The sequence below is a fragment of the Miniopterus natalensis genome, chromosome 4 (genome assembly GCF_054644295.1).
Source record: "Miniopterus natalensis isolate mMinNat1 chromosome 4, mMinNat1.hap1, whole genome shotgun sequence".
Lineage (NCBI taxonomy): Eukaryota > Metazoa > Chordata > Mammalia > Chiroptera > Miniopteridae > Miniopterus > Miniopterus natalensis.
Genome location: NC_142084.1, coordinates 68,821,565 through 68,882,512, shown reverse-complemented (window position 1 = coordinate 68,882,512; position 60,948 = coordinate 68,821,565). Strand labels below are relative to the sequence as shown.

Genomic DNA, 60,948 nt, shown 5'->3' with positions numbered 1-60,948 from the left:
GCCTGTTTCCATTTCAAACAGGTAATTCTAATAAGCTTCACCCACCTTAGTGTTTATGAGGAGTCAAAGAAAAACTGTACCTGGATTGCTGCTCAGCCAGCCCCAAGAATCTATCAAGTTCTGGGTAGGTCCTGTGACTCCAAGCCTCTGCCATGGGTTCTAAATATTGTAGGGCAGGCTCCTCATGATGTCAAGAGCCTCATGTGGGTGCTCCATGCACATCCAATCACCTGTTTCTCTCCCCTCAATGAGTCACAACACTCATCATTCCAAGAAATCTTAATTTCTTTATTGTTTTTTTTTTGACTCAACAATTTTTTAAAACTTTTTTTCTGAAACGTTCTTGTTATGAGCCTTTTGTTTTGTTCTCGTTAAATGCACTCGACCCAAAATTGGTTTGGCATATCGAAAAGGAGACCAAGGAGGGACTGGGGCATGGAGGGGGGGAGGCCCGAATGGACAGAGAAATTGAGGGCGAGAGAAGAGGAACAAAGAGACAGTGAGGGGAAAAACAGGGAAAGAGGTGGAGACACAGAAAGGAAAGCAAGGGAAACCAAAAAGAAAAAAAAAAAACAAAACCCCAGAGAAAAATAATTAACAAGATTAAGAAGCAAATGAATTCAGGAGCCCAAGGAAGGGAATAGGAGAGGAAACCAAGACCCTTCCTTCTCTATACCGTCCCAGCTGGGGTGGGGGCATCAAGGCACCAGGTCTGGTTGGGGCGGGGGGACGGACACCTGGGCTCTCGGTGGTGGCTTTGCACTGTACTGCAGTGGTGTTCAGCCCCACCAGGGGGCCCTGCCACACAGCTTTGAGGCCTAGGAATTCACCTTGGTGATTCTGGCTGGAATGGGAACCAAGGGACACACTGCACCCTCTCTCCCCCCTTGATTGTCGGTGTCTGGAGATAAAAGGAGGGCTGGGCAGGGGAGAGGATGAGGGACTCCTTGCATGCCTCCAGTTCCCCCTGGAAACTCTCCCACCCTGCTAACTCTTCCAGCCCTCTCACTGGTGTCAGAGGCAGCCTCTGACTAGCTGGGCTGATACGTGGGCCAAGCCAACTCCTCCATTTACCCTTGTCTCCTGCCAGCTCTTCACAGACCTCTAGCTGCCCCTCTCACAGTGGAGCTCCTGGCCTCCTGAAGCCAAGGCAAGTCACAGAGCTGGCTCCTGCCCTCCTCACAGAGCCATCTGGGAAAGATCATTCCCACCCTTACTACTTCTTCTCTGGGTCCAGACTCACCCATGGTCTTCTGGTGAAAGGGATTAAGCCTCCCTGCCAGAAAAAGCTAGAGATGTAACCCAATACTGCTTTCTCCCCACACATGTACCCCTACACAGGACAAACCACCATCTTTGGTCTGACCCCTTCTCCCCTGATGGGGACAAGCCCGCCCCAGCTCCCCAGACAGGAGCTTTCTAGCAGCAAAATGGGACCCTCCAGCCACCTGCCTGTCTTTTTTCTTTAGTTCCTCCCTAGAGCCCCTCCCCCTTAACCCAAAGAAGTTCATGATAGCAGCAGGCTGAGACCCAAAGATGTTTGAAAACTCATGGCACTTGTGAGAAAAGAGGAAGGAGCAAGAGACAAGGAGGGGTTAGAGCAGAGGTGGAGTGCCATTCCTGGGGAAATGGCAATTATGGGGCTGGATTAGTGTGGCAATGTGACTATACTACCCCCAGAGCTGGGGGAGGGGAGTGTTCTGGGAGGGCCAGGGTGACAGGCTAGAGGAGGGGACCAGAAGAGGTACTCAGGAAACATTCCAAGCCTGACACTTTTAGGGTCTGTAGGTTTGGGGTTGAGTTCCCAGAACATGGGTGTCCTGACTCCAGGCCCTAGTACCTGGTTTTGCTTCCCCTGTGGGAAGGTGTAGGGTAGGGAAAGTGATCTCTTGCCTTTGTGCCCCACACTACCCAACCCCTGAAAGACCACCTCACCATTTCCAGCCCTCCCTCCTCAGTCACACCAAACCCTGCTGTCATTTTCCTTCCCTCATCAACCTCTGTAGGCAGGAAATCAGCCCCTCATCCCCCAGCCCAGAGTTCCAGAAGCAATATACAAGAGGCAGGAACTCAAAGGGACAGTGCAGCCATCTTGGCAAAAGCATCTTTGGGTGTGAAGGGTGCCTCCCCTGGGCCAGTGGAGAGGGAAGGGGGAGACAGGTTCCTGGTCCTGGGGCAGGCAGTGAGGTACAGGCCCCAAGAAGGTTGACTGATGCCAAGGTCAGGCGGAGCAGGGAAGGAGGCTACAGAAATAGGTGCCAGGAAGTAAACGGGTTCTTTGTTTTGCTGTTGCTTCTAGATTTTTTTCTGTCTCTGGATTGTAAAAAGCTGCTCTGGTGGCTGCCCACCCAGCTGGGGATGCACACGTACACGGAGAAGTCCTGGCTGCCAGGGCCCAGCGGAGCCGCTGTGCTCCAGAGAAAGCCTGGCTGGCTGGGCCACAGGCTCCCGGTGGCTTCAAGTGATGAGATTTTCTTTTCTTTTTTTTTTTTTTTTTTGTCTTTTCCATTTCTTTGAAATATTTACAGCAATGGGAGAGGAGGAAAGAGGAAGGGAAAGAGGGCCCCCTAGGGAAAGATCCAAGCCCTGGACCCACTCCCCAGGGAGATCCAGACCCAAAATCTGCTCCCCAGATAGCCAAGCCCACAGGACTGGAACTGCCCAAATATGGCCACCCCTGTGGGCTGGGGGCCCTTCAGGGAGTTGTGCTTCATCAGGAGTCACCCCAAGGGAGGGGGTCATTGGGTGCACTTGAGGAGGGCTGAGGGAGCAGGTTTGCTGGGGAGGCAGGGACTAAGAGCAGAGGGAAGGAGCTTCAGAGAAAATTCAACCTTTAAACCACCAGCCACAAATGCCCATTCCTCTTGCCCTGGGGCTTATCTCCTGGGCCAGAGGCCCCAGTCTCTAGGAAGCAGGGAACTGCAGTGCAGGAGGAACCTGTCCATCCATCCTTCTGCCCCCACTGCTCTCGCTCTGTGCAGCCCAGCATTTCTGGCTGCAGAAAGAGCAGCAGCTGATAGGTTCCATCCAGCAGGGCCTTTGGTCCAGGGACACCAAAACCCTCATTTCCCTCCAGCAGGTAGGAAGGGTAGGGGGGAGGGGGAAATCAAGAGTGAGACACACCCTTCTAATTTCTCCTTCCTTACTCCCCTGGGGACCTCTTGGCTCCTCCTCATGGCACTTCCCCCAAATTAAGCTGGTGCATGTGGCTGGTGGGAAACCCTGTCTGTGAACCCTGCACCTCAGGTCCCCACAGCAGAGCCTGCAAGAGGTCTAGAGGGCCCTCGGACAAGGGACGCCTGGGGAGTGGCCACCAGCCACTGCCTCCCTTCAGTCTCCCTCTCCCACCAGAGCCCTGCCCAGGGTTCCCTCCCTGGCCTGGGCCACCAGCTCCTGGTCCATGAGATCCCTCAGAGGCTGGTGACCAGCTGCATCTGCCCATCCCCATCAGGCCCTGGCCCCTCAAGGCCTGGGGCTGCCAAATAGCCTTCATGGCTGGGCCGCCGCACCTGGTAGTAGCCCTGCAGGGGGTTTCGGGCCACTAAGGCCGGTGGGCGCGAGGTGTAGTAGATTTCAGGGGGAACAGGGGGTGCGGGTGGGGGTGGGGGCAGGGCCTCACTGGGCCCCTCAGGGCTGCTGTCCGGGTAGGAGGGTGAGTCCCGAAGGTTGGCCCCACTGGCGTAGAGGGAGTCCCGGCCTGGAGGGGAGGAGAGGGGCCGGCTGGTGGCCCCATCCTCAGCTGTGCAGCTCTCCGACTCGTCCAGATCACTCTGGTACAGCACCGACTGGGCCCGGGGCAGCAGCAGTGGCTCCTCCAGGGCTTTGTAGAGAAGTTCAATCTCTGCCCGGTCAGCACCCCCGGGCCCGCCAGCCTCTTCCTCACTGCCACCCCCTGGCACAGGTGGCACAGGGGGCTCAGGTGGTGGAGGGCCCTTGGCCCCGCTGCTGCCGCCCCGCAGGTTGTTGTGCACCAGCTCTGAGATGATCATCTTCTCAAAGGCAGCAGCATCTGCCAGGTTCCGGCCTCGGGGTGGCTCGGGTGCCCCATCCCCTGGAGGGAAATCACCACTTCGCAAGGAGTAACTGTTGTTGAAGTTGCCGTTGAGGGGCAGTGTGTCCATGCCACAGGCTTCCCGGCCTCCCAAGGGGTGCTCTGCAGGCAGATGGGGGCTGCTCAGGGGAGGGCCAGGCATCGAGAAGGATGCAGGCCACGTGTAATCGGGGTGCCTGGATTTACCTGTCCCTAGGGAATGGGGCCTTCCATTCCCTCTTCCTCACTGGCAGTGAGGACACCCACCATGCAGGCTGGTGGAAGGGAGGGGAGACCAATTTTTCCAGGTTCCCCTCCCAGCTGGGAACTCAGAATCAGTGTGAGAAGACTTGGGTGACTGGGTCCATTTCCTGTGCTCTGACCCTCATCACCTTCGTTCCCCACCTGAGGCCCAAATGCAACACCAGCCAGCTGCCAAGCCAGAGAATAAATGTGTGTGTGTTTTGGGGGCATGGGAAGCACCCTGGGTTCTCCTCCCTAGGGAACTGAGGCCATCCGAGGCAACCACTGTCTTGTTCCCTTCCTAGTCTCAAAAATGTTACCAGGAAAGTCACACTTACTGGGTTCCCGGTAGCTCCCTGCAGGTGCCAGCCAGGAGGGAAAAGAAAGAAGGTGAGTGGGTTTCGAATTCTGAGTCCAGCCTCCAGTTCAGGAGGCACAAGGGCACCCCAAGTGAAGACCCCTTGGGATGCAGACCCCACACTCCCTGATCTGGACTGTTGCCCTCTCCCAGTACTAGAGTATTCTCACCTGGGGAGTTGAAGACAGGGGGTGAGGAGGGATTGAAGCCCACTGACTCAGCGATGAGGGTGTTATAGGGGCTAGTGCCCCCACGGGGCTGCAGCACGGGGTTGGTCAGCAGATGGTTCCCCATGGTACCTGCCCAGGAGGTCAGAGGTCACAGGGCAGCCTGGAGACACAGGCCAGGAATCTCAAGGGACTGGAGCCAGGGGCGAGGGACACTATCTCACCTCGGTTCAGGGTGGGGGTACTATTGATGTCGCCTGCCATGAAGGAGGATTCTGTCTGTTTCCTCACGGTGTCATTCCACATCCTCCGGATTCGGCTCTGGGGACACAGCTCAGACATGAGGGGGCCCTCAAGCTGCCCACCCTCCAGGATCTTTCTGAGACCACTTGCCTGATGAATACCACCAGGGACCTGGGCCGAGTGCTGCCCCACCTCTGGGGCTCCTGGGTCTAACACTCAGCCCCAGGAAGCCCTGCCTGGTACCCAGCCCCAGCTCAGATACCTGGGTCCCTGTGTAGTAGCGGGTGTTGCTCCGCATGGCTGAGGTCTTAAGAGAGCCGTGAGCGCCCCCGGGTGGGGAGCGAATGCAGCAGTAGGAGTGTCGCAGGCACTTGCTGTACTCCTTGTGCACCTGGGAGGCGAGGAGAACAGGCAACTGGCAGCAAGTGCTCCCACCTCAGGAGTCCATAGACCAAGCTACGGGCAGGCATTAGAAATCTGTCCTGTCCCCCAGCAGCCAGCCAGGTAGACTCTCTCTCCTCACTCAGGCCCATCTTCCTTTCTTTACCTCCACCAGTTTCTCATCCATTCATTGACTCAACAGCTGTTTAATGGGCATCCTTTATATGTCAGGTGTGGTTTAGGCTCCAGGGATACTCAGAACAAATCAGACATAAAGCCCTAGTTCTCAGAGCTGCTATTTTAGTAGACAGAGACATAATGTAGATGCAAACATCTACATAATACAGGATGTCTTACGGTGTTAGGTGCTGCAAAGGACCTATGGCTGGGAAAGGGGTTAGGCAGTGCTGGTGGTGGTGCTTCACAGATTTCAAATAGATCAGGAGAAGCCTCACTGAGAAACAGACATTTCAGCAAAGACTTGAGAGAAATAAGGCAGTGGGCCAGTGGATATCTGGGGAGGAGCAGGGAACAAGCCCTGAGGAGAGTCCATGTCTAGGTGTCTGAGAGAACAGAGGGCAGAAGAGGGCACCCCTGGAAAGGAGGGGAGGGAAGGGATCTGGGGGCTCCTATAAGGATGTCACTGTCCGTGTATCCAATGGGACCACCAGTTTTGAGAGGAGGAGGGATACAGTCAAACTTGCAGGAATCTGATTGCTGCCTCCTTCATCCCCGACCTTAGCCTTACCCACTTCACTGTCCCCCCAGACTAACAGCCTGACAGGGGCTCCCCACTGCCTTCAGGACCAAGTATACAAATGCCTTGGGTCAGTTTCTATGGCTTGAGTCTTATACGCCCTGTATGCCCTCTCCACATTCTGCTGCTTCTGTTATCACCTTCATTTACTTTAACATGTTTTATTTAAAAAGGAAACTTTCTATCACCACAAAAGTCATAGTCTGTCCCATAATTATTAAAGTAGGAAACGTCTGTCTGGATGGTACCCAGAGTCATCTCAATTCTGCATGCCTGCTTCATGCCCCACACCCTGGGAAGAAACCCTGTCATCGTGTCCCAAGTCCACCCTACTTTCTTGCTCTTCCAGAGCCCTCTTCACACCTGGCTGAATCCTCCCTGAGACCATGCTCCCCTCGCAGCAGACACAGGCCACCACAGAAGGCAGGCACCTGGGCATCCTCCCAGACCTCACCTTCTTCTGTAAGGCGCAGTGAAAGACGAAGATGAATACCCCTTGGAAGGCGTTGAAGGTGGTGAAGAGATAGGCCATGACTACCGACTCCTTATTGATGAAGAGGAGGCCGAAAGCCCAGGTGAGGCCCAGCAGGAAGAGCAGCGCAATGGCCCCCAGGGCCCAGGATCTGGGGTGGGTGGGGAGAGGAGACAGGGACATCAAAGATCCCACCAGCAGAGATGCCTCCCCGGTTGGCCTCTTTGGGCCTGGACATTCTGTGCAAAGATCCACTTAGGTGAGTAGGCCTCAGGATAACGGCCTACCCAGCGACACTTCCAACCATCCTGGGCCCGAGGAGTAGGCAGAGGTTGGGGGTGAGGGTTTGTGAATGGTCAGTCATTCCCCCACATCCTTCATCCTTTTGGCCATATTTCCAAACACTTAAACTATCTTTTGCTGCCTATTTCTCTTTAGCTTGCCTTGAAATACTCACTTTTGAACTCAGTCTTGCCCTAAGCATTTATGTCCCCCAAACCACAGGTTGAATGTGCTAATGTCACGTTTTTAAATACACACTAAGTAGATATATAACAAGCACAGTAAAACACCATCTTTGTCCTTAAATCGCATCGTGTGACAAAAGAGTGACAGCACCACATTTTACAAAGTCCTGGGAGAGGCTGGGCTGGTATGGAGTTTTGGGGGAAGGGGTGTAGGAAGGGGGTGCTCACTTAATGTTGTCTAGGCGACTTGAGTCCGGCTTGAGCACAGATGAGCTCCGGATCATCTTGTGTAGGGTCACCATGAGGAACACCAGGTTCACCTGGGGGCAGGACAAGGGGAGGGGCTGTGCTGGGATTGCTCTGCCTGCCAGTGTGAGTTCCTGGCCAAGTCTCAGCCTGGACCCCCTTCTTCAGGGTCTCCTCTACTGGTGTACCTGCCCCAGGTGCTCGCCAGCTGGTATAACTGTCTGTGGCTCCCGCTCCTGGGAAAATGGGGCCCACAGCCTGACACAGAGCATGGGCTCAAATCACAGCTTCTGGATGGGCAGACCTCACTGCTAGAGCTCTATAGACCCACTGTGCTCTCATCAGTTGGCTGTTCAGTTCCAATGGTTTTCAAGGGCTTGGGGAGATAGGGGGTGCTCAGGGACAAGGCTAGCCTGGATAAAGGATGGAGACACAGTACCAGGGTACTGCCTTCCAGCTTACCACGATAACAAAGGAGACCGGCCCAATGAAGCTCCAGATGAAATAATTATCCACTCGGAGCCAGCAACTATAAAGGAAGCAGGGCTGGGTAGATAGAGGTGGAGGGGGGCCCCTCCCTTTGACCCCAGGAGCCCAGTGCCCCAAGGGTCTTGCTATTGAGCAGGGAACCAAGCAGGAGAGATGGCGGTGGGGGGAGGCACTCACGCCTTCTCCGTGCCGTAGCTGCGGTAGTCGATGGCAGCTGCGATGCCTACCACCAGGGCTGGGAAGCAGTAGCCACCCAGGTAGTAGTACTTGGTGCGGGAGTACTCGCTCTCAAACACCTCCACCAGCAGCAGATAGAGGTGCACACCCTCCAGGCACAGCCAGGAAAAGGCAGCCAGGAAAAAGTAGTGCAGCAGGCCAGCAAAGATGGGGCAGGCAATCTGGGGGGCAAGGGTACCACAAATGAGGGGCTGCCTGGCCAGGTGGCCTGTCCTCCCTCACTCCACCCCCACCTTGTGCCTGGCCCACCTCATACTGAGTCTTGTCTATGCCAACCAGGAAAAGCAGCTCAGCCAGGAAGAGGTTGATGCACAGGTTCTTGTGGATGGTATTGCGGTCAGTCTGCAGTCCCCGCAGGAAGCAGAAGGTGGAGATGCAGATGGCCAGGCAGACCAGGGAGATCACGATGCCTACCCAGGTGATGACTGACAGCAGCAGCTCATTGATGCGGCCCTGGTACTGGGGGACAGCAGAGGGTACACTTAGCACCTTTGGCCTTGCACACAGCCAGGCTTACCCTGGCCTCAGCTAAGTGCCACATGGGGACAAGGCCACAGGCTAAGAGCAATGCTGGTGCAGCCCCCTCCCCCCTGGCCTTCTGCCCCTGGCCAACTTGCTGGCCCCCACCCCTCTGCAGGTGGCGCTCTCACTTCCTCATGCTCTGGAAGGCTTGTGGAGAGATGACAAAGGTGACACCAACTTGCTTCTCCAGAGTGCCTTGGGAGAAGGTGGGACTGTGACCAGGGAGAACCAGATGTATGGCCTCATGCCCTGGCAAGACTGGTGGCCCCCCATGCCCACGAAGCTGGTCTTCCCTGGCACTGCCCATGCTTCACTCTATGATGCCATGCAAAGCTGGGCCAGAGAGTGGGCCCGCCAGGAGCAGCGCAGCGGAGCGCCAGCCAGCTTACGATCTCACGGTGAGCCATGAGCACAGCAAAGTTGGTGAGGTGGCTGCAGGCACATGTGGTGTGGGTCTTGTTGGACTCCACCAGGCGGCAGCCCTGGGTCGACCAGTAACCCAGCATGGAGCGCTCCGAGTAGTTCCAGAAGGAGCAGTTAGCATTGAAGTGGTTCTTGGCCTGTTGTGTGGTGGTGGTCTGGGAATCAGATCTGGGGAGTCCCTCTCCAGCCCTCACACCCAGCTACAGGGATAGCAACAAGCATGGAGAAGTGCTTGGGGCTCCAGGTGGCAGTCTGATATCTCTGGGGACAAATGACCTAAGCAGTTGAGGTGAGGGCTGGGAAGGGGCTTGTGGCCCAGGGAGGGGTGCAAACTTGCTTTTGGGTGGATGAACGGGTAGTGGGAGGATGTGCAGCATGGAATACAAAGGATGCTGGAACCCTCATGGAGGGTAGGGAATGCCTCAGCTCACCTCCAGGTGGGCCACGGTGAAGATGACGGGGTCCATGAGGAAGACACGGCTGGACTCCTTATTGATAGAGGCTGCGATGACCTGTGAGTTTACCACCAGGGAGGTGCCCCCTGGGCTGCCCGTGCCCGTTTCACCTGCCAGCTTCACTGTGGCATTCTCAGTGGACAGGAAGAGGCCCAGGTTGTTGTAGAGGATGAAGACAACTTTGACCACCCCTGGGGAGGACAGGTGCAGCAAGGGTGTGCCATCAGTCCTTGGCTGACACCAGCTTGCTTCTTGTGGATGGTATTGCCTGGCTTCAGTCCAGGCAAGTGGGGCTCAGAGAACCCTGACCTGGGATGACTGCTCGGCTGGAGGCAGTGCCAAACAACAGGGCAGCAGGCCAGAATACACAGGGGCTGGGTCCCCAGGCACCTCTCACTTGTGGTATGACCTTGAGCAAATCCCTAACCTCTCTGTGCCTTAGTCTCAAATGGGACAATTCTCTCTGAGTTATGAGGATTAACTGCTGCTGCACAGAAGCGAGCCCTGCAGACTGCAAAGTGTCCTGGGCTCTGCGGTGCTTTGGGAGGACCCCATGAGGACCCTGAAATGTTCCACCAGCTTGAGCAAAGAACTTCTCTGTGTTGTCATGGGTCCCAAACTTTTCTCGGACTTTTCAACCCCATAAAAGCTGAGAGCCACTGTTCTCCATAAGTGGGACAGGGTTGGGGCTGCCAGCTTGGGGGCTGGGCACTGACCATTGCGGCTGTTCTGCTTGATGGTGTTGGCTGACAGCTGGATGGAGTTTTCACTCGGATACTCCTGGGGGAACACCAGCTCCTGTACTTGGCCCTCTGTGTTCAGAACCGTGACCTCCAAGACTGTGGGGAGAGAGGATGGCAAGGCATACAGAGTTGGAATCTGTCCCCAAGGTCAAGGGCCAAGGTGCCAGGGCATCTCCTGTAGTCTCTGGAACAGGTGGGCCCCACAGTTTAAGATCTGCACTTGAACTTGCCCCAATGAGACAACAGCACTCACCCACATTCTGTTTGGCAGCCAAGAAGCGGGCTGGCTCCCTGACATTGTCAGCCAGCAGGAAGGCGCCCTCCTCCAGGACGTCCAGGAGCATGGTAGCTGTATGCACCTGCTCTGTGGCATTCATGTCTTTCCAGGACTCAAGAGCCTCTGGCCGCAGCAGGTTGTCCACCGTCTCTACCACAGCCTGAGCAGGGAGGGGCGTGGGAGGAGGGGAGAGGGTTGGTGGTGGCAAGATGAGTCTCTCAACATCCTCCAGTTCTTCAGGCTGGGCTGAGTCTCCTCCTCTCAATTTCCACACCCCCAGCGCCTCCTGGGGCCTGCCCCACACCCCCTGGACAGTAAGAGTCCTCTGGACCTTACCTTGATGTAGTCCTTGCAGGTTCTCTCCCGCTTGTGCATCTAAGAAAAGAGATAGAGGCACTGTCAGGCCCAACCTCCAGCTCTACTCATCTCAACACTCTCACTCTTCTGTGTCTGCCACCAACCTGGTGCTGAGTCATAAGCAAGAGTTGTTCCTAAGGGATCCTCTAACCTGCAGAGCCCTCCAAGGTATCCCTGAGGGAGACCAGTAGGCCTGGATTCTGTCCCTCCTTCTTCTGACCATCATGGGTGGCAGCCCAGCTCTTAGGTACCAGGCCAGAACCTTCCTGAGCCCCCAAGGCAGTGCCCACAACTGGCCCTGCTGCCAAGCCCCACCTTGTTGTAGTTCTTGCCAGCTGACTCGCGCTCAATGGGCCGAAGAGCCTGCAGCTGGGCATCCAGGATGTCCAGCAGCTGTTCCATCAACTTCACAGAGGAAGACACATCTCCCGCATAAATGGAGCCCCGGGTGTGGCGGGCCAGCTCACTGGCAATATTGGCTGCATTCTCACCGCTCTTTATCTGCATGAGGCAGAAGTGGGGCACCCGGCTCTGTTAGGGACTATCTTAACTCCTCTATGGTCCCTTTACATATACCCAGCCTGCTCAGCCCTTCTCATTGCTCTCTGTTGCCCCTACTCCCCACCTGCCCTCTCCCCCACTCTGTAGGCTAGAGTGTGGACCCCACATTCCTGCCTCCCAGACCTGCGACCCATTTGTCTCCCTCTGTGTCCCATTGCTCCACTGCCCCCACTGCACCCTGTGCCCAGCCACCCAGAGCCCAGTGTGTGAGCACAGGTGCCTGTGTGGGAGGAGCAGCTGCTGCTGGTACCTTCTGGGCCACCTGGTTGACCCAGGGGGAGGTGCAGTTGCTGAGATCAGGGCCCCGGGGGTTCCAGAGCCCCAGGGCTGGTAGACACTGGAAGGAGGCAATTCCTGCAAGGACAGACAGACAGGAACAGAGAAGGGAGCCACAAGGAAGGAGAAAAGGACGGGCCAAAGCAGGGGGAAAGGAGACGACAGAGAGGGCAAGTAGGTGAGGGGAACATGGAAGACCAGACATGAAGCAGGCCAGACAGTCAAGACAGGTGTCACTCTGAGATGACGTAAGTCACCCCTGACTTCCCAAGCTATTCCTCTTGGCTCCCCTTCCATCTTTGCCTACAGGAATCAGAACCTTGTAGCAAAGCGCATCTTGTAAGCCCTCTCTCCACGAAGCCTCTTCTGACCCTTCCCTCAGATCCCTGGAGCACATGATCCTAGCCCCACCCCTCTGGCACTTCAATTGCTGTCTATCCTACTACCATCAGCTGTTCCTGGGGCCGTCCTGTCTCACCCTGAGACTGGGACACACCCAAGTCACCTCTGTGGGCTCCATGCAAGGTCTACCAGGTGCTTTTCATGCAACAGGTGCTCTGCAGGAGGGGACAGGGTTTGGGATGGGGAAGGGTACTAACTGAGCTGCTACTATGCCCTGGGAGCTCTGCTGGGCTCTGGTGACACAGCTGGAGATGTCAGGTATGACCCCTGCCATATAAAGCCCATGCTCTGGCGGGGAGATGTACAGGTAAGTGCATCTGTGCTAAGCTGAGTGGTGGGCATGTACCCTGTCCCTTTCCTGTCTAGACCAGTAGCAGCCACCCCCAAAGCCAGCCACAGTGGAGGTGACTGAGGCTTCTCCACTCACCTCGAGTCCCCTTGGGGCAGGGCCTCTCCACCAGCATGCCCTGCTGGGTGGCTGGCCACTGGACCCGCCGCACTTCTCGAGGTTCACAGAAGAGCTCTGGAGACACGTGCAGATTAGGGGCTGGGGGCCGCCGGGTGCTGGGGACTGGGGCTGTAGCTGGAGGCAGGTCAGGTCCCAGTTGGTTGATGGCACCCACTGGGTGCGTGGTGAGGGGAGCCCGGCGGAGTGGGGTGGTAGCTGCGGGTGAGGCTGTGCTGGTGAGGGGTGTGGGCCGGATTGTGGTGGTTGTGCTGAGCGGCGGGGAAGTGGCTGGGCCTGAAATGGAGAGGAAACATGAGACAGAGTCACCCCCATGCTCGGAGCCCTGCCACAGCATGGCTGGGCACTGGGATCCCCGACATCTTAGTGTCTTTCTCGCCAATGAAGTGGAAAGGTGTCCTGGTCCCCACTGGTTCTGGGAGTGGATCTTCCCCACATTCTCTCTGCCCACAGAGATCCCTCACACCTGTAGGACCATGTGAAGCATCAAAAGGTGGTAAGAACTCACTTGTGTGCACCCTGAGGTCTGAAAGAACCGGAGAGGACAGGCCATGAAGGAGGTGAACACAGCCATCTCCCATCCTCAGTTACTCTCTCACCCTGGTCTCTGTAACCTGGCCAGGTCCTTTCCCCCTGGGGGAGGGGGGGGGCTCAGTTTCCCATTATACAAAGGAAGCTGGATTAGATTAAGCTCCCTGGAGCCCTGGGGCTGCTCAGAGCTGGCTCAGGGCAGCTAAGGGGGCAAATAAGACTACAGAGACGTCTTTACCCCACCAACATCAGCAGCTCAGCCTTATTCTGTTTCACTTGATGTTTGGGCTTCCACCTAAGATTTTGGTTGATAAGGGTTCCAGGGCTAAAAGTGCACAGGCCATTGGGAGAGGCAGTGCACTCAGTGGTTAAGTGCCCAGAGTCCTGTGTTCAAATTCTCAAATACATAAACTAATCCCTCAATCCCTAGAGCCTCAGTTTCCTCATCTGTAAACTGGAGGTAACAACAATCCCTGTGACTGTGAGAATTAGACAAGTTAGTTACCAGCCGTGAAGTGCTTATAACAGCATGTGCTATGTGACACTCTGTGACTTCCAGGTCTCCCCCCAACCCACCTCCAAGTCCCTAAGAACTCCCAGAGTGTGACCCCTTCTCTGGGACTGGGGTGTGTGGCCTGGGGCAATGAACAGGAGCGATCCTTACCAGCACTAGGATCTGGGGGTCCAAACTCCAGGCTATAGCGCACCACGAAGTAGTTGTTCCAGACGTAGAGCTGGTTGTCGCGTGGGTTGTAGTCCACGGAGGAGACGAACTGGTAGGGATTGGGGAAGGCCAGGCTGACTGGCTCCTCACGGTTAGCGTTGGTGTTGAAGGCGTAGTCCACGCGGTTGCCAGCCGCCTCACTGTCGTCGTCCACATAGACCGAGCGCAGCACGTAGAGGACACCACACACCATGAAGGCGTTGGACGCCGAGCGCTTATCGTACCCGGTTTCCCACGTGCCCTCGAAGCGCAGCGTATAGGGGTTGAGCTGGCTCACCACCAGCCTCCCGTTGTTGCCTTCAGTGGCGTAGATGACCCACAGCCCATTTTCATCCACGGCCAGGTCGATGTCAGTCTTGCCTCCCCAGCGGTAAGGCGAGGTGTCATGGTAGTTGGCCGTGTTGATGACTGTCTCCCCGCTCTTGATGCGTGTGCGCAGGTCATACTTGACAATGTTGCGCGTGCGCTCCTTGTTGTAGAAGACAGCGCCGTCGTAGACCACGAAGCCGGTGCCATCCACGCGGTTGGGCAGGCGGTAGGTGGTGGTGTGGCGCGCGGCCACGTAGTCCTCCCACGAGGCATACTCGGTCAACGTATCCGTGCGGTAGGGGATCCAGGGCATGACGTAGATGCGGTCGCCCGCCTGCAGTGGATCCTTGCACCACGCACCAGATTGGTGCTCCGACTCATGTGTGGAGGTGGGCTCCAGCACTTTCTGCAAGGTCCCTGGGCACACAAAGACTGGGCCGGGCAGGTGGGAGGGAAGGAGATAGGAGAGGAGGAGCAGGGGTGAGGGAGGGGAGGAGAGAGAGGGGAGAGAGAGCAAGTTGGTCACAAGGCCGGGGGGAGCCAGATTGTCCCCTCCTGCTGCTGCAGTCACGGTTGCTTGGTAGGGCTGATGATGGGAAGGGGGTTTCTGGGCTGGGACCCCTGCCCCGCCCAGCTGCCCCTCTCCCTGGAGATGTCAACCCTGGAGGCCATTAAGAACAGGGTTAGTGGGGGGAGGTAGTACTCCTTTCCTTTCCTGGCTGCTAGAGACCCCACAGGCTGGGGATAAAGGGTTTGGCAAGAACCCTCCCGGAGACTTTCTCATATGCTTAAGCATGGCAGAAGGACCTCCTCACTGCAGCCACTGCCTGGCAGCTTTGAGGGTCCAGGGACTCTGTGCCCTGCCCCTTCGCCATCGTCTCCATCCCCTATGGAAGAGCTAGAGTCGAGGGTCCCATCCTTCACCAACCACACAAGGACAGCTTTTTTATTTTATTCCACTTTCTTCCTCCTGCAAAAATTGCAAGGTAGTGATGTTTCTGTACCCACTGTGGGTGTCAGGAGCATGCCCCCACTCCAGGGTGGGAGATGCACCCATGGTTCCTGATGCAGCCCCACCCCCCAGTACCCACACAATCAGGAAGGGGTTTTGGAAAAGTCCAGCCCCTCCTCTAGGTGCCCGGACCCTCCCCTATGGTGCCCAGCCCTGCCCCCAGCCGGCAGGGTCTCTCATGGGGTTTGTTCAGCAGCAGACACTGACACTGGTGCACAGGAATGGGGGGTGGGACATGGGGAGGGAGGGGACTCCCCAGGAGAGTTGGGGAGGGGGAGGAAAGCTGTGTGGAGCGAAGAGAGACAAGGTGGGGGGGCCTCAGCAGAGGTCCTGGCTCCAAGGGAGGCACGCTGGAGACCACCTGGGAAGAAAGGGTTAGTGCTGGCAGAGGAGAGAGGGGGTGAGCAGAGAATTCACTCCAAGGCCCAGGCCCGATTGAGGGCCCCTCAGGGGGACAGTCCCAAGTCCAGCTCAGAGTGGGCAAGGGAGGGAACCAAGTGCTAGGATAAAGACCCAGCCCACCCCAGCCAGACCTCCCACCTCCCCTACCCGGACCCCGATTTACCTGCGACCATCCCCGGCTCGGGAGGAGGGACCAAGGCAGCGCTGATGTCAGAAAGGTGGGGGGCCCCGCCCCACCCCCCCATTCCCTGAAAAGGAGGAAAACCTCAACTGCATCTCGTTGGCCCCTGCTGGCCTGCCCACCCTTGCCCCATCATGTCCCAGGGATACCTACTCCTAGGCTCCCCTACTGACCCAGTGGAGATCTGGGCTCTCATTGTCAGTATGGCCAGATTCCCCTCCTCCTCCCAGAGTGGTGACGGCCAGAGGCCCCTCCATCGAGGATGGCTGGGGCCTCCCTCTCACCTCCCTGCTAGCAGAACCCATAGACAGGCCAGGGTGAGGATTTGCAGTGAATTCTCTGCTTCTGCTTGGTCTGTCACCAAAGCAGATGGCCCCAAGGGGGACAGGGAGCACTGGGACCTGGCACTGGCTTGGGGGGCAGCCCAAGGGTCCCCAGGCACAAAACAGTCAGGAGCATGCCCTGTTTTAGGAGGGGAAGGGGAGCCCAGGGCACAGAGGTGGGCAGGGACCAGAAGGATCCTGGCTTGGGCCCTGGGGCTTCACTATCTCCCTGTTCCTGGTGCCATGAGGTGTTGGCCTGTCCCTCCACCTGTTTCCTCTGTGCCAAGGACTCCCCTCTCCCCAAGCCAGGGGGGGCCCCTGCCAGCTGTGTGTGTGAGGGGCGGTGGGAGGCCTCAGAGCCTGACCTGGTCAGAAGGGTGTGGAGGAGGAAAACACGGTTAGAGGTTACCCTGGGGAAGGGGAAGAAGATGAGGAAGGATCTGGGGCCTTTGCCAGCAAGGACCCCTCCCTAGCACCAAGCTCCCAGCACCTCCTCTTCCCTCCCTGCACCCGCCTCTTGAAGAGAAAAGATCCAGGGCTGCGTATCCAAACCACCACCGGACCTGCAAGAAGAGTGTCTGGTGCTGGGTAGGAGAGACTCCAGGAAAGAGAGGGAGAGTGTGGCAGGGTGTTTTGGGGCAGACCATGGGCTGGCTGCCCAGGCCTCTCTGAGATGGGGGGAGACAGTGGGGAGGGGAGCAGCTTGGAGGGACCCCGCCCCACCTCCCTCGAAGGGGATGCTCCACAGACCACCGTAATTTCAAGGCAAAAGCTATCTGAAAAGATGTTTCACCCAGCCTCCGTCCCCTGCTGCCAGCCTCAGACCTGCCAATTTCCCAAAACTTTCAGGGGAGGAAGCAACCATCCCCAACATCCAGCCCTCCAAGCCCTCCAGCTACGGCCCCTGCCCTCCCCTCCATGACAGACAGTCCTACCCACCACGGAGTTCTCCTGCTCCCCAGCTGAGGTTAAACCCAGCAAGAAATTACGGTGCTCCTGGAAGTCCCCAGACCTGGCCTATGCTGTCCCGGCCCCCCTCTCCCTGGTCCTCTAACCACAACAGCCCAGAAGAAACCCTGACTGCAGCTTCGCAAGTATTTCAGAACCAGAGAAAAATGCTCCCCCACCCCGCGATCCCCCCACCATGAGGCCCGCCCCCTCCCCCCATCCCCCCAGATTTGACAGGCTGCCCTCCCAGGGCTGAGGACAGTTTATACCCCTCCCCCGGGGTGGGCCCCCAGCTGGTCGAGGTTGGGGGTTAGGGGTGGGGAAACTGGTGCTCTGTGCTCCAAAACAGCTCTGAGCCTTGGAAACGCCAAACCAGAAGGAACTTAAGCCACCAGGAGCCTGAGGGATAGGATGAATCTGCTCTCCAAAAGGAAGACAACAGTGTCCCCTCCATCCCACCTCCCCCAACAGGACATAAGTGACCAAAGTTGGGGCAGGAAGAAGAGAGGAGAAAGACGGCTCACCTGGTGGCCCCCACCCCGCCCCCAGTCTGGAGCCAGGGAAACGGGCCCCCACCCACCCAGGATGCTTACAAACTTCTCCTGGAGGAGGCAAAAGAAGTATGAGAGAAGCCAGGTCCCCCTAGCAAGGGCCAGGGACTAGGAAGGAGGGACAGGGAAAGACAGAAACAGAGTAGAGAGAGAGAGAGAGAGAGAGAAGGTCCTGCCTGTGTACTCAGAGAGGAGCTTCCTCGGATGTCTGGAGGGTGGAGCTGCCCATGGCTGGACCAAGGCTGGCCCCACTGGGAGGACACCTGGGGGGGCTATCAACTGGACCCAGTTGGGGGGTAGGGTAGGAGAAGGGGCCAAGAGGGGAGGGCGGGTCACATAAGTATGGTACAGGTAAAACAAAGTGTGAGTTAGGGGTTAGCATTGGTAACAGTGCGTTTACCTTTCTGCTCCACTTCTACTTTAAGCATCGGAAGAGAGAGAGAAAACAAATTGAAAAAAAAATGTGCAAGAAAAAAGAGAAAAAAAAAGAGATTAAATTGCTTTTGTTTCTTTTTTGGCAACATGTCCCCTTTTCCTTTCTTTCCTCACTTCTGGTTCCCCAACCCCAAACGTTGCATTAGCTCAGCCCCCACCCCCCAAGTCCCTTCCTGTGGGGTAGGGTTGGGGCACGAGGTTGTGAGGGGAGACAGTCACAGGGAGGGGAAAACACGCAGGAGGACAGAGACCAAGAGAGACATGGGGTGAGGGGAAGACAGGCAGGCAGGAGGACCATGCCTTCAGATGTGAGTGGGTACCCTCGTGGGAGGGGGAGTCTCAGCTGGGAGGCGGGCTCTGGTTAGGGGGGCACCAAGGAGGGAGTGGGGGGCACTTTGATCCCCTCTCACCCTGCCTGCTGCCCTTCTGCCAGAACCAAGGGCCCAGGGAAGGGGGTTCCATTCCTCTCGGGACCTGGATGCCCGGAACTGAGAACAAGCTGAACTCCTTCCCAGTCTATGCTGGCCCCATCTGAGTCCAGCTGGGTCCCCCAAGCCCTCACAACCCAGAAAAAGCCAACACGGAGAAAGGGCGGCAGAGTTGGACACAGAATGACTGAGAGGCAGGCAGGCAAAGCCCCCCTGGGCATCAGAGAGCTGGGGTGGGGAGACAGAGGCAGAGAGGGAAGAGGCTGGGGTGGGGAGACGTCACACAGGGCAGGACAGCAGGTTGCTCAGACACGCTCCCCTGAGACTCAGTTTCTCTGCCCAGCAACCCCCCTGAGGGCCCCGGAGCCAGGAGCTCCACACCACCCGCTGCCTGGTAAGCCGGTGGTACCTGGGGGAGGAAGGGGGCACGGTTAGACTGTGCACAGCTGCAAGGCAAATCCAGCGTTAGTCAGGCCTGTCCAATGTGTGTGCTGTAGGGATCCAACACACACACTGCCCCGCCCCATGGTAGCCCCTACACCCACTCCTGACAGGCCTGTTCCAGCACTGTGATCACCCCAGATTCTGAAGCCTCCAGGCTCTGTACCCCTGGCCTCTTAGGAACCTCTGACCAGGACCTGGCTCTCCTATCACCTCTCTGGAGGTGGAAGTAGGAAGTTCCACAGGGGCACGGTTTGGATGTATTACCAGCGCCTCATCCAGGGCCTGGAACACAGGAGGTGCTCAGCGAATGTTTGGGGGACAAGTATGGGCCTGGCCTCCCTGTTCTGTGTCCTGGCTTCAATCCTCCTGGTACCCTAGCCCCCTTCCTCTGGGACCAGGAGCTAATAGGTCTGCATGTCTAGGAATACATGGCCCCACTGTGCCCCCCACACAACCACTGTGTGTGTTTGCGTGTGTATGTCCTGTCTCCCCCAGAGCTCAGGCTAGCTCTCTCCCATCAGACTGGGGGCTGCCCATCCGCTGGGCTGACCTGCCAACCTCCTGGTCTCTGTGGGTCATGCCCCTGCCCACCCCAGCGGGTCAGCTCCAGGAGGTCTCCCCACCCCTTTCCTCCCCAGGCCCTCTAAACTTTTTTCCTGCTTCTTTACCTGTATGGCATCCACTTTGGACTCCGCTTGGACCAAGGGATTTTTTTTTTCCTGCCCTTTATCCCATCTGCCTCAGGAGAAACTGGGTTCATCATCTGTTGTTAGTTTTATTTTTGATTACCAAGAGCAATAACAATAATTGGTAGCTACAGCAGAAACAATAATTACCAAGTGCCCAGCCCTCACTAGGTGCCAGGGATTGTGGTAGGTACTTCCTGGGCAGGCTTCTGATAATCCTGTCTATCAATTGGGAAACTGAGGCTCGGGGAAGTGAAGCAACACGGCTGAGGCTGCACGGCCGGCCAAGTGGGCACCACTTCCTTCACACCTACAGCTCAGGGCCATGAGGAGCTTTATCCATGTTCTCTCCATTCTTGGCAGTGTCCCAGGGAAGGTGTTTGGTACCTTCCCCCATCACAGGTGGGCACTCAGGCCATTACTGAGCACATCCTGAACCAGGCTTGGGGTCTGGGCTCTGGGGGGGTGAGGATTTGCCTCTGCCACTGGGAGCAGGCTCTGAGGCTGGCCCTGGGCCGGCTGCTTTGCATACATGATCTCCTTGACTCTCACCTCCCCTATAGCGGCCCAGAGAAATGAAGTCACTTGCTCAAGTTCCAGAACCAGAAAAATTCAAGAGCCCAGCTGAGCTTCGAACACAGCCTGATTTCTCCGTTATGCTAAGCTCCCCACCTCCTGCCCTCCTTCCCTGCTGCCCTAGCCCCGGGGGTGGGCAGTGTCCCCAGTGCTGTGGGAAGGCTTCAAGGATCAGGTGGGTGTTCCTTTCAGGCAGTGGCTGGAAGCCTCGGTCACTGAAAGGAAAGGGTGAGGAGTAAAAGAAGAAAGTCATGGAAGCACATAAGTGATCCTGTTTTCCCCAATGTAGATCATCACCTGCGAGGAGAAATCAAAGGTTGGGGGAGAAGGCTGGAGTGGAAGGGGGAGGAGGGAGAGTCATAGGGCCTCCTGTTCCCCGCCCCTAGCCCCACACTCACACACTCTGGTGACCCTGCCTCCCCCCCTCTGCCTGGAGGCCCTACCTCCTGGCTGGCTCTGTGAAGCTGGGGGCTTAGGGAAGGAGAGGGGAGGCAGAGGGAAGAGTGAGGGCAGGAAGCAAGGATGAGGTTAAGGGGGGCTGCTGAGGAGGAGAGACCCTGTCTCTGTCTGTTCCCCTTTGCCAGGTGCAAGAAAGCCAGGCCTCTGGCTCCCAGATAACCTTCCTCTGGCTTCCTAGGAGCCACTCTCAGTACAACGTGGCAGCCCTTCCTCTGCAAACAGGAAGGGCTGTTGTGGTAACGGGCAAACCAACCAGCAGCTAGGACTCTGTGGAAGATGCCCTCAGCCCTTCACACCGAATCTGCCATGAGGCCTCAGCCTCTCTGTGGACATAAAGTCCAGCTTCCAGGACTGGGAAAGGGCAGGAGCAGGTGGGTGAGAGGGGAGAGGACAAGAGAAAGGAGAGCAAGTTCAGAGAGGAAGGGTGGTGAGTGAGGGAAGAACAGGTGGGGGGTCAGGAGGGGCAGGGATGAGAGAGTGGGGGCAGGACGACGGGGCAGCAGGGCGAGGGACAGGTGTGAGTGAGCCACGCAGAGTGTGGGGGAGTGGCCCGGCCATGTGTAGAGAAGCCGGGGGCACGTGAAGAAACAGGGCAAGCGGGCCAGGGCAACGCGTGCTTGAGAAGGTGCCCAGCAGAAAGGGCCAGTCTTTCGGGGGGGCCGGGAAAGGCAGGGAAGGGTGATAGGGCGGGCACTGAGCGTGGACAAGGGGGTCTAGAAAAAGAGAAAGTGCAAGGCAGGGAACAGACCAGCTGTCCCCCATGGACCTGGCCCCGACCTGGCCGAGTGTGTGCGTGCGTGAACGTGTGTGTGGCAGGTCAAGGTGTCTCCTCCTCGCTCACTCTGGGTGGGGGAAGGGCCCATGTCCGCATGAGGAAAAAGATGACTCACTGTAGGGGACACAGTCGTACTGCACCTCCAGGTACTTGTAGGTCCCAGGACAGGGGTCGGGAAAGGCGTCAGAGCCGGCAACCACCACGCACTGGGTGCGGTTATTACACCTGTGGAGGAAAGACAGGGAGATGAGAAAAGGCAGGCCTAGAACTGGGGGTCCTCCAGGATAAGGAGAAGAACGGATACCCCCAAACTGGGAAGGAACCATGGAGGCCAGAGCCAGGGGCCTTTCGTGGATATTGCTTCCTGCTTCCTGCCACTCTCTCTCTTCCACTAGATAGGCTGTTTCCACTCTGCCCCGGCACAGCACCAAGCTCAGGGCTGGCCCTGGAGCACTGCCTCATAAACGATTTCCCCAGCCACCCTTCATCGCGCCCATCCTGTGTGTCACTGGTGCTATCACACCCTCGGTATTTCCCTCGATTGACTGTAAAGCCCCTCCTTTGTTCATGGAAGAGTAAGATGTGCGCAGCCACACAGGGGAGGCAGCATCTTTGCAAACATTCTGTTAATGAAATGCTCATGTTTCACAATTCTATTTACGTAAAATGCATCTGTGTCCACCTCTTGGGACAGTGCTGCTGTGAGGATCTGCAGCCAGAGTAGCCAGGACAGGGGCAGAGTCCTCACCTCATGGTGAAGCCATTCTTGGTTCCCCATGGGGAACTGAGTGGCTGTTAGCTTCTCAGGGTCTAGCTAACATGTAAAGTGAGGCCCACTTAACAACAACTAAAAGGTGTTTCTCTTACGTTGTCTGTCCCCACAGTCAGGGTCTCCGTTTCCTGGAGCAGCCCAGGTCTCAGCCAGCAGGACACCGACCTGACTGTGGGTGTGCAGGAAGCAGTTTGGGGGGACTTCGTGACAGGTATGGGGCAGAGGGGCTCCTGTGTCTTCTCTTTTCAATCCTGCCCTTAACCAAAGATTACCCACCCACATCAAACCCCTTCTTTAAAAACAGCACTGGCCTCAGGAGGTTAAGGAGAGTTACCTATGGCCCAGAAACTCCATCCCTTGCTATATTCCCAAAACAACTGAAAGCAAGAACTGTACGTGAACATTTACAGCAGTGTCATTCACACAATCGCCAAAAGGTGGGAACAACCCAAACACCCATCAACAGATGAATGGATAAGCAAAATGTGGCCCATCCATACAATGCAATATTCCTCAGCCATAAAAAGGAATGAAGCACTGACACGCTACAATGTGGATGAACTTACTGTGTGAGAAGCCAGACATAAAAGGCCATGTTTCACAATTCTATTTACGTAAAATGTCCAGAACAGGCAAATCCAGGGACAGAAAGAAGACTATTTTTATTATTTTTTAAATATATCTTTATTGATTTCAGAGAGAGGAAAGGAGAGGGAGAGAGAGAGAGAGAAACATCAATGATGAGAGAGTCACTGATTGGCTGCAGCCCGCAACCCAGGAATGTGCCCCGACTGGGACTCGAACCCCGATCGCCCGGCTGGGCAGAAAGAAGATTATTGGTTGCCATGAGGAGGAAGGAATTGAGAGTGACTGCTAATGGGTACAGGGTGATGGAAATGTTCTGGAATTAGGTAGAAATGGTGGTTGCACAACTTGTAAGACATACTAAATGTCACTAAATTGTTCACTTTAAAGTAGTGAATTTTGTATTATGTGAATTTCACTTCACTATCAAGAAAAGAGAAAGCTGCTGGCATTCCAGCTGGAGAGTGAATATGATGGGTGCCAGAGGCACCAAGACAGAGAAGTGGGTGCTGAAGGTCTTCTCAGCTCTGATAACTAAATTTATTCTGGGGTGTCTCTGTCAGGTCAGTGAACTGTACCCTAACTGATATGAAGCACCTCCAGGTTTTAAAACAGCAGAGCAGCGGCCTCATAACACTCCCTTAGCCCTGGTGACCACACTGCTCAGCGTTCCCCACTCTGGAACTGAGAGCCCATGAGCATTAGAACTTGGCCAGTCACAGTGCTGGGTGCTGGGAGACCCCAGAGCCAGTACTGAATGAACTCTGAGGGAGAATCTGGAGAGGTAGGAGGGAGAAAAGGATTCCCAAGGAGAAGGGGGCACTGCCCAAGCAAAGACTGGGAGGCTGGATTGTCACCACCCATGCAGGGGAGATGGGAAGGGGAAAAGAGAGCAAGATTATTGGAGGAGGATGGATGCTGGAGAGAGTAAAGGTGGAAGGGAGGGGAAGAAGCAGCTCCAGCCTGGCCAACCCGGCTGCCAACTGACCACACATGTCCTGTGTCCAAAGCCTTCCTTCCCTTTTCCAGTTCTATGCCCTGGGTTCCAGAGTGAATCCTGCATTCTCACAGGTATTTGGCAAAAACTCAGCGAGTGCCTGATTCAGACACAGCAGTGATAGATAAGGCTCCCTGTCCCTATGGGGCTGATAGCCCAATAAGGGAAGACATAAAATAACATAAAGAGGCAAAACATCTAATGGAATTGTGGATGGAAGTCAGGGCTAGGAGAGAAACAAAACAGAGAAAGGGCGAGGAAGTGGGGAGGTGAGATGTTAGAGAAGGTATCAGGCAGGCCCGGAGGAGAGGATAGTTAGGTGAAAAAAATCCCTGAGGAGGGGGGAGCCATGCAGCTGCTGGGGAGCAGCAATCCAGCCTGGGGAAACAGCCAATACAAAAGCCCAAAGGAGGCCCTTAGGGGAAGATGCCTGCTGTGTGTAAGGAGCAGAAGGGGGGGCTGGAATTGAGTGAGAGGGGGAGCGTGGAGGAGGTGAAGGAGGTGAAGGCCAGGAGAGGAAAGGGTAGAGTGTGCAGGGCCTTGCAGGCGCAGGGAGGACTTGGGCTTTTGTTTTGAGTGAAGTGGGAGCCAGGTAGGATTCTGAAAATAGGGATGTTTCCAGATTCAGGTGTTCACAGATGCCCTCTGGCTGCTGTAGAGGGAACAGACTGTAGCAGGCAAGAGGGGGCAAAGAGAGGGAGTAAAAGGTTGTGTGTCGGGGGGACAGATATGAACTTGGTGGAAACAGTGGTCAAATCAGTATAATTTGAAGGAAGCACTGGCCAGCTCTAAGGGGACTAGCTGTGGGTATGAGAGAGGCTTCTGCAGCTTCGAACACTCAGTGACTCTGCCTGGCATACCCCCCACTCGCTCACATTCACACATACAGGCATTCACATTTTCTCATACTCACATGCACTTCTGTCAGCTGTATTCAGTTGTCACCTCCTCAGGGAAGCCTGACCAGACTCTGGATCCTCCCTCAGATCCCACGACACCTTAACCCTGTCTTGCCATTGCTTTTACACTGCGAGCTCTCACCGCCTCCCTATAACCTTGGCATGAGCTTCTAGAAGCATCAGGCTCATGTGTGTATGTGTGTGGGAGGAGGGTACAGACGTGGGGAAACAAGCTGAGTGGGGGCTGGGCTGGGTCTTTGCTGTTTGCGTGGCACCTGGTACCTAGAAGGTGCTCGGGGAAACGTGTGGAATGCATAAAAGGAACACGGGAGGGGACTAGGGTGTGCTGTCCAGAGGGTGCATGGAGGACAGGCACTGTATTCTGGGATTCCAGGAAACTGCTGCCACCCTGCCTCTGAGAGCCCTGTGGGGCCCCTCACCTCTGCGACATGATCTTGAAAGCGTCAGGCAGGTAGCACTGCACATTCTCCATCTGGAAAGGGTCAGCGTCGCAGATCTTGTCGTCTGTGCGTCCATAGTTGGCATTTTCCACCATGATGACATCACTGCCCGGGCACCGCAGCTCGATGGGGTAGCCTTCGCATGCCAGCTCCCGCCGCATCAGCCCAAATGGGAGCCCAGCCCGGCTCAGGCCTGTGGCGAAAGGGAAGGGGGGCGCATCATGCTCAGGGCACAGGGAAAGGAGTGGAGATCCCACAGAGGCGTCACCTCCAGCTTGGCTGTATCTGGGGCATGGGCTATAAAAACCTCAGTTTATTCATCTGTAAAATGGGTCTCTCAGTGTGCTCAGTGTATAGTAAAGTCATTAACCTGCTCAAAGAGAGTTTAGCGTTTGCCTCAGGACCTGGGAGGGCCCTCCAAGCCCTTGGAATGTACTGTCTGATAAGAGCATCTATTTACCTGGGGGACTTGGGTCAAGCCAGATAGTGTGTGCTGTTAGAGGTTTAATTGTGCCCCTCCCCCCCAATTCCTATGCTGAAGTCCTAACCTCTAGGACCTCAGAATATGACCAAATTTGGAGATAGGGTCTTCACAGAGATAACCAAGTTTAAAGGAGGCCATTAAGATGGGCCCTAATCCAATACAAATAGAGGAAATTTGGACACAGAGACACACCAGAGGGAAGACCATGTGGAGACAGAGGAAGGAAATGGCCAAGGAGAGAGGCCTGGAACAAATCTTTCCCTTGCGGCCCCCTTAGAAGGAACCAGCCCTGCCAATGCCTTCATCTTGGACTTACAGCCTCTAGTACTGCGAGGAAATACATTTCTGTTGTTTAAGCCTCCCACCCCCATCTGTGGTCTTTGGTTATAGCAGCCCGAACAACCTAGTACACTAACAATGGGATTTCGGGTAGGAGTTTTGGGTCATGAAGTATCAGTTGACCTCTGGAGGGGCTGAAGATCAAGGTCAGCCATGTGGGTGGTCAGAGCCCCAGTCAAGACGGTGGATACCGAGGCTCAGGGGAGCTTCCCAGGTTGGCAGTACATGTGTGTTATCATCCAGCATTGCCAGGAGAGTTAACACTATCCACAACTCCAAGAGTGGACAACTGCAAGCTCCATGCATGAAACTTGCCTGGATGCTGGTGCCCCACGCACTTCTTCTCTTGGATGATTTTAATCTGCATCAGTTCACTGTAATAAACTGTAACTGTAAGTTTAATAGCATTTCTGAATTCTGTGAATCCTTCTAGCAAACTATCAAACCTGAGGATGGTCTGAAGTACCCCTGAATTGCAATTACTGTCAGAAGCGAGGGTGAGCTTGGGTACTTCCCTAAATTCACACCACCCCACACAAGGAGCAGAAGTGGCATGGGGGGAGGGTATGAACTCATATTCTGGAAGAAATCACTGAGCCTGACTCCACCACTTCCCAGATGACAGGCCAGGTATATCCGTTGGCCCAGGTCTTCTCACAATGTGGCCCAGGAATCAGCAGCACCAGAAACACATGGCAGTTGTTCAGATGCAAATTATGGCCACCCTACCTCCAGGCCTGCTGAATCAGGATCTCGGGGTAAAGCCAGGAGCCTTTGGACCTACGCACCCACCAGCAATTCTGATGCACACTCTTTTGGGCAGACACCCCTATAGTCTTCCCAGGCCTCAGTTTCCCAATCTGTAAAATGGGCACCCAAAGCCCAGGGCTGTGCTGTGAAGATTCCTGTGCAAGGAATGTTTGTGAAGGAAGTGCTGGGCATGGCACTGTGCACAGTGAGGGCATCACCAGGAGGGTCCTCCTCATTATCATCTAGGAAACTACCCAGGATTGTGTGAAAATGAAAGAGCACACCCTGGGCAGGCCCAGTTCTCAGTGGGGTCGCATCGTCATGTCAGTGCCCATCATGTGCCTTGTGGGGACTGAAAGCTTGGACTGATGGGTTTAAATCCCAGCTCAACCACTCCCTGGCTGGTGGCTTTGTCTACTCACTGACCACCTCTGTGCCTGTTTCCTTCCCTAAGGAGCTGACAGCTGCCACCTCATGGAACCAGGATGAGGGACGCATGCAGTGGATGCAGTAGCACACAGTGAGACAACAGGGTGCCAATTACTGTTACGATGATTAGCCCAGCCAGGACGGCTCAGCGGTTGAGCATCTACCTATGAAGCTGGAGAGCACGGTTTGATTCCCAGTCAGGGCACATGCCTGGGTTGCAGGCTCAACCCCCAGTAGGGGGCAGCAGGAGGCAGTTGATCAATGACTCTCATCATGGGTGATTCTATCTCTCCCTTTTCCTCCTCTCTCTGAAATTGATAAAATCATATTTTTTTAAAAAAGATGATTAAGGCAGCAGTCCTGCAGGACAGAGTGGGCTTGGCAGGGTCCAAGCCTGCCGCGGCAGCCATCTTCCCTGGTCCCAGCCAGGCCTTGCTGGGTGCCAGAGGGAAGTGGGGATGCACAGAGTGGCACAGAGACTCCAATGTGGGGACAAGTGTCATTTGTAAATGAAGGGAAGGTACCAGTGCATAATGGTAGCAGAGCTAAACAGACCTCTTTCCTAAGATTTGGAACCTCCACTGTTGGCTGGGGACCCATGGCAGCTAGGCCCCTGAGGTTTTCTAGGGTGAGTTGTTCCACTTGGGGGAAAGTTTTACATGTGTTCCTCTAGCACCATCTGCTTCCACAGCTAATTTTAGCACTTCTTGGGTCTGGGAGGCAGGCCGGGGGTGGAGGGCTGGCTCAGATGGGTCCAGGGGGTGGAAGCAGCCCCTCCTGGACCAGCTGGGGCTATGGGGCAGGACCCGAATGGGCAGAGAACTCGGGCACTGGGGAAGCAGAGGGTGCCTGCTGGCCAAAGCAGTGCCAAGGCCCTGGGCATGGTTGAATAAAGCCCCTCCCCTTCTATGGCTTTCTAAAGGTGGGGCTATATGATGGGGCATTGGGAAGCAGCGCCCACTGCCAGTGCCCTCCAGACAGGGCTGGGAGAGGTGGGCAGGGGGCATGCCTAGAGCAAGAGGCAAGGCCAGCAGCTCCCTTCTCCCTGCCTCCCTCCTTGCTCTGCCCTTGACCGCCATGGGGACCATAACTGAGTAACTGGTGAGGGTAGACAGGCTGGCTTGGGGGCATAGGATCCCGGGGCCGGCAGAGGGCTAAGCCGGGTAATTAGTTGTTTTTAAATAAATGTCAACGGGCACATGCTTTAATTAAGCCTCTTCCCAGTGAGAGCCGGAAAGATGTAATCACAGACACACGGACAGACACAGACACACACCACGAGCCTCAGCTGACCAGGAAAGCCTGTACCAATCCCAGGGTGCCACAGGCTGCACCCCAGGCTCTTAGACCCCTCAGTGTTGTTGGGGGGGTGTGACCACCAAGTCTTCCTCTCGCCTGGTTCGTCTGAGGTGTGGGTGGGGTGGGGACTTCAACAAGTAGTCCAGAGGTATTTCAATGTTCTACCCACCCTCCTGGCTGAGTTTTGGAGGCATGGCCCCAGGAGCACCTACCTTGGGTAGCCGAGGTGACCAGGACAGCGGTGATGCAGAGACTCCACAGCACAGCGGCCAGGCGGGCCATGGCAACGGCCAGGGGCGTTTTCGGGGCTCTCAGTGGCTTTTGCAGGGGTCTTTGCCCCGCATTACCAGGTGGGCACCACGGCCTGGCCCACCAGCCTGGGGAGGACAGGAAGAGTGAGGTGGGAGCCATCCCTCAGGCCCAGAAGGGGCTTTTGGGCCACTCCCTCCTGCTGGTGGCCAAGGGGATCTGTCCTGAAGGCCAGAGAAAGGCCATTCCCTGTCCAGCACCTCCACTGACAGAAGCCACACCCTCTAGCCAGAGGCTGCCCCCATCCAGGGCCTCTGGCTCATACTACGCCCACCCCTGCCCCAACAGACAGAACAGCCCCCTTCTGGGGACAAGGGCAAACTCATCAGGATGTCACCAGGCAGGCCTCAGACCCCCTACATCCTGGGGAAAGGGATCCTCTGGAAGCCTCTTCCCCATTCTGAAGTCCAGATCCTGCCCATTGGTCCTCCAGCCTAGATTCCTCAGCCAGCAGAGCATCCAGGGTGGGGAACCCCCGCATCCTGGCTCAACTTGCAGCCTCCCCCTCAGGAACATGGGCAGGAATCCAGGCCCCACCCCCAGCCCGCACTTCCTGTCTCTCTCACTCTGGTAGCTACTTAGAATCCAGCTGGCTGGCACCACAAATAGGGCACCAGGGACAACTGAGTCCCCTCTTTCCTTTCCAGGGGATTCTGGAGGTAAGCTGGAGACAGGCACGCGGGGAGAGGGAAATGCAGCCCCCTTGAGGGCCAGGGAGGGTTATGGAAGGGGCGGGGGTTGTGTGCCCTCCCCTGCAGTCCCCCCACTCCTGCCTGCTCATCCCCATCACAGGGGCTACTACTCCATCCAGCACAGAGTGAAGTTCTGACCCTTTATCTCCTCCCTCATAGTCACTCCTTCCCACTTCTCACTGCCTCGGTTTCCCTTGGATGCTCTTCAGGTTGCACGCCCAGATCTTTACTCTTAGCCATTTGTTGTATCTACACCCAGTTCACCACGTGTGGCCCAGGCCCAGAAGCACCAGTCTGGCCAGGAACTTGCTAGAAACGTCTTCTGGGGAGGGCCAGCACCTGTGTTTTAACCAGCCCTATAGTGTATGAACACCTTCTTGGTCCTCTCCTGCTGTCATCCCAGCCTGTCCCAAATCTCAATCCAATACTTTCCCAATCTCTTATTTCCAGCCTAGGATCTCTCAACAGAGCCCCAACTACTGTTTCTCCCCTGAACACCCAAATGAAAGCCTACCTACTGGCCCAGTTAGCTCGCTGACCCGGTGTCTGCTCAGGTCCCCTCTGCCTCCTGCTATTCCTCCACCACACCAAGCCCTCCTCCTCCAGGGCCTCACTTTCTCTAGGATTATCTCCCCCCACCCCCCCCCACCCCGTTATCCACATGGCCACTCCCTCTGCTCCCTCGCCTCCTTTAGGCCTTTTTTCAAATGTAACTTTCCTGTGTATGGAATGGCCCTGCACAGGCAGGGATCATTGGGTTGTTTTGCTCCAAGCCCCATCCCCAGCATCTACAACAGGCCCAGCGCACAGTAGTGAATATTTTTGTTGAATGAATCTCAGACTACAACCTAGGAATCTTCCTCAATTCCTCGCCTCTTCCCTCCCCTTCATAAACTCCATCAGCAATCCTGTGGACTCTACCTCCAAATGATCTCACCAATCTGCTCATTTCTGGTCCTCAATGCCACCACCCAGGAACAAGCAAAGCCACTATCCTACTGCACATGGACACTGTCCTCACCTCCTCCTCCCGTCCTCCACGCCTGCCCTCCACTCTGTGCTAAGGAATCATTTAATGACATAGATCCCTCTGCTCTCCACTGGGTTCTCCATTCCACACCTGGGTCTAGAGGCTCCTGGTGATCTGGGGCCACCAGGTTCTCCAACCCTTCCATTCCTAGAATGCTCCAGCCCCCTTTTGCCCAACCCTCCCCCCAACCCCCAGCCTTTGCCTGGGGCTGTTTCCTCTGCCTGAAACACTCTCCCAGGATCCCGCACACCCATTGCAGCTCTGTTCAGGTCTCCCTCTGCTCTCACATGAAATGGGACAGTACCTTCACAGTACAGCCCTGAATTCCCGTGCCCCATCCCTGTAACAGCTCTCTGACCCTTCCCCACCCCACAGCACGAAATCTCTCTTCTACTACCCAAAACTGTCTCCTCCTGCAACCCTGACCAGACAGCCTGTAGCACTTTCTGTTCATTTCACAGTATTTTACAATTTTTCATTGGGGGAAGGGCATTCCTCGCCACCTCATTTCTCACCCCCACCCCTCTTCAGGGCCTCAATCCGGTTCAGGAGAGGCACTGACCCCAGGCTGATAGACACTCCCCTCCTTGGCTCTCCCTGAGGCACTTAAACTGGATAGCAGCAGGTTAATGCTGGGGAGGCTGGGATGCCAGGCTCTGAGGACAGCCAACCCATGTGGGTGTGGATCTCGACTCTGCCATTTATATGCTGTGTGACCTTCAGCAGGTCCTTTCCCCTCTACCAACCTAGTTCCCTAAGTAGCCTGAATCTGCAGGGTTCTGATAAGGACAATGGTCTACATACACACACCAGCTGGGACCCATCAGAGGGTGAGCACTGCGTGAGACAGGGAGCATCCATCTGAGGGGGTGGCTCCTCTCCTTCCTCCTAGGCTGCACCCCAGGACCCTGGGACCCCAATTGGAGTCCCCAGGCCTCCTCCCTGTCCTTGCCTACATCTCTGGGATCCCAACCCTCCTCGTTGCTTTAGCCACCATTTATACTGTGATGACTGCCACATTTGAGTTCCAGCCCTGCCTCTCCCCACTGTCTACACCTCCACTGGAGTCTCCAACACACCTTCAGCCTGACCAGACCAAAACAAAGCGCCTGCATCAATCAGCCCATGGTCCCACCATCCTCTCCAGCCCTCTGGCCAAAACCTCAGGAGTCAAAATCTTTTGGCTCTTCTGTCCTTCAGCCCTCACATCCAGCTCAGGAGCAAGTCCTGGGTCTGTGCCTCCAGAACATTCAAGTGTCCATCCATCCTTAGCAGCTACCCTCCAGACCTGGGCTCACCATCTACCCCAGATGGACCTGACTTCTTTCCTACTATACTCCAGCCCCTCTTACTCCTACACTCCAGGCTCCCCCAGCAAACAGAGAGGCCTTTTAAAAAGTTATGGTTTCAAATATATGTAACATAAAATTAGTCATTTTAACCATACAATTCAGTGGCATTAATTATATTCTCAACGCTGTGTCAGCACCACCATGATCTATTTCCAAACTTCATCACCCCAAACAGAAACTCTGTGCCTATTAAGCAAAAACTCCTCCCCCTGCCCAGCCCCTAGTAATTACTAATCTGTTTTCTGTCTCTATGGATTTGCCTGTTCTGGACATTTCATATACATGGAATCATACAACACTGTGTTTGGCTTCTTTCACTCAGCTTGATGTTTTTGAGGTTCATTTGTAGCATGTGCCAGAGCCTCCTTCCTCTTTACGGTTGAGTAATATTCCGCTGTATGGATGGATCACATTTGGTTTATCCATTCATCCAAAGATGGATGCTGGGTTGTCTCCACAGAGGGGTCTTTTCAAAGACAGTCTGGACAGATCACTCCCCAGCTTAAACCCCTGCAACAGCTCCGGTTCCACAGCCCATGAGACCACACATGCTCTGACTCCTGCCCCTCGCCCCATGCTCCAGCCACCCAGTTCCCACCACAAGGCCTTGGCCTGTGTCCCCAGCTCTGCATCCCTTAGACCTCAGCTCAGATGTGTACTCCTCAGAGGTCCGGACAGGCCTCCAACACCCTGTATCACAGTACCTTGTAGTCAGTGCCTGCCCATCCAGCTCCCGCCATCCTGTGACCTCCTGTGTCCCGTTTTACTCTTTGTAAAATGGGAATACCTCATAGGACAGCCACGCAGTAAGATGAACTCATACACATGAAACACTTAGGGTAGTGCCTGGCCTCTCCCTGACACTAGTGAGTGCAAAGTGTCCCCTGCAGCAATTGTCACCTCTGTTACCACCCATCACGTCTCTGCCATGTGACTTTACCTTTCCACTCATGGATTTCTTTTGTACCCCCAGGAGAATGTAAGTTCCTGAGACTGTCTCCTGGCACCTAAACATGCGGTAGATCTTCAAATATTTACTGAATGAACCAAGATGAGTGCCTAAGGATGGTGGTGGGGGCAGCTAGAAATGGGGCATCTGTCCTGTGACCTGGGGCCAAGTGCAGCCCACAATGGCTAGGCACCAATGCCTCAGGGGCACAAAAAGTGTTCCCCAAGGGCTGCCTGCTGCTCCTGAGGACCCCTCCCTGAAGCAGCTCTCCCAGGAAGCCCCAGGCACACCCAGAACCGGCCCCACCTCAGGAGCTGAGGATTGTGGTTCCCATTCGTTCCCTTCCCGGCCTGACTGTGCCCACCCACACTGGAGAGTTTCATATGCCACCTGATACCCATCTAGGTGGGGAGACCAGGCGTGGGTATGTGGGAGCCACCAGGGAGATCCAGGCCTGACCATCCCTGAGGCCTTCAGAGGGGTTATTACAGATTGATATTTGTCCTCCCCCAAAAAGATATGTTTGAGTCCTACCCTCCAGGACCTCGGAATGGGACCTCATTTAAATGAAGTAATCAAGTTACAACAAGGTCATTAAGGTCAGCCCTAACCAGTAGGACTGGTGTCCTTATGAAAAGGAAAATTTTGGACACAGACATGTGAAGATGGAGGCAGAGTCAGGGTGATGTTTCTACAAGCTAAGGGAAACCAAGGACTGTGGCAGCCACCAGAAGCCAGGGAGAGGCCTGGGATAGAGGCTAGCCTCAGAGCCCCAGGAGGCACCAACCCTGACAACATCCTGGTCTTGGACTTCCGGCCTCCAGAACTGCGAGACAATACATTTCTAATATTAAAGCCACCTGGTCTAGGGTACTTTGTCACCTCACCCCTGGGAACGTCACATAGGGGTCTGGACACATGGAGGTGGGAGGCAGGACCCTGAGCCACACAACTTCAGGGAACCTTTCCCAAACTGAGGGCAGTGGAGAGCTGCTTCGATCTCCAGTGCTCAAACCCCGGAGATGCCAGCACAGCAGCTGACACCATGCCCTGTGCAGAGTACTGTGCACATGTGCCTCATTTAAGCCTCATGAGAACTGAGTAAAGGGGGAGTATCCACATTTTATACATGAGGAAGTGAGGTCCCAGGGGTACTCAACTGGTAAGGGGCTTACAACCCAGGCAGGCTGGTCCCCTAGGCTGGGCACTGAGAACTGGGGAGACCCTGCAGGCCAGAAGAGCCCCCCTTTAGGCCCCTACTGCATTTGTGTGAGTCAGTTGAACCCACGGGAAATAGGGCTCACTGCCCTCATGCTGAGAGGGACTGGACCCCAGGCCTGTCCGACTACCTGGTTGGGCAGGTAGCCCACCTGCCTCACACCTGCCTTGGTGTTTGTGCCTAAGCACCTGATCCCCATGTCAGTCTCAAGTCAAGGGGTGGAGGGGTACAGCGGGCAACCCAGGCTCTGTCCTCAGGTGCCCTGGGATGGGGCAGGGCAGGTGACAGGAGGAGAACAGGCTGCTGGAAGAGAGGGGGCGCCTCCAGTTTGCCCTAGAGTGCAGTTGCCATAGCAACTCTCTGCACTCAAGTTGGTGGGAGTCTGAGTGCCTGGCAGAGGGGTGTGTGTTTAACAATGGAGCTCTGAGCCCCTCACTAACCCCCTCCACACAGCATCTCCTGTCTCCTGTTCACTCCTCAGCAGATTAAGTCCTCCCCAAACCCAGCAGCCTGAGAGCCCAGTACACAGGCCCTCCTCCTCCTCCAGAAAGTCTACGCGCATGACAGTGAGGAAGGGGCAGGCCCTGGGTCCGAATCTGTTGTGCTGCCTTGGGTAGGGCTCTTGGTCTCTCCGAGACCATTTCCCCATTCCTACTCCAGACTAACAGAACTACCTCACACAGACAGAACAACTGCCCAGAGAGTGCCCAGAACATGGCCCTCCTTCAGGAAGGGAACTGTGGGCCCAGGAAGGGCAGGATCCCTGCCAAACATTCATCTGCCTATCTTCCCACATTTCAGCATCGGGCTACTGACCCTCCCAAGCTGAGCATAACTGTACAGTCATCCTGGACCCCTCTTCTCCTCTCACCCCCATATCCAACACCAGCAGCTCCTGTGGTCTCCATTTCAGAATCTGTTCACTTCTCCCTACCCCTTGGCCACCTCCCTGATCCAGTTCCATTTTTTCTCCCCCTGCACCAGTTTGGTGGCCCTCTCCCAGGTCTCCAGGCTCCTGTTCCCACTGCCCAGTTTGTTTCCCCCACAGCTTGTTTCCCCCACAGTAGCCAGAGGGAGCCTATGAGCACCTGAGTATAGGCATGTCCCTCCAAAGCCTCACTCAGACCAACAGTCCAAGTCCTCTTGCAGCCTATGAGGCCTGCAAGGCCCTGCCCACTCTGCCCTGTCCCCTCCTTGCCCTCACCATCTGGCTTGCTCAGCTCCCATTTTCCTAGTGGAAACACCAGGCATAGTCCCACCTCAGGGCCTTTGCACGGGCTGTTCATTCTTCCCCAACCACCCCAACAGCTCCTCTTTTGCCTCCTTCAGGCCTTTACTCAAACACCACCTGTTCAGGAAGGCCCTGCTGGCCCCAGCATTCCTACATCCCATTCTGGCTTTTTTTTTTTTTAATCCCACTGCACTCATTGCTAGCACACCAGCCATGCATTTTACTTATTTGCAAACACTCCTGGGTGGGGTTTGCCTGTCTTGTAAGTTTTAAAAGACCACTCTGGCCCAACCTGTGTGGCTCAGTGGTTGAGCATCAACCTATGATCCAGGAGATTGCAGTTCGATTCCCTTTCAGGGCACATACCGGGGTTTTGGGCTCTATCCCCAGTAGGGGGCATGCAGGAGGCACCTGATCAATGACTCTCTCAAATGACACCCTCTCCCTTCCTCTCTCTGAAATCAATAAAAACATATTAAAAAAAAAAAAAAAAAGATCACTCTGGCTGCTGAGTGGCACTGGACTGCAAAGAAATAGGGGCTGTTCAAAGTAACCCCTTCCCCCAGAGGCCTCCTCTCTGGTCTCCCCCCACCTCTATTTGCCACTCCCACTCTATCCAATCTCCACTGTGTAGCCAGAGTGATATTTGCAAAATGAAAACCCAATCATGTCCCTCCCTGCCTGCAATCCTCCCTATTGCCTCAGTGTCCTAACATAGTGTCTCAGGCCCTGATTTCTTTCCACTTTGTCATCACCTGCTCTACTCTGTCCTCCCAAGGTGCCTGTTCTGTCTCCAGCCCCCAACTCTCTCTCTCTCACACACATACACAGTGCTGGGACTCCCACCCTCTCTCTCTCCCAAAAGCTCTGCCTACTAGGACTGTATTGGTCTTCTCCATACCCACATTTGCAGCACAACTGGCCCTCCACCTTTTGCTCCCCAAAACAGATTTGGACTCTGCTGTTGATCGGTCGTCTTTCCCTCCCACTGAGGACTCCACATGGGAAGTTCCGTCGTGGTTGCTTGGGGCTCTGTTGCATCCCCAGCCCTGGGCCAGGAGAGTATACTTGTTAATTTGTTTAATGAACTAAGACAAAATAAACCCAGAGAACAGATCTTCCATTCAGTGGATAGTACCCCGTTCCCACCGAGTCACAAGTGTTTTGGGGGAAAATAAGCCAGAAGGACAGAGATTTAGGGGGTGGTATAGATAGGGAATGCCTCGCTGAGAAGGTGACATTTTGCCAGAAGTGTCAGGGAGGTGAGCCATCTAAGTACCTGGGGAAAGAGGATCCTAAGTAGCAGGAACAGCATGTGCAAAGGTCCTGAGGCACGATGTGGAGAGTAGCTTTCTGCCAGCTGGGTGAGAGAGTGGGAGAGTGGGAAAAACAAAGGGGGGGTTACAGGGCAGACCATACAGGGCCTTGCAGACCTTGGGAAAGGCCTGAGCTTTTTTCCCAGTGAGATGGGAGGTTCTCAGTAGCGAGAGGTGGGACCTAACTCAGGTGTTCACATGGCAAGGGGTGATTAGACTGTGTGGGGGGTGGGGTGGGGTGGGCTGGAGGGCTGGAATGACAGTGGTGGGTGCTCCCCACCCCCACCCTCTTCTTTCCTTCTTGTCTACCCACTGTGAAAACGAGAAACCTGCAGTTTCTCCCATCTCCCCTTTCCTCTGCCCTCCAGTCAATCATCCACAAAGTCATGTCAGCTCAGATTTGAAAACCCCATACCAGCCCATCTCTAATGTCTCCAGGCCCCCACTGGAGCCTTCACCTCAACAGGTGCAGTGGCCTCCTCTTCCTGCTGGCCTCCTGGACTCCCTTCCTGCCCTCTGCAGTGCTCTTCCACAGCAGCCAGAGGGAGCTTATGCTGGATATTCAGACCATGTCCTGTGGGCCTTGATCCCTCCACAGGTCTTCTCATTCCAAGGACAAATAGAAACGCAAACTCATAAACTCAGTCCTTTGGCCCCCTAGACCAGCCTCCAGTCTCGGCTTGGCATGCCCAGCCATGAACAGCACCTTTCCTTTAACCCTTTGAGCCACCACCTTCCTTCTGACCTCAGGGTGGGCCCCTCCCTCTCTCTCCTTCCCCTCCACTTTATCCTTCTTTCCCCCTCCAGGCCACAGCTGAGAAGTCCCCTCCTCCAGGAAAACCTCCCTGACTTGCAGGCTGGCCAGGAGCCTCCTCTGTGCTCCCCACCACCAAGGGTGGTACCACAGTGCCCTGTGGTCTATTTCCCCATCAAGCTGTCTACTGCCGGGTCCTAGGCTTCCCACGCCAGGCTGAAGTCATAGAAGCCAGGGCCAGAATCAGAGGGCATGAAAGAGTTTCTGGGCCCTCTGCTGCCACCAGATGTTGGCAGTGAAGAGGCAGGGTAGGGGGGCAGAGAAGGAAGGGAGGGGGAGCCAGTGCCGGCTTCCCATGCATGTTTGAGCCAGTAAGGAAGTCAGTGTGATCGGTGGGGAGTGAGCACACAAGAGTAGGAGGTGAGGGCAGGGAGTCTGCACTAAACTCACCCCAAATGGGGCTGCCCCTCTGCTGATGAGGGTGCATCCACAGGTGCCCCAACCTGCATTACCAAGGGCAATTTGGGGGTGCTCTATGGCAGGAGTTGACCACCTATGGCCCGGTCACCACCTGTTTTTGTACAGCCAGTAAGTTAAGAATGGTTTTGCCACTTTCAAAGGGTTGAGAATAGGCAGAGGAAGAAAATGCAACAGAGTTGGCAAGTGGGCCACAAAAGTCCCCAATATTTACTATCTGGCTCTTCACAGAAAAAGTCTGCAAATCTCTGATCTAGAGCAGTGCTTCTCAACCTGGGGTGGGGGTGGAGATTGTGGGGGAGAGGGGACCAATTTTGCCCCCAACCCCAACCATTTGGCAATGGAAACATTTTTAGGTGTCACCACTAGGGCGTGTGTGTGGAGGGGGTGCTACTGGTATTTAATGGAAGGTGGCCAGGGATACTGTTAAGAGTCCTATGATGCACAGGACAACCCCCTACAAAGAATGATGTGACCCCAATGTCAGGACTATCATGGCTGAGAGACTCTGTCCTGGGCCCCTCACCTGCCTGCACCACCTCACCTGCCTGTACCACCTCCTCATCAATGGACAGGAGCCCTACCTGACTTCCTGGGTATCTTTAGACTCTTAGGGAGGGGCCCTTGTATTTTTAGCTTTGGGGGGCAGGGTTATATTTAGCCTCCATATCTATTTATTAAAATTTTCATCTTCCCCAAATTTTGTTGGGGGGATGGCAGGGGGCTTCTACTTGGCTATTTCCTCAGGGCCAGGGCAGACCAAAAAAATAGGTCCAATCTCATGAGAGAGAGACTAGGTCAGTGCCCTGAGAGGAGGTGGAGGAGAGGCTGCTCAGGCTTTGACCTTGGGGCTCCTATCCCTGGCAAGGGAAGGGGGCCCCCACATTCCTCTGAGCTCTAAACTCTATAGCACAAACAGCCCCACAGGGAAACTACCTGCCCACTCAGACACCCTCAGCCACAAGTACCATGAGGTCAGCTCAGGGACAGGGTGTCCAGGTGTGCCAGGAGCCAGGTGCAGAGCTGGTCTAACCTAGCCTCTGGCAGGCAGTCTTCAATTCCCTCAAGGGGTCCAGGGCAATGGGAAGCTCTAGCCATGGGCAACCATGGGAGTCACCCAGAGGTCTCTGGTCCATTATGAGACCCCCTCCCATTCACTCAGGTGGGATTTCTGGAACACCTACTGTGGGCCAGGTATGAGTCTAGGCACCTGGGATCCAAAAACCAACCAAATAACAAACTCCCTGAGCATTTGGATCCTGGTCAGGGAGACAAACGGTAAACCAACAGGATAAATCAGGAAATTATAGTGTGGGAAAAGCCATCTGTGCTGCACTGGCTGGTGTTGCTCAGTGGTTAGAGCGTCAGCCGGAGCACCGAAGGGTCGTGGGTTCAATTCCTAGTCAAGGGCACATACCTAGGTTGCGGGTTCACAACCCATAGGTGTCTCTCTTACATGGATGTTTCTCTCTCCCTCCCTCCCTCCCTTCCACTCTTTCTGAAAAGGAATGGGAAAAAATATCCTCTGGTGAGGATTAACAAAAAAATCCACAAGAAAAAAAAAAGCCATCCATGCTATGGAAAGTCAGGAGGTGAGTGAAAGGCTGCAATTTTAAATAGGCTGCATGGGGTAAAACTTACTGGGGAGGTGACAGTTCAAGCAGGTGAGGGAGTAAATGCCTTACTTTTTGAGGTCTCAGGTGGAAGGACAGTGCAAAGGTCCTGGAGTAGAATCATGCTTTGTATGTTGGAGGAGCAGCAAGGAGAGAGGGGGCAAAGGGGAAAGAGATGATGGGGAAGATTTCGCAGAGTTGGACCCCACGACACCCCATGCCTGGGGTGTGGTGCTGTAATGCAGGGGCTGCTGCGTCCCAAGTTTGAGACTGTTCCTCCCTAGCTGGGACAGTGGTTGCTCTGAAGGTGGAGACACAAACCTCATCCCCAACTCCCATGACATGAGCCACTGACTGAAGTCACTTATGTGTCACTAGATGGTGAGCTCCATGAGGGCAGGACCAGGGCACTGTCCCTACGGCGTTACCAGCATGGCACCTGGTGGAGAAGGCACTTGGCAAATCTGGTCACAGACTGTATAAAGAGGTGACCTGGCCTCATTCCAAGGAGCCCTGTATACACACACCTGGATACATACCTGCAGGTGCACATAGGATGCACACAGCTGCTCACACGTGGAGCCACACAAACACAGGGCAAGCCCTTCTGCAAAACTCAAACACCAACACACAGGAGGCCCCTATGAACATAGGGACAGCTTGATAACACATGGCCACATGCTGGTTCAGCCAGGTCACCACCCAAATCACTCACAAAATAGGTACGCACAGGTGCAAACAGACAGATGACGGACAAGACGGGATTTCTCCCACCCTTGGACCCCACTTTTCTCTTTCATTAGGGTGGCCAAGAGCCAGCCCAGGAGGGATGTTGGCTCAAGTATGTACTTCCAGGGTCACTGCAGTCAGGTCGTGGATCTAGACCCAGGGAACCCCCACCTCAGGAGCCCCTTCCCCTTACCTCCCCACAGAGGGGCCTGGAGGAGGGGAAGTGTCTGGCTTCTAGAAATCTGATCCTTGAGAGGAGCCCACACAGAAACCCGAGCCTTCTGTGTCCTTGGCCACCCGTCTGACTGGAGAGGTAGGAGGGGTCAGAGACCATGATGGAGCTCCCGGTGGCCAGCAGATGGGGGTGGTAGGGATCCCACTACTGTTCCCCATTAGGGGTACCCACTTCAGGGCATAGTAGCACAACCTCCTGGGATCTGAAACCCAACCTCAGGTGCCCACACTGGGGCTGAAGCACCATACCATCTCACGTCAGCCTGGGGCACACAGGGAAGACAGACCCACAAGACACAGATACACACAGTCCTGCACACAGGTCTACCATCCTGAAGCCCAGACCTTGATGCAAACAGTCTCAGCTGAGCAGCCCAGGCGCCTGCCAGCCCCTCCCCAACATACCCACAGGGTCCTCCTTGAACTCCCCCAAGAGAAGGGGTTCCCCAGGGCAGACTGGGAATAGAACTGGGCTGAGTCTCCTGCCTTCCACCTCTTCCCTACAGGGCCCACAGCCCAGATGCGCTGGTCCCCAGCTCCTTGCCCTCCCCCCACCCTTGGCGCCATCTCCACACCCAAGGGCAGGCATCAGGGCACCAGTCAGTGATCAAGCCCTAAGCCAACTCCCCACTCCACGAGTGCGGGTTGGAACCAGCACCCAGTGGAGGGCAGGCCTACCAGGGCATCGGAGATCAGGAGTGACAAGCATGAGTTAGGCTGAGGCCTTGCAGGAGTCACTGAGATAGAGGAAGAGGAAGAGGAAGGTGGTGATGCCAGCAAGAGGGTTGGCACTTACATGTGCATGCGCATGTATGTGGCTCAGTGCATGGGTGCGATTACCGCCAGCCAGGGATCAAATTAGTTCCTTTTTCCTCTTTCCAGATGATTTTTCATCTCTGTAATTAATGGGCAAGTCAGTTCTGAACGGCATGGCAGGCAAATTGCTAGTTAGGAAAATCACGGATAATTTTCTCGATATGATAATGAAGGTTGTATTCCTTCTCTTATTCTCCCCCTTTTCATCCTACTTTTAAGTAATAAATTCAACATTAGTAGGAAGGGAGTGGGGAGGAAGGAGAAATCAACTGGCCCCACAGCTGGGGACTGACCCAGGCCCACCTGGAGTCCTTAGCCCCTGGTCACTGGGCAGGCAGAGAGGATGACAGATGGGGACCCTCTGTGGGGCACCCTGCCACCCCAGTGATCAATTTAGGGTGCCAGGCCTAGGAGACCTGGTGAAGGGCAGGGAGCCAGCCCCAGGCTATTAGCCTGGGTGAAGAGGTTGAGTCTGGGGTCAGGTTACAAGCTCATGCCAGCCCCTGAGGTGCTGAAGAGGGAAGAGATAAAAGTCCTCTTTCCAAGCAGCATTTGAGGTTAACAGGCCCATAGCAGACACCTACACACTCAGGTGTCCCACACACCTGTACCCACATTGTCCAGCTCCCTCTTGACAGTGACTGCCACAGCAGTTAAGGAAACAGAGCAAGTCAAGAGAGGTACAGAGAGAAAGAGAGAGAGGCAGAGAGACGACCAGCCATCTTGGCAGCCATTTTGAACCCCTCCCCCTGCTCCCCTAGGCACACCACATGTTTGGATGTGGGCAGACAAACCCAGGCTCAGGGTCCTGCAGAAGCCAGGAAAAAAGGGGGCCCTGCCTCAAGACTGGGAGGGCAGGACACCCACACGGCTGCTCCGACTGGGGAGGAGAGGGCGCACCAGTAAGGTACAGTGAGGTGCTGGGCAGGGATGGGCTGGGGGCTGACCTAGACTGGAAGAGTTGGGACAGGGATGCGCATGGAGGCCATGTACAGTCAGGGTGCTGTCTTTAGATGGGGGCCAGGGGTGCACTGGAAGGCATTTTCTGGCCACGGCTGGAGCACACACAGCACTCCCAACCCTCTCCCGGCCCAAACTCCTGTCCCAGGACTCTCAGACCGGACGATGGCAATGAAAATCCCGAACGCCTGGTGTCAGGGGAGGGCTCCTCCTCAAAGCCCGAATCCCAGTGGATCAATTCTGACAGCTTCCCTCGCTTAACCGAGTACCACGGAAAGAAGATGCCGCCGGGCTGCACCACTCCTCCTGACATCCGAGCCCAGACAGACCCCTCCCTAAATCCCGCGCCTCAGCTTCCCAAAGAAAAACAACCCCCCGCCCAGCATCCTGCGGTGCCAGCCCCGGACAAGGCTCCTCCGAGGCCCGGGGCCCGCGCGCAGCGCGCACACGCACCCTCCCGGCTCACACCCAGACACCTACACAAACAGGGCGCCAAGCACCCGCGCGCACACGCACCGGGGACACGCAGGGACCGCCGCGCCGCTTCCCCACAAAGGCTGGTGCGCGCGCGGGCACACGCAGCCACGCGCGGACACACTCGCGGTCCCCTCCCCCCGCAGGGTCCCGGAGGCCTCCCATCTGCACCCCGGAGCGCCTGCGGCTCCGTGGGGCCCGCTCCTCCCGGCCCCATCGCCGGTGGGGGTGAGGCGCGAGCCGCTCCCGACTCCCCTCCGGCTCTGCTGCGATGACCGTCGGCTCCAGAATCCCCTCCCCCTTCGCCGCCCAGACAGACCCTGGTTCCCATCCTCTCCCTCTAGGCCCGCACACCTGGCACAGGTGCGGCGTCTCTCTCGCCTTGGGCCAGCAGACACTCACCTGTCCAGCGCCGCTCTGAGCTGGGCCCTGCGCGTCCCTCCTGCGGCTCCGCGAACCCGGGCCCCCCGCCCGGCACATCTCCCGGAATCGGGCCGGGGGGAAAACAGATGAGGGGTGGCGGGGCGAGGGCGGCCTCCGTGTCCCCTCCTTCCTCTGGTCCAGCACCGCCGCCACCAACCCCCCCACCGCCAAAAAAAAAAAAAAAAAAAAAAAAGGCGGGTCACACAGCTCCAAAGGCGGCCCCCTCGCAGCGGTGGCGGCTCCGGGCTGGGGGCAAACGGGTCGGCGCCCCTCCTGGGGAGGGAGGCGGCGAGGCGGGGGCGGCGTCAGAGCTCCGGGGGCTGGGGCGAGGCGGAGCCGCCCGAGGCGGCGCCGGCCGCGGCCTGCATCTCCCCCGCAGCTTCGCGGCCCCGACGGAGGTGGCACGTGTGCGCCCAGGAGACTTCCCAGCCCCCCCGGACGGCGGCGGCGGCAGCCGATGGGTTAATGGGGCAGCAGGGGTGCCCCTGCAGCCCCCCGCCGCCCGGCGGCACAGCTCGGGGACCCACTCGGCCCCATCCGCCGGGGCCTCCTCGGCAGACGGCGGGGCGGGGGCGCCGCAGCGCCAACAGCTCCCGCGCCGACAGCTCGGGCTCCCCGCAGTGGCCGTGGGGGGCTCGGGTGGGGGGCGGTCGGCGCGGAGCCTGGCGGGGGCGCGGCTGGAAGCGGGCGCGGCGGCGTCGCGCCCCCGGGGTGGCCGGGGGGGTGCGCCGGGCCGGGCCCGTGGGCACCGCAGGACGCGCGGACCGAGCGGGCGCCGGGCACCAGCAATGACAAGCCGCCTGTTCGCCCCGCTCCCGGGCGCACCAGCTCCGGGAGGGGGTGGCGGGAGCGCGCAAAACCCGGCCCGGAGCTACAGCCCGGGACCAACCACCGCAACCTCCCCGGACGAACCAAGGGCCGACCCGAAAACCCGGGCTGGAGTTTTCTCCCCTTCGCCTCCTCCAGCCCCCCCTGGGAAAGCGGTGAGAGGGAAGGCGAGGTCCCGGATCCCAGCGTTGGGACAGGGAGTGTAGGGCGGGGGGAGGGGGGGAGAGAAAGGCGCAAGTAAGACCCGGAGCGGATTTTGCCCGCAAGGAAGTAAAGGAGAGAAGAGCCCAAACAGGGGAGAAACGGGGCGATCTGGAAAGAGCATGGAAAACCCGGGTTGGATTAGAAACGGGGAGGTGGGGAGCTGCGACACAGCCAAAGGCACGCGGGGCACGCAAATTTCAGGCCGGACCCTTCCTCGAGAGACGGAGTAATGCGTCATGCCTAATGCAGTGGAAACAAGTAAGACCCGGTGTTGTGTTCCCGGACCTATGCTCGCAGGGGGCTCCAGGAGGGGGCCGCTCTGTTGCTGAGGAGGCGGATGCTACCCCCATCTTTTTGGCTGCGACGTGCAAGGGGGAGGGGCAAAAGGAGGGCTGGACTCGGGCAAGAAGGGACCTGGAGCGCTGGCTGCACCGGAGCTGGAAGGTAATAGCGGTTTCAGGATACTGGGGCGACGCGCCGGGCGTGCGTTGAGGGGGCTGCCACCCTGGGATACCAGACCTACAATAAAAGGCGAGGAAAGGCCGCAAAGCCAGGACTGGAGTAAGGAGGACGGGACAAGACCCTAGCAGAAGATCAGGGGCAACAGGACAAGGGCTCGGAGCTGACCGAGCAGCAGGGGCGGAGGGGAGTGTTAGGGGGAGGTTAGTATCTAGAAGCGCGTCAAACATCTAACTGGGGGGGGGGGGGGGGTGGTGACGATTGAAAAACTGAATTTTAGGTTCTTGGCAAGAGCAAAAACCCGCTACGGATTTCCACAACCTAGCAACTATACTGCAGCTAGTGGACTACAAGAAGTAAGGCAAGGAACCGGCGGGGTCCTAGGCATCTGGCTGAGTGAGTCCGGGGCTGAGGCTGCAGAGGGAGCCCCGCACCCCCTTTCCAGCCCGACCTGGCTTGGATCCCTTGAGCCACAGCAGTGACTGCCAAGACCCAGAGTGGGGGCTGTAAAGCCGGGCCCCAGGCCAAAAATAGGCACTTCAGCAAAAGAGACAACTCAGTGCAGGGTGGGGGCTGGGAGGAAATTGGAAGGGAGTAGAATCCTGGAGAGGGGAGTAGGAGCAAGTCCTGAGCAGTAAGATCCAGTGAGGACCTGGGGAGACCAGACCTGGAAGCCTTCCATTTTATGAAAGATGGGTGCAACTCTGGATGGGGAGGAGCAAATCCATGGCTTTGATCCTTGGGAAAAGGAGTCCATCCAAGTGAGGCCTAAAAAGTAAAGCAAAGTCCAAAGTAGGGGCTGGATCTTGGCGGACCCAGGGTGTGAGGAGGAGTTAGGCAGACAAATCAAGATTTGAATTATAGCTAAGGACGGGGAGGGGGGGCAAACCCAGTCTCTGTCTCCAGAGAAGAGCATGCATTGGCAACCAAGCTTGGTTCTGCAGAATGCGTGAGGAATAGGGAAAGAGTGTGGAAAAGGCAGTGTGGGAGGGGTTGGGTAGCAAATACACAAAATTTGGGACAGAACTGCATGAGAACTATGAGTATCTAAGAAAGCCTAAATTTATTAACCTGGCCTGTAAGGATTCCTTCTGAGACACATGTCCTGATGGCTGAATTTAGAGAAAGGCAGAGACACCAGACTGGCAGGCTGCTTGGGTAACCAGGGGTAACTGCTGTGGCAAACTCTCTACCCTCCACCCTCTTTTATGGACAGCCTTCATTTCACGACTGAAGGGATTCTCATAGCTTGGAACCTGGGTCACAATTGTGCCCCAAACTTCGAGATGGAAGGTGTAGGTGGGCCACCTTCATTCCCCCCTTCATGCACAGGACTCCATGGCTCCACAGCTCTGGCCTCAATTCTGGGTGGCCAGGCCAGACAGCTGGATCTCAGGGACGAAATGCAAATAAAGCAGAGGTTGGTGCGTGGGGAAATGATCCCATCCATCTGTGTTTGGCAGCAAAATCTATTGATTATGGGGGTCAGGTAGGGGCCCCTCAATGTCCCATTTTGAGATATATCAACAGCACTTGGTAGGACCCCTGGAAGGCCTTGTGGATGCTGGGGAGTGGGTACAGTGCTTCAGGGGCAACCAAGACACCCCACCCACATTCAGACAGCCAGCAGGATTGAAAGGAGGCAGGATGGGGGACCTGGGCACCTCCAGAGCCCTCTGGCTCCAAGCCGCCTCCGACCACCCCACCTTCCTGCCCTTCTCAGCCCATCCACCTCCCCGTACGGACCCTAGAAACCTACGAGCTTGCCTAGGAGGTGGTTTTAACTTGCATTCTCCAGAGGCTACAGAAGGGGTGGCCGTTATTTATATGAGGGGAAGAGGTGGCATGCTTTAAGGAACTCCCGGCTCAATTTGGAAAAATCCCAGCCAGGAACCCCTCCCAGCCCCTCCTCTTTTTCCCAGTGCCCGTGGTCAGCCCAGCGCCCCTGGTCGCGACTGGGATCGGTTCCAGCCTCCATTCCATCACGGTCTCTGACCTCAAGGGCCAGGGTTCCGAGGCGAAGGATGGGGAGAGGCTGGGCTACAAAAGAGCCGCGGCACCCCCTCCCCCAGACCCTTGGCTGCGCAGCCGCAGTGGAAGCCGTGCCGGCAGCTGGGCTCCTGGAACAAGCGCGTCCCTGCGCGCGCAGTCTCGCCTGGGCGCCTCGTGCCCCTCACGGTGCGGGTTGGTCCCCGTGCCCGGGACGCCCTGCTCCCTACTCCCGCTCCTCATTTCGCGCACCCTACCTTAACTCTCCAGACTCCCCCGCCCAACGCACCCCCGCTTTGGACACCCACGTCCCGTCCACCTTCTGTGCACCGGTGTCAGGAAACCCCCACAGTGAGGGTGTTCCGTGTCTAAGACACCCCACGTTCAGATCCCCCGCGCCTTGAGGACCCCTATATGCTGTTCACCTAGCACCTCTGACACCCCGATCTCAGACACCACTCTGCTCACCTGTGCTCTTTGGCTCTCGCTCTGCCTCCAAGTGTTTGCCCGCTGCCTAGTCCCCTGCACTGACCCCTTACACTGACCATCCCAGGTGCTGCGCTCCTCCACCCTCCCCTGTCCCCACTGCTCTGAATCCTTTGCCTCAGGCAGAGCTCCCTGGTTCCAAGTGTCCTACCTCAGGCTCCTTAGGTTCTGCAAAGGGGTGGTGTGAGTGTGCCCTGGGGTGGGAAGTAGGGTAGGAGAAACACATTTCTGGACTCGGAAACCAGTACAACGCCCAGGTCTCCACCATCCCCAGTCTGTTTATTTCTCAGAGCGGGCGCGCGCGCGCGCGCGCGCGCACACACACACACACACACACACACACACGATGCATCACCCAGTCATTTCATCATCCAGTTTTTGTATTCACCCCTTACATTTCTTCCTCACAGAGTGCCCCTTACATGCCCCTAGTATGGTGCAGGGCTGGGTGTTGAGGATGACGTTGGGCCCCACGAACAAGACTGGGAGCCCTCTCAAGGGCACCCTCGTTCTAGTGGGTGAGGTAGACATGGAAGGCATGATGGAATTCATTCTGGAAAGTGAGCAGTGTGCTAGGGAATGGATGGCGGACCCATTCGAATCTTGAGGGGTGGACCAGTGGGGTTCTGTGTGTCCCTGGCCCTCTTGGAGGCTCCCTGTTACCCCCACCTTAGGCAATATCTGAGCCCCATCCTGTTCTACACCCTAATCCGAATAAGATAAGGAGGTCTCAGCATTGGGCTGGGAGGACAGAGGGCAAGGATTTGTTCCAACTACTGTCTTTGGGCGGGGGGAGGGGGGGGCTGTCAGTCAACAAACATTTATTGAGCACCTACTCTACTGCGCACCAGGCACTGTTCTGGATGTGGGAATACAGTGATGAACGAGACGGAAGATTCCCTACTGGTGGGGCTTACGTTCTAATCAGGAAGGCAGACAAGAAATGAGACAAATGAAAGGTATAGAATGTCAGATGATGTTAAGTGCCATGGGAGAAAATTTTAAGGAGGGAAGACAGAGGAGGGTGTGGTGATGACTGCAATTTAGATAGGGGAGATCAGGGAAGGCCTCTCTGAGAAGGTAGTACTTGGATAAAGATCTGAAAAGGTGAGGGAGGAGTCATGGGGGTACCTGGGGGAAGGGCATTCCAGGCAGAGGGAACATCCCAAGCAAAGGCCCGAGGCAGAAATGCACTGGGTATTCAAAGGTGCCATGAGAGAGCCTGTGTGGCTGGAGAAGGTGAGGGTAGGGAGGTGATGGGGCAGATTGTACTGGCCTGGTGTGCTTTGGGGAGGACTTGGGCTTTTCTTCTGAGTGAGGTGGGAGCCATGGAGAATTCTTGAGCAGAGTCCTAATTCTTGAGTTAGGAGTGAACACCTAACTCAGGTGTTCACAGGCACCCTCTGTCACTACGGGGGAAGAGTGTGGAGGTCAAATGCAGAAGCTGGAAGACCAGGGCAGAGGTGACTGTACTGATCCAGGTGACCCATGCTGCGAGTAGTGACAGTGCAGGTGAGCAGTGGGTGGATTCTGGGTGTATTTTGAAGGTGGAGCAGATAGATTGGAAGTGGGATGTGAGGGAAAGAGGCAAGTCAAAGCTTGTGGTCTGGGCACTTGGAAGGATGGAGACCATGGAGGGTGTGTGTGTGCTTTGGGAGGTTAGATCTAGGAGTTACATTTGGTTTGATAGATGTTCAAGTAGAGATGTCTAGTGATGACTGGGAGAGGCCCAGGTAGCTGAGAAATGGCTCAAGTTAATACTGACAGTCTCATTTACTCTTTTTGATCACCCCATGTGGTGGGTGCTTTCTTCCCAGGTTACAGAAGGAGAAACTGAGGCTTCGTAACTCTCCCAAGTAGTGAAAATTCAGTTAGGTTCTGAGCCAAGCCTGTCTGACCCATGAACTTGGTCATTTGGAGCCACTCCCTGGTTGTGCAGGGGATAAGAAGAGGGGTTATGGGGTTTTGGGTTGTCCAGCTCCTAGCTTGCCTCCTACTCATTGATTCATCAATGGATACCAGGCTTTAACCAGGGCTTGCATTAGAGTGAGGCACTTTACGGGCTACAAAATTTAAGAGGATGCCAAAAAAAATTCAGTGATTAAGAGAAATAGTATTGCAATGCAATATTTTAAAAAAATCCAAAATCATGCCAAAAATCCATGGTGACCAAAATAACCAACTTTTAAAATAAGCACAGGATCAGTAAGAGCGCTGTGGGGAACCATGTTGGGAAGGAAAAGCCAGGAATACTGGTGCTGTCTTTTTGTTGAAGATTTCGACATTTTGTTTATCATGGATTTTTTAAAAATTTATCTTTATTGTTGAAAGTATTACAGATGTCCCCTGTTTTTTCCCATTGATCCCCTCCACCCTGCATCTGCCCCCCACCCCAGGCCTTCACCACACTATTGTCTGTGTCCACATCATGGATTTTTTGCATGAATTTTGATTTTTAAAAATATTACATTAAAACATGATTTATCTTAATGGCTCCCTCTGACCCTGACCCTGGTTCCAGGCTGTGTTCTGGGAGCCAAGGGTATGACGGTGAATGAGAGACACAAAATCACTGTCTTCCTGGAGCTCACACTTTATTTGGGAAGCATATGACTTATTAGTAATAAGAACATCTCAGAATGCGATCAATGTTTTGAAGGAAAAAACCATGAAGAATCAGGAGGTGGGATGTGGATGAGTATGATTTAGGCTAAGGTGACTGGGGCGGGGGGCACCTCTCCAAGGAGGAGGCATTTGAGCTGCGACCTAAAAGCTGAAGGGACCATTATGTGTGTGTGATACAAGAAGAGGGAACAGCAAGGACAAAGTCCTGAGGTCAGAACAGGCAAGACTATTTGAAGAGTATGAGGTCCAGCCAGGCACAGCCTCGGGTGTCATGGGGAGAGTCTGCATTAGATTCTCAGTGATGGGGGAATCCAAGGGAGGGTTTTGATCAGGGGTGGGGGTGGGGCATGGGGGGGTGACATGATCTTATTTGCATGTTTAAAAGATTATAGGAGAGGTCCCTCAATAAGTGGTACATAGAATTACCATAGGACATAGCAATTCCACTCTTAGTTATATGCCCAAAAGAAAGGAAAACAGGAACTCAAAGAAATACTTGCACACTAATGTTCACAGCAGCATTATTTACAAAAGCTAGAAAATGGAAACAACCCAATGTCTATCAGTGGATGAACAGATAAACAAAATGTTCTATATCCATACAAGGGAATATTATCCAACCATAAAAGGGAAGAAAGTTCTGACATACACTACAACATGGATGAGCCGTGAAAACATTATGCTTAGTGAAAGAAGTCAGACACAAAAGGCTAGCTATTGTATGATCCCATTTATATGAAATGTCTGGAATAGATAAATCCACAGAGAAGGAAGGCAGATTGGTGGTTGCCAGGGGAGGGATGGGGAGTGACTGCCACTGGGTTTGGAGTTTCCTTTTGAGATGATGAAACTGTCTTGGAATTAGATAGAGATGGTGGTTGCACAACACTGTGAGTGTACTAAATGTCACTGAATTGTTCACTTTAAAATGGTTAGTGGTTAATTTTATGTTATGTGAATTTTGCCTCAATTGAAACCAAATTGTAGGATTTGAGAGGGATACAGGAGACTGGCGAGGTGGTGGCCATGGCCAACCCAGGTGAGAGGTGACAGAGGTCTGGAACAGGATGCTGGGAGAAGTGTTCAGATTTAAGGCATATACTAGATGAGCCAACAGGACCGACCCCTTAAGCTTTGCACGCCCTCACCAAGACTGCTCAAACATCACCTCTTTATTAAAAACTGCAAACACCCCACCCAGCTCACTCCTTGGTTCCCCTCTGCCCCTTATTCCCTCCTGTAGCATTTTTCCACCTTACCTATTTTTGTTTCATTTATTTGTTTGTCTCTCCCACTGGAATATCAACTCCCCCAGGCCAGGATTTTTGTTTCTTGTTCACTGCTGTGTGCTCAGCACCTAGAACCGCCCCTGGCACATAGTAGGTGCTCAGGAAAAGGTAGGCGAGTGGAAGAAAGCGAGAATCCTGGAAGCAGCCCGGCGCCAGCCCGTGCCGCAGGCGGAACGGTGGTCTGTTCCCAGTTGGGCACCGAGAGGGGAGCCCGTTAGGCTGCGCTTCTCGCCCTGGACGCTAGGGGCCGCTGCCCCGCTGCTCTGCGGCCCCCAGGTGAGGCCCGGTCCCTTCCCCCCAGGTGCGCGGAGGCGCGGCGGCCGCGGGACCGGGCGGCGGGGTGAAGAGCGCAGAGATCCCGGAGAAGCTGCAGGGGGAGGGGGAGGAGAGGGGTGAAAGGAGAGAGCCGAGCGTGTACGAAGTGGGAGCTGCTAAGATGGAGGAGAAAGAAAGCCCTGGAGATATCAGAGGTCTGAGAAGGCGAGAAGCAGCCAGCTGAGTGAGTGGGGGGGAGGAGGGGGGAGGAGGGGAGAGCTGAAGAGTTTGGCAGAGAATTCAGAAGAAAACACCCAGGGCAGAGTAGGGGGAGGTAAGACCGGTGAGCAGGTAAGGAGTCTGGGAGAGTCCCTGAGGGGAAGGGGGCTTGACTGGGAGACATTTGGACAGAGCATGGGGATAGCTGGGATGGTTGGGGGGTGGGCCTGTCCTGTGGGGAGTTAAAGGACCCTGGGGAAGGGGCCCTTCACTTTGCCAGCCTTGGCTGGTATGGACTTTGGCAGTAAGGGCCGCGTGAGGGCCACACTGGAGCTTCTCAAACCCTGCTCCCTTGGGCCAGCTTCTGAGGAGTGTGGTCTTTCTGCCAAGCTCATCCTAGGAGCCCAACTTGCTTCTGCAGAAGGTATTGCCAGGTAAGTGGTTCATTCATCCTGGCATGGGGGCTCTCCCTCCCTCTCTCCTTCATTTCTTGTACCCCATGGCCAGTATTCACTGTGCATTGACCTGGGTGATGGGCAAACAGACACAGTCAAGGACTCGTCCACACAATGTGAGGGGTGGCATACAGGTAGGGGCTGTGGGGGAATATAACTGGGAGGCCTTCCTTGGCCAGGGGGCTCAGAGAAACCTGCCCTGAGGAAGTGACCTGTTAGCAGAGCGCAGGACCCTGCCCCTGAAGATAGAAGGCCCTGGTGGTCTGGGCAGAGAGAAAGTTCTGAGGATGTCAACAAGAAAAATGACAGCAGGGTCCAGACTATAGGGCAATAGGGAGTGGCAGGGCCTGAGGCAATCTGAAAATGCCAGTCAGGCCTAAAGGTGCTGCAGGCTCCGTGAGATAGAGTAGAATTGGGAAGGGTGTTGAGAAGGGAGGTTAGTGTCCTTTGGAGGTCAAGGCCATGGCCACATGAAAGTAGAAAGTGATTCCTGACCTTGCATGGGCCCAGGACAGGGGCTGCAAAGCCAAATGGCAATCAGAAGATAAAAACACAAGTGTGAGGCTGTGAGAAGGGAGGGTGGCAGCTGTGGGGAGCTGGAGACACAACCTCCTTATAATCTGGCAGCCACTTGCTACTACTCAACTCCAGCTGAGAGCTACCACGTGGCAAATCAGGCTCGCAGTTGCCAGAATGGTTCTTCAAGAGAAGTCAGAGGTCAGGATTTTTGTGCAAAAGTCCCTGAGCTTTACTGTCACATATTGATCTACTAATGTTCCGTTGCTCCGATCTAGCAGTTCCATACGTTTATTCACCAAAACACACATACACGATGTTCATAGCAGCTTGGTTCATCGCCAGATGCTGGACATCACCCAGTGGCCATCACCCGGCAAAAGGAAAATAAATTGGGGTACATTCATACTGTGAAATATGATGCAGCAATGAAACGGAACAAACAACAGAGACAGTGTAGACGACTCTCAAGTCAATGTTGGGCAAAAGTGCAAGACACAAAGCAGAACTCACAGCATGGTCCTATGTCGTGCTTCTGTGACATTCAAGTATGGGCAGAAGTAATCTATGGAGTGAATCCGTGAAGTCTAAGGTTTCCTAGCAGTGGCACCTTTGACTTTGGGGCTGGATGACTTTGTTGTGGGAGGGAGTGTCCTGTGCATTGGAGGATGTTGAGCAGCATGCCTGGGCTCTCCTTACTAGATGCCAGTAGCATCTCCACAGTTGAGACAAATGTCCCTTGTGAGGGTGGAGGATCACTTTCAGGTGAGGACCACTGAGAAAGAGATACTTGGGGGCATGACTCTCCGTGTAAAGTAGCCTTAGGAGCTTCTCAGGAACTGGAATGTTCTATATCTTCAGCTAGGTAGTAGTGACAAGGTGGAACATATTTTGTAAATTTACAGAGCTGTATTCCTAAGAGGAATACACGATGAAAGAGTTAACCCTACAACGTGGATGACCCTCGAAAAAATCACGCTGAATGAAAGAAGCCAGACATAAAAGGCCACAGGTTGTATGACTCCATTTATATGAAATGCCTGGAGCAGACAACTCCATAGAGACAGAAAGCAGATCAGTGGTTGCCAGGGGTGGTGGGAAGGGAGGGGGGATGGGGAGCGACTGCTAATGGGGACAGGGTTTCCTTTGGGGTGCTGAGAATGTTCTGGAATTAGGTACTAGTGATAGTTTCACAACACTTGAACATGCAAAAACATCAAATTGTGTACTTGAAAAGGTTAATCTTACGTTCGGTGAATTTTACCTCTAAAATAAAAAAATAAAAATAAAAAGCAAAGCGAGGATATGAACAAGACATATCCTGGGCCAGCTTGGCCATTTTACAATGGAGGGGGGACAATGGGAAAGTGAGGCGTCACCTTCCAGGGCAGACAGGAGCTATGAGCATTCTTTGCAAGGAAAGGGCTGAAGCAACTTGGAGACAGAAAAAGTATGTCTGGGCTCAGGGGAGTGGTCCCTCTTAACCCAACCTGTCAGCCCTGAAAAGAAATCAGCTAGCAGGTCAGAGGCCAGCTTTGGAACTGTGGAAGGGACTGCCGAGATCTGACGGGTGGAAGAAAAGTGACAGCCGCCCACCACAGAGGGACAATAAAGTAGTGCTTGCCAGGGTGTGGGGTGTTCTCTGCGAGCTTGGGGAAGGTGAGGGGCTCACCCCAGCTCCTTGACAGCCCACAGAGGAGCAGGCTTCCTGAGGGCTTGGCCTGCATTAGAAACAGAGGACCATCAGGTGGCACTTGTGCCTATGCTCCCCCTCCCCCGCCGAGAGACTTCCCCTCAAAGTGGGCCAGGGGGCAGGAGTGGGTGTCCTGGGTCTGGGCTCCACTGGCTTCAAAAATTGAGTGAATGAAGAGAGAAAAAAGAAAGCTAAGCCTCAAGAAAGCTGTGGACCTGTAGTGGGCTGAATGGTGGGTGCCCGTAAGATAGGTCTACCCGGAACCTCATAATATGACCTTATTTGGAAAAAGGGTCTTGGCAGATGTAATTACGTTAAGGATCTTGCAATGAGATCATCCTGGATTAGTATGGGCATGAAAACCAATGACAAGTGTCCTTAGAAGAGGAAAAGAAGGGGAGAAGATGGAGGGAGAATCATGTGAAGATGGGGGTAGAGATTGGAGTGATGCAGCCACAAGCCAAGAACCACCAGCAGCTGGGGAGGCAGGAAGGATCCTCCCCTAGAGTCTTTGGAGGGAGCACAGCCCTGCTGACACCTTGATACCAACTTCTGGCCTCCGGAACTGTGAGGGAGTCAATTCCTTGTATTAAGCCTGGGCTGTGGTCCTGTTTTCCAGTAGCCCTCGGTGACTAATACAGGCCCTGATATTCAGTCCCACACACATTTGTGGAGCCCCTGCAAGGGCTTGGGATGCACTGGGGAAGCAAACATGTATGGATCATTTTAATATGCTGGGACCATCATTCATGGAAGAGTGCTCCAGGGATGGTGATATGCAGGGTGGAAGGCTGCCTGGAAGGGAACTCTACAGCAGAGGTGATGGCACAGAGCTGGGCCCTGAGCCCTCCCCAACGCACGGGGGACAGCAGGTAATGTAAACACACAAAGCAGCCAGGTCAAAAAGACCAACTGCGTCTGCAGTGGCACAGGTGACCTTCAGCTCCAGTGTCAGAGATACAATAAGGAGTGGTGAGGACTGTGGCAAAGGATAATAATAACTGTTAACATTTATCAGCAATTGCTAAGCCCTTTCCTTATGCAGTGTTAACTCATTTAATCCTCACATCAACTCTAGAGGTAGGTACTACCATTGCCCCCTCTCCAAGTGGGCTCACTAGGCATAGGTGCCGCGTCAGTCAGGCCATAGTGGGAATCAGATGGGACATCCAAACTGGGTAACTGAGCAGTTCAATGAAGGGACACACTTACAGACATAGGGAACTATGAGGAATGATGACACACACACACCTTGGGCTAGTGGAAATGTAGAGCCCTGAGCACCCCTAGGTCTGAGAAGTGAGGGGAGGAAGCAGTTGTCAGAACCTGGAGACCTACAGGCTGTGTGGATGGCTGATGGCGGGGCCTGTGACCTCTGACAGGGACGCAGGGGATGGGGCACAGGAGCCACAGAGTGAGAGGCTGAGCTGCGGAATAAATGCAGTCATCCCTTGATATTCATGGGGGATTGTTTCCAGGACCCTCGAGGATACCAAAATCCTTGGATGCTCAAATCCCGTATGTAAAATAGTGTAGTATTTGCAAATAACTGGTGCGCATCCTTCTATATGCTTTAAATCATCTCTAGATTAGTTATAACGCCTAATACAATGTAGATTTTTGTAAATAGTGATACTGTATTGTTTAGGTAATAATGGCAAGAAAAAAGTCTGTACGCATTCAGTACAGACACATGTCTAGCTAGTGGTTGAATTCGTAGATGTGGAACCCACGAATGCTGTGCTTGCCTCCATCCCCACCCCCACCTCTCACAGGGGTCCTCATTCATGTTGGTGGGGTTCAACAGCCCAGCCTCCCAGGACACCACAATAAGTGGAGAAGCCTCAGTTGGTCAAGCAGAAGATTCTAGAACAGGAACACGGAGTGATCCTAACCTGGGCAGTTTGGGCCCAGAGTCCACCTGAGAACTGGCAAACCTGTGCCTTCTCCTGGGGGGGGGGGGGCAGCCCTCACTGAGCCCAGCCTGGCTGGGAGGGCGGCCTCAGCCTGGCAGAGGCCACGCCTTTTGATGGAAGGTCAGGAATTCAGATTTTTAACCATCCTCTGATGCTGAAAAGCTGGCCAAGCGTTTAAGAAAAACCCTGCCTGGGCCAAACAAATCACATCCATGGGCTAGGCTGGGCTCTGGGCGTGGAGACCCCAGGCTCAGAAGGTGGACGTGCAGGGGGCAGGCCATCCAGGTGTGGGAACCAGGATGTTTGAGAGGCAGCAGCGAAAAGCATCTTGGTGAGAGGGGGGCCACTCACCAGCAGGTCAGTGGGTGTAACTAGGAGGGGCCTGCGGCCAGGGCAAGTGCGGGGTCCAGAAGGGGTGAAACTAACGGGACAGGGGTTTTGGGTCTAGACTGGGAAGGGCCATTGGAACCACGCTAGCAGGTTTCCGCCTGGAAGGAGAGAAGCCAAGGATGGCTTTGGAACAGCCGAACGACTCAGTCGTGCTTGTGCCTCCCCTCACCCCGAAGCTGGCTGTGGATCAGGCTTTCCTTGGGCGTGGGAAGGGTCACCACCGAGTGAAAAGCGGAAGCAGCCTGTCGTTCGGTGTGTCACAGCCTGGAGTGGAGGGTGGCGCTGGGGCGCAGTGGTGAGCCCGTGCTTGTGAATATTTGAGCAGCTGCTGTGTATTCCTCGCCAGGGACAGGACATGGTCCTGCCTTCAAGGAAAGTGACGATGGATGAGGGAGAAAATAAAGGGAGAGGAACCCCCAGGTGGTGGTTTTAAAAAATGTGAACCTTAAAACAAGGTGAATGGGCTCAAATCAGGGAGCCCAACGGCCCAGGAGACAGAGCAGGTGGGCAGTGGGACAGAGGGTCCTAGGTGGGTCCCAGGCTGCCCCTCCTCCCCTGGAACCCAGCATCCTGGCCAGGGCTCCTCCTCCCCAGACTCACCCCCATCACACCATCAAGAACAAGCCCACGGCTGACACGGATTCCTGCCTCAGCCTGAGCAGGGAAGAGGGAAGGAAAAGCACCCATCTGTTCTCCCTCCGAGGGATCATCGTGATTCTTCCCCCAGTGAAACCCCACCTTCTCCTCACATTTCCTCGCGGTGACAGGATAGAAACTGCTGCAAATGGGTTTTCTCGGCTGGTCACAATGTTGTTTTAATAATGGTTCATTTTCTGCCCAGGGGGAAATATTCTGTCAAGAAATCGGGGACGGGGGCTTGTTCTGTGCGTGTGCATGTGTGTGTGTGTGTGTGTGTGTGAGAGTGTGAGTGTGTGCATGCATGCTGTTCCCCGTCACCTCAGAGAAGATTCTGAACCATCCCGCTGGGACACCAAGAGGCCTGTCTGGTTGGGTGATGCTGTTCTGGGGTTGAGTGCACCCCCTCACCTAGACAAAGGAATTCATTCAGATACCTCCTGGGCACGTTTACTGAGTACCTACTATGTGCCATCCCTGAGCTAGGTGCAAGGGGACACAGTGGCTTCCCAGGCCCACATTCCAAAATAACTGTGCAAAACTATATAACTACAATGGTGGCAGCTGTTCAGAAGAGAGTGTGGGGCGTAACAGGAACAGATAACAGGGATCTTGGTATAATGGAGTCCCCCTCCCTGGAAGAGACCCTCAAGCTGAAACTTAAGTGACAGGTGGACAGAGCTGCAGGAGAGAAGGCCATCTGGAGGGAGGCAACTTCCTAGGCAAACATATGGAGACTTGAAAGGATTTGTTGCAGGCTCAGACCTGGAAGAAAAGTCATGTGTTCAGTGTAGACAAGAAATGGCATACATCTTGTACGTAGGTCAGGGACCAGACATGGGAGGTGGGAGGGCAGCTTTCACCTTGTTTCTGGGCAGAAAGTGTTCCTTCTCTATTGGGATGTGGCCATGACTGTCCCATGCATATTTAGCCCTTTAGTCTGAAGGCCAGTAACAGTCCTTGTTTTCCTGATTCAGAAACAGCAGCTCTGAGAGGTCGTGTGGCTTGTCAAGGTCACCCCAATCCCTCCCCAGCCCCAACCTTGTTCCTGTCCTCCCTATAGGAGGCTGAATGGTGCCACCCACCCCCCCCAAAAAGATATGTGTACATCCTAACCACCAGCACCTGTGAATGTCACCTTATTTGAAAAAAGGGTCATTGTAGGTGTTAGTAAATTTAAAATCTTTTTTAAAAATATATTTTTATTGATTTTAGAGAGAGAGGAAGGGAGAGGGAGAGAGAGAGAGACATCAATGTGAGATTGGCTGCCTCCCACATGCAGCCTGACCAGGGATTGAACCCGTAACCAGGACAGGGAATCAAACTGGCAATCCCTTGCTGCACAGGAAGATGCTCAATCAACTGAGCCACACTGGCCAGGGCAGTATATTAAAAACCTTGAGATGAAATCATCTTGGAGTAGAATGAGCTCTAAGTCCACTGGTGAGTGTCCTTAGGCACACAGACATGGGGGAAAAGGCCATGTGAAGACAGAGGCAGAGATTGGAGTGATGTAGTCATAAGCCAAGAACCACCAAAAGCTGGAAGAGGCAAAAAGGATCCTAACCAAATGTCTGGACAGCCACCTTGATTTCGGCCTAGTGATACTGATTTTGGACTTCTGGCTTCCAGAACTGTGAGAAAATACATTTCTGTGTGGATTTTGTTCTGGTTTGCTTTGATTTTGTTTTCTGTTCTTTTTAAGCCACTCAGTTTGTGGCTGTTAGAGCAGCAGCAGGAAACAAATACATTTCCTTTCCCAGCAAATCACCTGAGTTGTCACTCCTCGCTTGTCCCTGACCAGCCAGGGCGAGGGCTCCATCCTGCCAAATCCAATGGTCCTTTCTCAGCCTCCAGGACCCTACACTCCCCAGCTGCACTTTCTCAGGCTCTTCTGCTGATTCCTCTTTATCTCCCGACCTTGACGCTGGAGAGAGAGCGATGGGCATGCTCTCTTCTCCTTTGTCTACACTGCCCTCCCTGGTGATCTCAACCAGTCTTGAGGATTTAAATGCCACTTATAATTACCAAAGACATCTCCAGCACGAGCCTTTCCTCTGACCTTCAGTTGCCCTCCAGGTGTCTCCACTTGGAAACCTGATGGCCTTGCCCAAGTATCGTGCCTGAAACAACTCTTGATCCCACCACACACCCCAGATCTACACCTCCCCATCTTCCCCATCTCAGTCAATGGCACCACCACTGTTGTCCACTGGTGTAGTGGGTGGGCAAATGCTCGCTCCCCTATGGCAAATTCACGTTCACTTGGAATCTCAGATGCAACCTTATTAGGAAATAGGGTCTTTGCAGATGTCATTAGCTAAGGATCTTGAGATGCTGACATACTGGCTCTAGGGTGGGCCCTAAATCCAATGACGTGTGTCCTTCTAAGAGGAGGAGGCCACACAAAACAGAAGATGGAGGCAGAGACTGGAGCAATGCAGCTACAAGCCAAGGAACACCAAAATTTGCCTCAAGGAAGGATTCTCCCCTAGAGCCTTCGGAGGGAGCATGGCCCTTCTGACACCTTGATTTTGGACTTCTGGCCTCCGGATTCTGAGACAATACACTCCTGATGTTTTAAGCCACCCTGTTTGTGGTAATTTATTACAGCAGCCCTAAGAAACCAACACAGTTGGATTCTGCAGAAGACACCCTGATTTGAGTGCAAATGGTTTACCTGGGAGGCAATTACAGGAAGCACTGGCAGGGAAGAGGAGAGGTGAGACAGGGAAGGGAGGGCACCCAGTAGAGTGTGTTCATCTTGAGCAGGTTATCCTAAGGTTTAATCCCCTTGGAGACCTCTGGGACATGAACCTCAGAGTTATCTCATGCAAGGGGTAAGAGAGCGGGGGTATTTATCCACCAACTCCCAAACTTCATCGGTTGAGGTCTTCTAGCAGGGGAATAGATTCCCTAGAACACCTGGCTGCCTCTGCACAGGCCTGAGCTGCCTCCGTAACCGGAGAGACCTACCAGGCAAAGAGTGGCAGGTTCTGGCATTATGAAGCCATTGGATTGATGTGCATGGCGAGGTGACAGCCTCTAAATGGCCCCACATGGTCCCCACCCCGTGTGATTCCTTCCCCTTGGGTGTGGGTGGGACTCCACAACTTTCTTCTAGCCAACAGAATATGGCAAAAGTGATGATGGGATGTCACTTCCAAGATTAGGTTACAGAAGACTGGCTTCCATCTTGATTGCCTTCTTGCTTTGTCTCTTGCTCAGTCTGAGGGAAGCCAGCTGTCATGTTGTGCGCTGTCCTGGGGAGAGTCTCACATGGCAAAGAGTGAAGAAAGCCTCTGACCAGCAGCCCCCAACTGAATCCTGCCAACAACTGGTGAGCCTGGAAGCAGGTCCTCCCCAGCCGAGCCTTCAGATGACCACAGCCCCAGCCACCATCTTGGTTGCAGCCTGTGAAAGAGCCTGAGCCAGGGGCACCCAGCTAAGGTCACACCTGGATTCCTGACCCACAGAAACTGTGAAATAGTAAATATATTGTTTTAAGCTAATGGGTTTTGGGGTAATTTGCTACATGGCAATAGATAACTAGGAATGCTGAGTGCCACGAGACAGCAGGGAAGGCACACAGACAGTGATTGGTAAACCATCTACTCAGTCACTCTAGGCCCCCTCTTTCTCTCACCCCTCACATTCAGTGCATTAGTAAACCTGTCAACTCCAACTCCAAATCTATCCTGAATCCATATACCTTTCCCCACCTGCACTGCCACAGCCCAGATCAAGCTAGCCTTGTCTCTCACTTTTATTAAAGTAAGAGTCTACTCCTCCCTGCCAATCTCTACCCAGATGGTTCTCCACAGCCATAGAAGGCTTCAAATCCTAAGACAGATCCTGGCACACAGTAAGTGCTCAATAATGATAGACTGAATTCAGGTGTTAAGTCAGGCTAGATGGGGGTCTCTCTCACAACCTTTAGGTCAGCCCCTTTCCCTTCCAGCACCTGCATAAGAAAAGGAATGATATAAAGGAAGGGTGGTTGGGCCTCTGGGAGCAACTCCCTGGCCTCATGCCTTCC

General features: G+C 54.9%; 1 protein-coding gene across 6 annotated transcripts; it reads right to left on the bottom strand.

Moving 5' to 3' along the window:
• Positions 1-267: 267 nt before the first annotated feature.
• Positions 268-43,505, bottom strand: ADGRL1 (adhesion G protein-coupled receptor L1). 6 transcript variants are annotated; one of them, XM_087816748.1, is made up of 23 exons: positions 42,929-43,504; positions 28,584-28,748; positions 25,050-25,263; positions 21,472-21,581; positions 15,714-15,815; positions 13,768-14,568; positions 12,534-12,848; positions 11,679-11,782; positions 11,183-11,368; positions 10,847-10,885; positions 10,487-10,670; positions 10,207-10,329; positions 9,467-9,681; positions 9,002-9,172; positions 8,340-8,549; positions 8,031-8,251; positions 7,827-7,893; positions 7,347-7,438; positions 6,634-6,802; positions 5,304-5,432; positions 5,023-5,119; positions 4,802-4,930; positions 268-4,153 (listed from the first exon to the last, which is right to left on the bottom strand). In XM_087816748.1, exons 2-23 carry the CDS (start codon positions 28,651-28,653, stop codon positions 3,411-3,413), a joined length of 4,491 nt encoding a protein of 1,496 aa, XP_087672874.1. In that variant the 5' UTR covers positions 28,654-28,748; positions 42,929-43,504; the 3' UTR covers positions 268-3,410. The 6 variants fall into 6 exon arrangements, with proteins under 6 accessions (XP_087672874.1, XP_087672875.1, XP_016077684.1 ...); XM_087816750.1 differs by having other exon boundaries at positions 3,978-4,153; positions 4,612-4,930; positions 42,929-43,505; XM_087816749.1 differs by lacking the exon at positions 4,802-4,930.
• Positions 43,506-60,948: the final 17,443 nt, after the last annotated feature.

Bases quoted from the DNA above. Each gene is read 5' to 3' on its own strand.
- ADGRL1 (XM_087816748.1), bottom strand. From the start codon at position 28,653: ATGGCCCGCCTGGCCGCTGTGCTGTGGAGTCTCTGCATCACCGCTGTC. The intron at 14,569-15,713 runs GTAAATCGGGGT...TGCCCGGCCCAG, and splicing joins CGAGCCGGGGATGGTCGCAG to TCTTTGTGTGCCCAGGGACC. The intron at 6,803-7,346 runs GTGAGCACCCCC...CACCCACCCCAG, and splicing joins AGTCGCCTAGACAACATTAA to ATCCTGGGCCCTGGGGGCCA.